Source organism: Curcuma longa, chromosome 8 (genome assembly GCF_044706935.1).
Source record: "Curcuma longa cultivar G26 ecotype Majalengka, Jawa Barat chromosome 8, ITB_CL_G26_1.1, whole genome shotgun sequence".
Taxonomy (NCBI): Eukaryota; Viridiplantae; Streptophyta; class Magnoliopsida; order Zingiberales; family Zingiberaceae; genus Curcuma; species Curcuma longa.
Window position 1 is genome coordinate 12,307,920 of NC_133868.1, and position 72,089 is coordinate 12,380,008.

At 35.9% G+C, this 72,089-nt stretch overlaps 4 protein-coding genes across 6 annotated transcripts; 2 read left to right on the forward strand and 2 right to left on the reverse strand.

Moving 5' to 3' along the window:
- Positions 1 to 5,717: 5,717 nt before the first annotated feature.
- On the forward strand, positions 5,718 to 9,868 carry LOC141833317 (ethylene receptor 2-like). 2 transcript variants are annotated; one of them, XM_074720728.1, is made up of 4 exons: positions 5,718 to 6,014; positions 6,583 to 6,845; positions 6,951 to 8,441; positions 9,113 to 9,868. In XM_074720728.1, exons 2-4 carry the CDS (start codon positions 6,708 to 6,710, stop codon positions 9,632 to 9,634), a joined length of 2,151 nt encoding a protein of 716 aa, XP_074576829.1. In that variant the 5' UTR covers positions 5,718 to 6,014; positions 6,583 to 6,707; the 3' UTR covers positions 9,635 to 9,868. The 2 variants fall into 2 exon arrangements, with proteins under 2 accessions (XP_074576829.1, XP_074576828.1); XM_074720727.1 differs by having other exon boundaries at positions 6,583 to 8,441.
- Positions 9,869 to 15,610: 5,742 nt separating this feature from the next.
- Positions 15,611 to 25,989, reverse strand: LOC141833318 (uncharacterized). Of its 2 annotated transcripts, none has more exons than XM_074720730.1 (5): positions 25,832 to 25,989; positions 16,434 to 16,548; positions 16,274 to 16,363; positions 15,983 to 16,081; positions 15,611 to 15,886 (listed from the first exon to the last, which is right to left on the reverse strand). In XM_074720730.1, exons 1-5 carry the CDS (start codon positions 25,834 to 25,836, stop codon positions 15,788 to 15,790), a joined length of 408 nt encoding a protein of 135 aa, XP_074576831.1. In that variant the 5' UTR covers positions 25,837 to 25,989; the 3' UTR covers positions 15,611 to 15,787. The 2 variants fall into 2 exon arrangements, with proteins under 2 accessions (XP_074576831.1, XP_074576830.1); XM_074720729.1 differs by having other exon boundaries at positions 15,613 to 15,886; positions 25,769 to 25,989.
- A 23,374-nt stretch (positions 25,990 to 49,363) lies between these two features.
- Positions 49,364 to 49,747, reverse strand: LOC141834046 (uncharacterized). The gene has a single exon (XM_074721503.1). It carries the CDS (start codon positions 49,745 to 49,747, stop codon positions 49,364 to 49,366), a length of 384 nt encoding a protein of 127 aa, XP_074577604.1.
- A 14,653-nt stretch (positions 49,748 to 64,400) lies between these two features.
- Positions 64,401 to 71,700, forward strand: LOC141833030 (fimbrin-5-like). Its single transcript, XM_074720414.1, has 15 exons — positions 64,401 to 64,527; positions 64,627 to 64,899; positions 64,973 to 65,143; positions 65,212 to 65,450; positions 65,707 to 65,878; positions 66,310 to 66,348; positions 66,544 to 66,612; positions 66,712 to 66,828; positions 67,066 to 67,277; positions 68,781 to 68,936; positions 69,002 to 69,201; positions 70,034 to 70,191; positions 70,286 to 70,382; positions 70,486 to 70,577; positions 71,032 to 71,700. Exons 2-15 carry the CDS (start codon positions 64,813 to 64,815, stop codon positions 71,275 to 71,277), a joined length of 2,055 nt encoding a protein of 684 aa, XP_074576515.1. The 5' UTR covers positions 64,401 to 64,527; positions 64,627 to 64,812; the 3' UTR covers positions 71,278 to 71,700.
- Positions 71,701 to 72,089: the final 389 nt, after the last annotated feature.

Consider the following 72,089-nt stretch of genomic DNA (forward strand, 5'->3'; position numbering starts at 1 on the left):
TGGGTATACCTCCAATATGACCTGATACGATATGAACAAGTTAAAATTATTTAAAATGAAAAATCATGACTGTCATGTGTTCATGCAAAGACTTATTCCAATAGCTTTCCATGACATACTATTTAATAATGTTTGACAAACACTTATAGAATTGAGTCTATTTTTCAGATATTTGACGACAAGATGTATTATGATGACTAATATGCTTTAGCTAGAAACTAACATTCCTATTATTCTATGTAAGCTTGAGCGCATATTCCCACCAAATTTTTTTAATTCAATGGAACATCTACTAGTTCATCTATCTTACGAGGTACAACTAGCTAATCCTGTGTAGTACAGATGGATGCATCTATTTGAATGATTTTTTAGAAAATTAAAGAATAATGTTCGTAATAAGGTAAGAGTCAAGGGGCTAATATGTAATGCTTATTTGGGAAGAAGCAACTTCTTTCTACTCATATTATTTTGCTGATAATGTTAAAATCAAACATCGCAAGTATCCTCGAAATTCTAATGATACTCAACCAATAGACACAATGATGTTTTCTATTTTTAAGTTTCCTGATAAGCCAATGGGTGCATCTATTTCAAGATTGTTAAATCAACAAGAATACCATGCTATAAGAACATACATATTCCTAAATTATGACGAGGTCAAACCCTACATAAGATGAGTTGATTGATATAATCAAGCACTTATCCCTTTATGTTTGTTTGATATCCTAATTTTCTTAAATTTACCTTCCAAGACAACTTTACGAACAACAATTACAAATACAAAATCCATCAATTAGTACAAGTGAGGTAGAGAAAAAGTTATAGACAGAATTTGTATTGTGGTTTCAAATCTATGTAAGTTAGAGAATAAATTATTTTTCATACATCTGTATCAAATTTTGACCTAATTTATATCATAATTACTTTTGTAGGTGAACGATCATAGAATATCAAATGTGGAAGATGAAAGGATAACCAATCTTGCATTTGGATCCCTTCGTATGATGCAAGTGTACTCTGGTTATTATGTTAATGACTTCAAATTCCACGTGGCACAACAGGATTCACATAGACTAACCTTTAATTATAGTGTTTACATAAAAGGATCTATCAATAACAATAATTCTAAGTTTTATTATTATGGGAGACTTGAAGAAATCTAGAGGTTGAATATCCTGCTTTACTCATTAAAAGGTGTGTTATTCAAATATTCTTGGTATGATCCAACTTCAAGAATAGGTATTAGAATACATTTAATTAAACTATAATTTTGTTGAGATTAATACAAACAAAAGGTTCAACAAATTTGAACCTTTCATTTTTATAGTTCAAGTAGGCTAGGTTTTCTATCTTGAAGAAGAGCTAGTGAATGATTAGTAGTTTGTCAAACAAAGACTCACTCAACCTTAGAAATACTGAACTCCATCACGGCCAACACCATGATAGATTTCAAAATGAAGAAGTGGAGATACATTTAGTAGATTCTCAAATTCGATCAACATCTCAATTACTTGTAGATGTTAATGTACCTTACAATGAGATAGATGATAAAGAGAAGTCCAATAGTGAGTAGCTTGTTGAACTAACTGAGTCTAGTGAGGATGACCTAAACAATGTTAATGTTAATAATTTAGATTGTATCGATAATTAAATATTAACATTATTGTTCACCATTTCAGAACAAGTTAAAAATATTTATTTTTTACATGTAGATCTCACTAGTTATAGTATATTAGGCATTATTATTCTAATTTGATGATTATTTCCAATGTGTTCGTATTATAATGTTATTGTGCATATATAGATATGTCAAATCAAGCAACAGCACCCAGTGGCCAAACTGTGTTGTGGGTTGATAAATATTGGTGTTATTAGTAATATCTAATTCATCTATTTTTTATTTATAACATATGACTAATATTTATAATTAAAGAAATGTAGAACAATGCTTGTGTCAAACTCTATAAAGATCTGTTATATAAATGTAGAATAAAGAAAACAAGATCATCTTTTATACTAGATGATGTTTGAACTGCATGGCAAGCCATTTAGGCTACAGAAAGATGGCAGTCAAATTCAGTCACAGCTCAAGCCAACAAAAACACTGAGCTAGCTGGTCCTGGCACCGGATCCACAAAGCATACAGCTAGGTCCCGATCGTCATAGAGCATACCATAGACTTGGTGAGTTTACAATTAATAAATTCATATAAGAATTATTTAATTATCAATAAATTTATTTTGATTTAACTGTATTATTTAATATTCAAGAAAAATGAACTACAGCGACCTCCTACTTATTGAGAAGTATTTACCATGATACACAAGTCAAAGAATGACACATTTGTCGATCGTCAATCGAAAGCATTAGATGTAAGAATTCAAACTTGAATATCATCTTTAATCGTTAACAATGATTAACTTTTCTAATTGTATATCTAATATAATTTTTTTAAAAATAAGATAAAATGACTACTAGAGTTGCACAGGCAACTTAGCCTAATACAGAGGGAAGTGTAACGTAGACTCTATCCACTAACCGAGTAAATGAGATTTATTATGATGTGGTCGATGGAAGAAAAAAGACCTCCACCCTCTATGGTCTTGGGTCAGGAGAGAGTCGTATCTAATCGTGTGATCGCCCCTAGGCCAGGGGGTCATCCCAAACAGATCATCTACTAGAGTAGAAGCCTTAGAGCAAGAAAAATCAAGAATTAAAGAATCGACTCTCCATATTAGAGTAAGAATTTCAAGAGTCTCGATAAGCTCAAATGAGATACAAGCAAATTGGGCTGGAAATACAAGAATTCATGGCTCGAATAAGTCAAACGTCACATGGTTTTGACTCTCAAGAGACTCAAGACCCTCATGATACTGATCAGTAGCTGACTGAGAGGTGTGTTGACATTTAACTTTTCTTTTTTTATCACTCATGAACATGCAAAATAGATCTATTAATTTTCATAATAGATGCATCTTTAATTATATTGCATCTTTTAGGAAAATTTTAGATAATGATATATTCTATATATCACCATCAACAAATATTCAAACTAACATTTGGTGTGTAAAATAATTGTTTGGCTAATCATTTTTATTATAGTCTTCAATTTATTTTAATGTCAATTTACTAGTTATAATTGTAATGATGTAATTTTTCTTTGTTTTATTAATAACCTATCTTATTATGCTTTCTGTAGGATTGGATACTACTAGCTAGTTTTGGAGTGGGAGTTGATGTGTTCATTAGAAGGTTTTATTATCGTTGGTAATATATTTGGATTTATTAGATTCATATGTTAGTAGTTAAATTTGAAATATTCATTTTTGTTGGATCTTTGTTATATTGGATTTGATATGTTGGGATTGAAGTTGAAAACTTATTAGATTGGTTTTGATATGTACATTTTTACTGTATGTTATGTTGTTTGTGAATATGTGATTTTGTGAATGAGTTGTGGATTTTGATACAATTATATTGTTTGTATTTGTGTTAATTAGATTGTGATGTGAATATGTTGAATTGAATATGTTGTGTTGTGAGTGTGAATGTGAATGTATTGTGAAAATCATCGTTTGTGATGGCGTGTTGTTTGGTTATGTAAATGTAAACAGGAAAAATATGAAAATGAAAAAGTCCTGCTAAAATTTTAAAGAAATTTAGTGACGGATATTTAATATCTTCGCTAAGTAGCGATGGAATATTAAACATCCATTGCTAATTAATGACGGAATATTAAATATTCATCGTTAATTAACGATGGTTATTATAATTCTGTCGTTAATTAATGACAGAATTAAATTACTTAACGATGGATATTTAATTCTGTCGCTAATATTAATTAGCATCGGAATTAAACTATCATCATTAATATTAGCGACGGAATTAAACTTTTATCGCTAGATCTGAGATAGAATAGTAAATTTTACTTACGATTTTAGCAAAGAAAGTTTAATTTCATCATTAATATTAACGATGGATATTTAATTTCGACGTTAATATTAGCGACAATAGTTTAATTCTGTCATTAAATGACATCAATGATCAATTGTTTAATGATGAGAATAATCGATCATTATTTAGAAATAGCGACCGATTAACGTCAGCGCTACTTATATATATATTTTTTACATGGTAAAATCTACCCTAGACCCTAGTTGAATTCCGAATCATTGTACTGCAAACTTAAAGACCACCTCATTGTTTTTAGCTCAAATAACTAAAATATTTAAATACAAATAGTTTTATTGTTCAAAACTATAAGATTTCTATATAATCTATTAAACTAATTTATGAGTTTTATTAAAAAGTTAAAAGTAAAACTACAAATTTATATTCAATTTATTAAAATATAAAAAGTTCTGTTGCATTTAGGAATTCAGTTCCAATTATGGCCGTCAATTTGAATGAGGTCCGTCAAATTAGTCCGTCCCACAAATAATTTAGGTGGATTGAGTTAAAATTTTATCAACCCATTTTAAGATGAGTTCAGATATGTTAGCTCGCCTAGACCCATGACCCGCATGGATTGGTCCGCGACGGATTTGGGTTGGCCCGCAGGTTGAGAAAGTTTATTTATTTATTTTAAAATTTAAAATTAAAGTAGAAAATTTAATGAATTAGTGGGTTTGATTCATTTAAATTACAATTCAAACTTAAAAATTATAATTCAAACTTAAAATTTTCAATTTCATCAGTTTAAATTAAAATTTAAATTTAAAATTTTTAAAATTTTTTATATTTTTTTAACAGGCTCACAGATTGGTCTGTCTAACCCGTGGCCCGTCTTGAATTGGATTGGGTTGGAGATTTTGCAATCTGTCCAATTGGTAGTTGGCCCGTCCCACCCCATCATATGATGGATCCACTATGGTTTGATCCGTCCCACCATAGATTAGCTCGTTCAAACGGCTCTAGTTCCAATTCCAGACCCCTTATCAATTTTATCGGTTTTTTTTTCCGACTCGGCGGAATGAAGGGAAAAAAAAAAATGGGACCCGCAGCGAATTCCAACATGGCGGTAAATAAATAAATAAAAATAATAAATAAACAGTAGTCCTCGCGACTGGAGGTTTCGTCCGTTGAAAAGATCGCAGTGGTGGGGCCAGTGGCAGGGCCCGAGGGCGTCCAGGTTCATTTCACTCCAACTTTAAGAAATCTTAAAATCCTCTTCTTCTTTTTTTATTTATTACGTTTTTTCTAAAAAAGGGGGGCAATTTAAGATATAGGGGAAAAACAGGATATATTTATTAATTAACAGGCTAAACGCGCTGCAAGTGAAGAGTTTGGTGTCTGCACGCCGTACTTGTTGTTATTACCACCCCTCTTTTTGCTAATTGTATTTCGTTTTCTCTAATTTTTGCAAATCTCGATTACGGTTATATTTGACCTGTTGGGTTTAGTGAGTCATTAAGGAGCAAATTGAAAGGTTAGCTGCCTTTCGTTTTCGACGGTGGGTACTAGCCGTGTAATCCGCAGCTGCAGCGGTTCGGATGGGAACTTTCAAATCTTGTTCGTTGGATGGAAGGACGAGGCGAACCGGAACCGTCGAAACTGGGCTTTCTTCGCTCCGCTGCGGGGGTTGCGAGAGTAGAAATGAGAGAGTGGTGGGGTGCGAATAGCAGAAGGCAGCCCCTTGCTCTCGGACGCCCCCGCTCTTGTTTCCTACTTTCTCATCTCCTCTTCCTCTTTCCGAACGCCTTCGCCTTCGCCTTCAGTCATCGGAATGCGGGAGCAAGTGACGTGGAGAGAGACTGACGGCAGGGCTGGCTTGCCCTTTCCCCTCCCGGGGGGCTGCGGCTCCTGGCTGTGAATGGTGATGGTGTGAAGCAGCCTTCCGAAATTGGTTTTGCAAGGGTGCTGGACTGGAGATGGTAGTCTTACTCTTAAAGGCGGAGGCCCTCGCTCTCGCTTGCTGCTAGGGGGGTTTACGGTCGGCCGGCGACATTATGTTGGCTCCGAACTGCTGGATCTTTACCGCTGCAGGCGGAATTGGGAAGGACAAAATGGAAAAGGTGAGGTTTCTTTGGTAACAGATCTGTAAAAAGAATTAAGTTTTTCTTAGATTTGATGGGTGTCTTGCCTTTTAGCTATTTTACCTTCTTCCCTTTCTTTTCTGTACCTAGGTATAAAATTTTTCTCATAGTTGCGTTTTGATTTTTTTTTTTTTTTGGCCACAAAATTGTTATCTCTTTTTTTGGGTTTTGAGTATTTATTTTTGTCGTGCTTGTGGGAAACCGTTTTTATCCTTTTTGAACTCTTGATCGATCATCTCAGCATGGTGTTACTAGGTTCTCTGTGGAAACGATAAAAAAAGTCTTTTTCTTCTCTTTTTGCTTGGTATTAGCGTACAATTAGAGGCTGTCTGTTCATTTGATCTAAATTTCACTACAAGGATCTTATGTATGCTCTCTAACCACAGATATCTAAGATTTTTGAAGTTAAATATCGAGACTTTTAGACAAGATTGCCTAAAGTCCAGAATTTTCTCCAGGTTCTTATATGTTAAATCAACGCGGGGCTAGGTCTGTTTGTCTCGATTATTCCACTATTATTTAGAATTTTGTTTGCGTTTGATTGTAGGGATCTAGAAAGACTCTTGGAAGACTTGGACTATAGGTTTCTGGTAGTGTTCTTATTGGGCAACCTACAAGCTTGGGGGTCTCTACTCTCTAGCCGTATGAAATGAACCCAGTGTTGTAGCTCAAATGTTAAGAGCATTGTGCCATGGAGTGCTGATCTTTTCCCTGCTGTTGTTTGCATCTGCCAGTGAGATAGGATACCCACGATGCAACTGCGATGGGGACAGCTTTTGGAATGTTGAGAGCATTTCCCAGTGCCAAAAAGTGAGTGACTTTTTGATTGCTTCAGCTTACTTCTCCATTCCTCTCGAACTTTTGTACTTTGCCACATGTTCCAATCTCTTCCCCTTCAAATGGATTGTCATACAGTTTGGTGCCTTTATTGTTCTATGTGGATTGACACATTTGTTAAATGTGTTCACATATGAGCCCCACTCGTTCCTTCTGATGCTAAGCTTGACAGTTTCCAAATTCTTTACTGCTCTTGTATCATTTGCCACAGCGATAACCCTCTTAACCTTGATACCTCAGCTCTTGAGGGTCAAGGTGAGGGAAAACTACCTGAGAATAAAAGCACGGGAACTAGACAGGGAAGTTGTACTAATGAAGAAACAGGAAGAGGCTAGTTGGCATGTCAGAATGCTTACTCGAGAGATTCGCAAATCACTGGACCGGCATACCATCTTATATACGACTATGGTTGAGCTGTCAAAGACATTGGGCCTACAGAATTGTGCTGTATGGATGCTGGATGAGAATAAAAAGGAGATGCACCTAACTCATGAACTAAGGTCACAAAGCACTGCTAACCTGTACAGACATTCTCTTCCTATTGATGACCCAGATGTAATAGAAATTATAGGGACTAAGGGCATGAAAATTCTAAGCATTGACTCTCTACTGGGTTCTGCAAGTAGTGAAGGCATGGTTCATCCTGGAGAAGTGGCGGCCATTCGCATGCCAATGCTAAATGCCTCCAATTTCAAAGGTGGAACACCTGAAGTTGTTGAAGCAAGATATGCAATACTTGCTCTTGTTGTCCCTAGGGATGCTTCAAGGAATTGGAGTGATCAGGAACAAGAGATAGTTGAGGTGGTTGCAGATCAAGTTGCTGTTGCCCTTTATCATGCTGATGTTTTAGAGGAGTCACAGATGATGAGAGAGAAGCTAGCACAACAGAATCGAGATCTGCTTCGGGCAAGACAGAACACTTTAAGAGCAAGTGAAGCAAGGAATCAATTCCAAGTTGCCATGAGCCAGGGAATGAGAAGACCCATAAATTCCATCTCGGGTTTGTTGTCCATGTTGCAACAAGAACAGTTAAGTCCTGAACAAAGACTTATTGTTGATACTATCGCAAAAAGTGGTAGTGTAGTTTCGACATTGGTCAATGATGTGATGGAAATTTCTAAAATAAACAATGAACGAGTATCTTTGGTAATGAGACCTTTCCATCTGCATTCTATGATCAAGGAAGTTGTTACTGCTGCAAGATGTCTTTGTGATTCAAAGGGAGTTTACTTTGGGTTTCAAGTGGAAAATGAAGTGCCCAATCAAGTTGTTGGTGATGAGAAGCGAATTTTTCATGTGATACAGTATATGGTCGGTACTGTTTTGAGTGGATATGATAAAGGAGGTTCTCTACTGTTTCGGGTTCTGGGGTATGATGGGCTCATGGACGAAGAGGAACAGGAATGGCCTGCTTGGAAATTGAACTTTTCTGATGGGTATGGTTATGTGAAGTTTGAAATTGGAGTGAGAAAATTAGATAGATCATCATCACTTCAACACTCTAAGATGGCTGATTCTGGAGGTTTGGAGATGGGCCTTAGCTATAGAATGTTCAAGAAACTTGTTCAGGTAGTTTTTACATTTTTTATTTTGTTTCAAAATTCATTTAACAAAATAAGTGATTTCAATTTCTAATGTTATGGATACAGTTATTGTATGGTAATTAATTGACGCCCAGTTGTTATTTCATTTTCTGTCTATTTTTATCTTGTATTCGTAAACATCTTTTGGAAGGGACTTCAGGGAGTTGAAATTATCTCTCAACTAATTGGGTTGTTTCTCATGCTCTATGCTGGTCACATTAAAAAGACGGTGTATGTAGCTTGGTGACTAGATTTCCTTGCACAAATTTTCTGAAAGGAAGAACTTTCTACAATTATCAGAGAATACTGGTCATTGTGACCAACTTATTCATCAAGCAACCATTACCTTTTGAACTGGATGTCAAAAGTTAGGTGACTGACTAGGCTTTCCACGTCCCAGATTCTATTTCACTAGATTTACGTCTATCATGCTGATGCACAGAGAATACTGGTCATTGTGGCCAACTTATTCATCAAGCAACCATTACCTGTTGAACTGGATGTCAAAACTTAGGTGACTGACTAGGCTTTCATACGCATCTTCAAAAATATTCTCCTGTATAACTGCTTAGTTTAGCCTTAATTTCCATGCAGTAGATCGGAAGATAAACAGCTAGTTCCTGAACAACTCATTGAACATTCTGTTTACATACGCAGATGATGCAAGGAAATATCTGGGAACACAAGAACTCCCAAGGCCTCACGGAAAGCATAACACTTGTTCTCCAATTCCAATTGCAGCATTTGGCACAAGTGCCAGAGGGCAGAGAGTTGCATTCTGCATCTTCCACCCCAAATTTCAAAGGCCTCAGAGTTCTGCTAGCTGAGAGTGACAATGCCAACAGAGCCGTGACTCGTAAACTACTTGAGAAACTGGGTTGCTCTGTCTCATCTGTGGGCTCTGGAACCCAATGCCTTAGCTCATTTGGTGCCCCAGTCACACCCTATCAGCTCATAGTGTTAGACCTTCACATGCCCCAAATGGATGGGTTTGAAATTGCAACAAAAATTAGGAAGTTCAGGAGCAGGTCTTGGCCTTTGATTGTGGCTTTATCTGCAAGTGCAGAGGGTGATATATGGGATAAGTGTTTGCAGTCTGGAATGAATGGAATGGTAAGAAAACCCATAACATTACAGTCGATGGGAGAGGAATTGTACAGGGTCCTTCTTAATTCATAGAGGGGTAATGCAGCTTGGCACTAGTGAGGTCCATTCCTCTTCAAATCCTTTTTTTTTTTCTTTTCTTGAACAGAGTTTTGTAACAAGCATCAGTACACAAGCATGCACACTCAAAACATGTATACAGGAATTAGATAATGGTTTTTGATTCAGCCTGGGTAAACCATATTATTATACAGCTTCTTTTTCATAACAAGTTATCCAATACCTGCTATGGTAAACAAATCAGACTTGCCAAGGCCAATATAGGCATTTTATTCTTCCTTTTGTCCTTATGGTAAATAAATCACACTTGCCAAGGCCGATATAGGCATTTTTTTTCTTCCTTTTTTCGTGTTCACCGCTCTGTGGATATTGCAGAGTTGAGCTCCTCAGATGGCTTTCTATTGCAGGCGATCAATTGAGTGTGCATCTAGCAATGTCAGACCATGAGTAATAGACATCCAGAAATGTGGAATGAAAATCTCACTTTTTTACATAATAATGAATATATATATATATATATCACATTGTACATGGATTGTATGTAAAAATTAAAAAAAAAAATAAAAGAGAATAAATTAAAATATTATATTTTTAAATGAACAGATTTTTCATAGCAAAGAATTTTCGGATTTTTCATATCAAGAGATTTTGATGATAACTATCTTAAAATAATTATTTTTTTCAATATTCCTTCTGAGTTGGTGAATAGATATCATCCATTACAAACTTGGATATAATCGTTGAAAGAAGTTGTGTCAATTAAATTCCTTTGAAAATACATTGAAAACACATATGTAAATTGCTCTTTTATAGACATATAGGGACTACAAATTAATTTGTTATTTAATTTTTCTTTTATAAAGTGTATTAATTTTGATGTGCTTTGTCATGTCATATTGTACTGGATTATGAATAATATTGATAGTTGATTTATTGTCGCAATATAATCTCATAGGCTCCTCCCATTTTATTTTGAAATCTTCGAGGATGATCTTCAACCATAGTAGTTCACACACACCTTAAGTCATAGCTCTAACCTCTCTGCATTTGGTCGAGCTATTACATTTTGTTTCTTACTCTTCCACGTGATTAGATTACCACCTAGGAACATGTAAATCTTTTGTGGAACATCTATCAATTGGAGATCCTGCACAGTTTGCATCAGTGTAAGCTTCAAGAATCAACCCCTCATCTTTCTTGAATAAAATTCTTTTTCCTGGATTAGCTTTCAAATAGTGGAGTATTCGATTTGCAACTTGTAAATGAACTTCTTTAGGGTTATCCACAAACTGACTAACCACACTTATGACATAGACAATGTTTGGCCAAGTGTGTGTTAAAGATATTAGCTTTTCAATCAATTTAGATATCCTTCCTTATCTACTGCCCTATCATCATTCGCCTCTCTATATTTATGATTGAGATTAATCGGAGTTAAAGCGGATTTACATGCTAATTTTTCAATTTCTTTTAAGAGGACAACCACATATTTTTGTTGGGAAATGAAGATACATTGTCGAGACCAAGCTACTTCTATCTCAAGGAAGTTTTTCAAGCATCCTAGGTCTTTGATCTCAAATTCCTTTGTCAAATAGGCTTCTTTTTCTTTTTCATCATTCTCAATAACAATTATGTTATCAATATACACTAGTAGAGTAGTGACTCCCCTTGAAGTTGTGTTTGATAAATAATATATGATCACCTTGACTCAATTTATATCCGGTATTAAGCATCACGTTTATACATTTGCCAAACCAAACTCTTAGAGATTGCTTGAGTCCATATAATGTCTTTTTCAATTTGCAAACCATGCTCCTTTGATATCTCCTCCAAAGCCCGATAGAGTTTCCATATATATCTTTTCCTCTACGTTGCAATGAAGACATTCTTTACGTCAAATTGTTGTAATTTCTTATTGAAATTTGCGGCCAAGGATACTAGAAGTCTTACTATATTCATCTTAGCCACCGGTGCAAATGTTTCATGATAGTCCTCTCAATAAATTTGTGTGCAACCCTTAGCAACTAACCTTGCTTTGCATCTTTCTAGAGACTCATCTAACTTGTACTTCACAGTGAACACCCATTTGCATCCCACTACTCTTTTATTTTGTGGCAGTTTAATTTCCCACATTTTGTTCTTCCACCTCTATTCTCATAGATTCTCTCCACTTCTCATTGGATAAAGCTTCAGATAAGGTATTAGGAATTGGAATGACATTTAAATTTGCTAAGAAACTTCTATGAGATGGAGAAAATCTGTGAAAAGACACTAATTTGGCAAATGAATATCCTAGATATTTAGTACACTCTCGTATCCTTTTTTAAAGGCAATGGTTTGGGACTCATTTTCAGATGAAATAGGAGAAGAAATTGAATTTGTGCATACCTCATTTTCAAGAGTAGGAGTTAAGTTTTAGACTTGCATAGGATCAGGTTCTTGTGGAGATAGTTCTTGTCGTAGGGGCAGCTCCTGTGAAGGTGATCTTGATTGAGATGAGTAAGGCCCTAAGCTGGGTAGATCAAGAAAAAATAAATCTTCTTCTTTATCTTCCTCAATAGAACTAGATTCCCCTTGGAGATACGAGTGAGAAAAAAAATGATTGGCCTTCCTCAAAAGTGACATCAATAGAGAAATAAAATTTTCATGTAGGATGATAACACTTGTAGCCTTTCTGTGTTGGAAAATAACCGATAAACACACACTTGATTTGCTCCTAGATCTAATTTACTCTATTGTGGTTAGACACATGAACAAAAGCAGGACAACCAAAGACTCGAGGAGTGAGATTATTTGTGGTTCGAATATTAGGAGAAAATTATGAAAGAACTTGCATAGGAGTTTGATTGCCCAAAACTTTAGAAGATAGTCGATTTATAATGTAGTCTAAGTAAGGGCATCTTCCCCCTTATATGATTTTGGAACTTGGTTTTGGAAGAGCATAGCGTGAGTTGTGGCAAGCAAGTGTCCATTTTTCCTCTCAACAATGTCATTCTGTTGAGAAGTATGTATGCAAGATGACTCATGAATTATACCTTCTTGTAGAAAATATAATAAAAGAAATTGGTTAAAATAATCTTTGACATTATCAAATCGGAACCTTTATACTTTGACACCAACTTGGTTATTTATCATGGCAATAAAGTTTGGAAGGATAGTAGTCACATCAGATTTAAGTTTGAGAAGAAAAATTCATGAGACTCTAGTACAGTCATCAATGAAAGAAATAAATCATGAAGCTCTTATAATATTGAGAATTCTAAAGGGGCCCCATGTATCAGTGTGAATTAAATAAAAAGAAGAAGAACTTCTATTATTGTTAATTGGAAAGAAACTCTTTTGTGTTTTGCAAATTCACATAACTCATAATGAAAATCTTCAATCTTAATACTATTAAATAAGGAAGGGGACATTATCTTTAAATTAGTAAATGAAGAATGACCAAAACAAAAATGTTGACTCCAAATGAGATTATTACTTGAAACAGACAAATAAGACTTTGAGAAAACATGTTTGACTGTCTAATGTTGTTTGGTTCAACTTATTTATTTGAAGGGAATAAAACATAACCAGTTTAATATTTACTATTTTACCCTTGATTCAAATAAATTAAATTAAATTAATAATATTAATATTAATAATGATAATAAATTGATAATATATAAAAAATAAATATAATTTATTTATAATTTTTTAAAATTTAAAATAAATTTATATATTTTTAATAAAATAATTTATTAAAATAATTATTTTAATAAAATAATTCATTAAATTAATAAATATATTTCATTAATTATTTTTTTAAATTTAAAATAAATTTATATATATTTTAAAAAATAATTCATTAAAATAATTATTTTAATAAAATAATTTGTTAAATTAATAAATATAATTCATTAAAATTTTAATTAAAATAATTATTTTAATAAAATAGTTTATTAAATTAATAAACATCATTTATTAATTTTATTTTTTAAAATTTAACATAAATTTATATATATTTTAAAAAATAATTCATTAAAATAATTATTTTAATAAAATAATTTATTAAATTAATAAATATAATTCATTAATTTTATTTTTTAAAATTTAAAATAAATTTATTTATAATTAAAAAATAATTCATTAAAAATTTACTTTAATAAAATAAATCATTAAAATAAAAATAAATATAATTCATTAATTTTATTTTAATAAAATAATTTATTTAAATTAATAAACATAATTTATTAATTTTATTTTTTAAAATTTAACATAAATTTATATATTTTTTAATAAAATAATTCTTTAATATAATTATTTTAATAAAATAATTTATTAAATTAATAAATATAATTTGTTAAATTTATTTTTTAAAATTTAAAATACATTTATATATATTTTAAAAAATAATTCATTAAAATAGTTATTTTAATAAAATAATTTATTAAATTAATAAATATAATTTGTTAATTTTATTTTAATAATATAATTTATTAAGATAATTATTTTAATAAAATAATTTATTAAATTAATAAATATAATTAGTTAATTTTATTTTTAAAATTTAAAATAAATTATCTTTTTTAATTTTATAAAATTTTAAATTTAAATTTTTAAATTAATTAACTCGGTTTCAATTAGATTTCATAATACATTTCAATTAATTAAGTTTTAAAATCAAAGGGTAATCATGAAAAAAAATTTCGTTAACCTCAGGAATCGTAGAAAACCTTAGGCTGCCAAGGTAATCACATTCCCAAGTTATAACTCATTTGCTGATGTGGCGGTGATATTGTATTATTTGGGAATCGATCATAACCTGAACCAAACAAAGTTATAGTTGATAACTTTCGACAGATAACTAAGGTTATCAATGATAACCCTCAACCAAACGTCCCCTAGGTTATATTTTATATCTCATAAGCTTAGTTATGTGATTTCTTGGTAATCACATAACCAAGGTTATATAAGATAACTTGAACCAAACGCACCCTTAGAGTTGTTACTAAGTTGGCATAGGCGCACGGCTTGAGAGCTATCGTTTATCAACAAATCCAAGTCTAAAGACTAGTTGTACAAGGAAGATGGGGACTAAAGCATCTTCACATAAAATTAACTATAATTATAAATGTCATCACCAAATCCAAGACCATTTCAATACAACTCCAATGATCGTAAAAAAAAACGCAGTGCGAAAAAAATGAAAAGAAAAAAATCTTGCAAATGGAACTAGTCATCTTACCATGTAGTGTCACATACTCCATATAAAATCACACACGAGTCTCCACGGATATGATGAAATGATAAAACACTCAAAAAATAATAATAATAAAAGGATCAGATTTGAATTTGAAATAAGATGAGTGTCTTAGAGGTCGATTTTAAATATGTATAGATTGTGTTTTAATTTTACTCGATAGGTAAATCATGAAGAAAACAGTCTACTTCCAAAATTAAGGTAAAAACTAAATACTTATATTATTAAAAAAATATAATTATATACTATTTTTGAATTATATTTTAATGTAACACAGTCTTTTTGATGAGCAGAAAATAATTTAATTTTTTACTTTTTCCATCAAATAGGATTTTCGAACAGTTAATGTGAGAATGAAATCAATTAATTGCATCCAAAATGTCTGATTTAAATATTTTCTAAAATATTTGAGTTATTACTCAAAATAAAGAGGAAAACAACAGAAAGAAAACCTTTCCTTTGCCTTTGTTTGAGTTATATAATTAAAAGTATAAAATTAAGAAAATCGGCTGCATTTATTTATTATCCTAATGAAAATGAAGTAAATCAGGATTGCAGAATATTAATACTTGCGTACTAACAGGTTGGATGCAATTTCATGACTTTGTAATTGTTACTTGCTGGAATCATTGTAATTTGAAGAATGCCTACTTTAATGCAATTGGCAATCTTGTTCCAAAATATGTCCACACTCGTTTCTTGATGAAGCCTCCCTCCAGTCAAGAATAAAGTCTTAAGCATACGAGCGAGCAAATTAAATCCAGTGTTATTGTTTTAGAACCATCATACAAGAACGAAATAACAGTGGAAACAAACAAAGACTTCAATCCGTAATTTAAATTTATAGCATTGAAGCTTTTAAAACAAAATTCCGTGTTGCATACAAGCACTAAGCATTACGACTACCGAGTTGCCACATCTCTCATATATTAATTTGTTTTTGACTTGGAAACCCTCTTCTTGGGCTGCCGTCTTGGAGTTGACTTCATCCCGAGAAAGAAAAGCAATGCACCGACGAGGGCCAAATTCTGCAGTAAAAACTAATTAATCATGCAACAAGTCAAAGCAGCGTAGGTTTTTACAAAACTAACAAGATACGGTACATAGAATGGTGAGAAACAAACCTGAATAAATCTGCTGAAAAGTCGCACAAACTCTGGTTTTTCGATGTCATAATTGTAGAAGTCAAATGCAATTGGCGTGAAATAAGCTAGATAGATAAGCTGAACAAGCATGTCAGTTTGTTATTTTTATATAAAAAAAAAAACTATAAAGATGTACACAATAGATGAGATCATTGCCAGAAGCAAGACAAATTCATTAATAGTCAGATAATTTTGACTAAACAAAATTCAATTCTCATAAACCTTTTCAAAAGTTAATGAGATTGAGATTATTTTGTAACATAGTTGTACCAGAAGATATGCACCAATAGAGCTGCCAAAGATGAACAACAGGCCACCAAAACCTTTCAGAAATATGGCAGCTGCAATAACATGTTTCATCTGGAAAAGAAATGGAGAAATCATTCAGGTTTAAGGATAGGGAGAAAAGAAAGCAGGGAAAAGGTTCTACTTCAACATGTGGGACGACAAGGCCAAGCTGTGAAGACAGATGTTTGATGAAAAGATTGTACTTTGGCCTGAAAGCCTTGGCTGCTGGTCCGCCATTGACTCCAAATTCATTATACCTGACAAAACCACTACACATAAACTAAAAGAACTTGTATGAAATTCACAAATGCACATATGGGCCATTACAGAATATGTATCGAATGCTAAACAAATGAAATAACAAATTCCTCGTATAGTTCAGTTTTTATAACATCACAATACAGAAATAATCCACTTTGATATGAATGATAAAAAGAAGAAAATAACCCACACTCATTGATTTATCCTGGTTATAGAAGCACGCATCAGAGAACAATAGGCTTTGATAGGTTGAACTACCATATAGAACAATGACAATGATGAAACAGAACACAAATTCCTCTAACTCACATTGCTAGCTTTGGGCAAAAATGCTCTAAAGTTAAAAGGATTGGTGGTCTGGCTTGAAAGATAGTGAATAGATAGTGTATAACTTTCTTGTAAACACAATCACAGCCAATCAGTTAGATATCTAACTGTGTGTAAAGACATCAAGTGATAAATGTGCAGACGAAATTAAAACAAATAAATCACAATGCCAAGTAACATGCTTCAAAATCTTGCTTCTACATTCACAGTTCATAATGCTTCAGTGCGTCTTTTCTCCCCAACAATAAATCCACTAAGCAGCTACTTCACAAGGCAATGAAGCAAGCCTTTACAAACCAAGAATAAGACCTCACAAGATAGAAAGCTTACGAGATATACCTTCACAAGGTAGAGACCACATGAGTAAGAGAGCCTGACTCTAGAAAGGGATTCATACTCAAGGAAGAAACTTCACGATGTAGAAACCACATGAACTAGAGAGTTTGACCCTACAAAGGGATTTCTACTTAAAGATGAAACCTCACGTGTAAGAGAGCTTGACCCTATATTGGGATTTCTACACTAAAGGATTAGTTTGTTCTCAAGGATAAAAACATTTTCCATGGATCAACACAAGAGTCTAACCACATAAACATTCCTTCTTCTGATTATCTGAGCAAAAGCTCTAGCTAAAAGGAGTCAAAATCCAACACAGAAAGGACTTTGACCTAAATTGCTACCACCCAAAATCAGATAGAAGAGACAGACTTCCGTAGAAAGCAACAAATAAACTATTTTACCCCTATTGAGGATTGGTCTATAACATTATGCAAACTCCCACCAGCATTCTAATATTTCTATCCGCCAATCGACACTCCCAACTATTGCATCATCTCGTTTGTCACCATCTTGGGTGATTTTGTCACCATCCTCATCTTTGATCAGCAAGAAAGGAATGGAGTGGATGTTCAATTGATGGCTTTCATACGTGAATTAGGTGTTATTTTGGGGCAAGGAAGGATGTGATTGTCATAACTAACCATTAGCTTGATGTAGCTCCTAAGGTTAGGCAACGTGACTAGGGACGACGATAAAGCATCATCAGATTTTTATAATGACGGGCTAAAAGTGTTCAAGGGAGAAAGATAAGAATTAGGAATAATACGGCATTCTTAGTTCTCCAAATTTTTTCCCTTCTTTTCCTTCCTTTTATGAGGTAAACACTTTTTCCCTTCCTTTCCTCACTTCCTTTCCATCATATTTCCTATTCCCCCTAATTTCATACTTTTGGGTAAGCAAATCTTAAATGATAAAAATGAAGCCTTAGAGAGACCGTCACCTCTCAACTGAATAAATCAAAATCTAAACCAATATGAGAAGAATTTTAATAGGTAACTTTCATGTTCAAGGAAGGATGAACATTTGACTTTTTCTTCCAAAACTTCTTGGTGATCTTTTGGCACTTTATCTATTATAAAGTTAATGAGATACTCTATGCAAGTTCTTATGCCAAAAGAATCAGCAAAATCACTTTTAAAGTCAAACTCAATGGATCGACCTAACTCTCGAGAAGAATTTTAATAGGTAACTTTCATGTTCAAGGAAGGATGAACATTTGACTTTCATCCTCAACCTAACACTAGAGAATCTAACTATTGAAAGTTAATGTTTATTTTATGTTAACCTATTAAAACTCCTAGTTCGTGTAACCATTTTTGGTCCATCAAAAGTATTAGATCATCGCAACTTACATTCTAAAAGTTAGTTACCTAGATCTACATGTCCAGGGCAAATTAGTATAAATCATAAGTTGACCAATCCTTAGGTTACCCTATCATAAACCATAGATCAACCAACCCTTAAGTGGACCAATCATAAATCGTAGGTCGACCTACCTTGGGAAAATATAACTTCCAAGCATTTACTAATGTTGGTTAACCCAACAAAAGATGCTAATTGACTAACCTCTAAATAAAGGCCTAGTTTCTTTTCATTAAGGTTGACTCAACAAGGACTCTAGGTCAACCTACTTCTTGTACAATCGATGTAAGTGATTAGATGACTAGAAGGAGCTGAATAGCACTTGAACTGCAACTCTGCTTCTTTTACTCTTGCGAATACTTAGCAAGGTCAATTGGACAAGTTAGTTGCAATGAAAAAAAGAAATATAAGTTAGTTCGGAACCCTCAGTTTATACTCCAAGTCTTATGACTTTTCAGTGAGTCACAACTCTCTTTCTCCTTCTGTAATCCTTTTAAAGGTTGAAAAACCTCTTACAAAACTAGGAACAAGTAAAACAAGTTACAAGAATAGGAATACAAATAAGCATAAGACACTACAAGAATTAGGCTATGAAATAGAACAAGAAAGCCCAAAGAATGCTACAATTTGACTCAATTTCACCAGTCATTAAAGGTTCTTTTTGGTCTTCTATTTATAGCCTCCAAGTTATATCAACCTTTATTTTTTTGTTATGCAGCAGACGAGTCAACTGAACCACTTCCGGTCAACATTTTCTCGATTACTTAACTTTGTGTTTGCAACAGATCTCTCAGTTGATTCACCTTGACTTTAGTCAATTCTTGTGTCGGGCAACAGCTCCTTCAATCAACAAACACACTTTATCACATAATCTGACAACTACAAGAATCTTCTTTCTTTTTGTCTCCTACTACGGATTCAGGCGACTGCCTATCAAATAAACTCTAAACAAAAACATTTTGTTCACAAACCATAAAACTGAGTCAAGTCCCTAATCGACTTAGCATACCATTGATTAGAAACACCTTTCAGTCAACAAGATCATTAACTACGACCGATCTAATGGTCTAGCCATCGCCTAAGTCAAACCTACTTGAATCCTAAAATATTGATCACTCAACACTCACACTCACTTAGTTTACCTTTACAACTTCACTTCGTCTATAAAATCATCACCCATTAGGTCATAAATCTATCAAATGTACCAAGCTCTCATCTTGTTCTATGTGTCATCCTTCACTTATTTGCCTACGTAGTTCGCCTCCTTAGGTTACTTCAAAATTGCAACTTTACTTTGCCCAAGTGGTTAGCTCTTGTCAAGTTCTCAATCCATTGAATGCACCAAACCCACAACTCAATCCTTGTACCATCCTTCACTCATTCACCTACATAATCCACTTCTTGCAACTCTTGTCAAAGCAATCACCTTGATACTTCTTGTCTTATGATCTCTTGAATGTCTCATACTATCCTTCTCTGATCTTCAACAGACCTCAAGCTACCAAGCCATACCAACTTGTTGCACCAAGTCAAACTCCATCATCTTTATCAACACCACTAATGTTTCTCATTTACAGTCCTTTGAATGGCTCATACACCTTTGTCTCTGATCTCCAACGAATTTCAAGGTCATTGAGCAACACCTACTCAGCTCCATGTGTATTCTACCAAAACCCTACACAACTTCATACACATAAGAAACTAGATAAACTTAACTTAAACTCTTTACCCAACATATCAAAACGCCTTATGGTCGAATACGACCACTTAGGGCATAATCGCACCAACACTTCCCAACAGCTAGGCATCTAGTAGAGGCTACCTAAGGCCTAGGCTGCCTAACAATTAGGCACTAAGACGAAGCTCTCTAAATAGCACTTTCTAGTTAGAAGCTAAATGTTGTTATTAGAACGAGATATACTTGAACAAATCTAAAACACATTACAATATCACAGTGATTGATCAAATCCAAATATCAAACTTAATATCTTTGAGGTTGAAGCTCCATATAGCTCTACGCTCGATCCAATAAATGGATCAACCAAGATTGTTTCTTGATCTCCTAGACCATTGTGAGTAATAGGCAATAATCAAATAACCCAAGCATTATATACTATATTAGAAGGGAAGAAGCAATTTCCCAACAACAATATTAGAAAGACAAAAGTTAAACCTTTCTTATTCAGGCATTAAGAACTATTGTCGAGACTACAAACTTGGCAATACAAATGCATCCAAATGGCTATCCACCCTCCAAGGAATCTAAGTATAGTTTCTAGTGATTTAAAACATAACCCATTTAAAATAAATTAGGCTGTTAAAATAAGCTTGTCCAAAGTCTAAATATTATTTTCTTTTGTTGGTTCAAGTCTAAAATGCCCTTTTACCAATTATAATATAGGTATTCTATTTTGTGATCTTAATGAATCCTTGATATTGTTGCATTTTAGAAAGTATACTAGATTCATTGTTACTCATGCTCTCCAACAAGTATACTAGATTCAATGTTTCTTATGCACTCTAACAAGTATACTAGATTCAAATCAAGTATCATATATCATTCCCACAAGGATCAAAGATTGACTACTAGTTTTTGTATTGATGACCTTCTTTATTTGCTTAATAAATAAATTGAGTTATGCAACAACTAAACCAAAACTAACAATATTAACACAAACAATAATGGATCAATCAACAGTCAATTGATAAAACTCAAGGACTTGAATAAGCACTCAATCAAGACCTTATTGAAACCCTAAGTTGAAAATTATATCAGTTATGCAAGTTTTTTGTCCAGCCAACCCAGTACTTAACTTAAACCTCTTTGCCAAGTCAAATTAAGTCTATCTTGAATTATTCAAACCTATTTTCTCTCTATCTACAGGTTAAAACAAATTGCATTAAGGTCAAGACTTATCGAGGTAGGCAAGAAAAAGGCAATAGATTTATCTTAATCTCCCTTACAATATCAATTGATTCATCATATCTAGGTTAATAAGTTCCCTCTCACTTTGCAAATTAACCCACACAATCAAATTATTGGTAGCCAACTGAAAACAAACATCTAGCATATGAATTAAACAATGAACACTCAGTTCATAAATCAAAAAATAATGACCTTGACTAATCCAAGACATTCAACCTTTTAGTTCATGATTAATCCAAGACATTCAACCTTTTAGTTCATGATTGTTATTAAGAAAACACAATAAAAATAGGGAAACATGGTCTAGTTATTGAAATAATAGAAAAAAGAGGCAAGAAAACCTCAATGAAGATGTCTCTCATTAATTGAAAGGCTTGTTCCTAGCCTTGCCAAACTCCCACATGGATCCCTTGCCAAAATCCATGCAGAATTCCCTCTAAAGTTGTTGTAAACCTCCTCTCATAGCTTTGTTTAGGGTTTAGGTCATAACCTTGGGTATTCTCTAAAAATCCCCTCATAAATCTCAATCATAAACCATCTTATGATGTATTTTCGATCCTTTAATAGCTAAACCAACTTGAGGTGTTATCATTAAAGTTGTAGCCTATCTCTTAGCATTCCATAGCTTCAAAACTTATGCCAATTCGAGTTGTATAGAGGAAGTTATATGCAAAACATCAGAGTATTCAAGCTGAGTCTACTTCCCATAAATGCCCCATCAAGCCCTAATTTTAGAGTTTTTTCACCTAAAATCAATCACACAAACAATTAAATTAGTGTATGATCTAAGCTAAATTTGTATTAAAAAAATTAAACTTATCAATTATTATAAAGAGTCTATAAACAAGATCTCAGCCTATTGTTTCACTCATTTAACAGTAATACATTCAACCAATAAATTATATTTTTGAGACTCTCCTCTAGAAGATAATTGTTTGAGGCATCTTCTACCCTACTGTGCTTGTGTTGCATCAACTAGTCTATTAGATGGTGAGGTAAGAGATTAATTGAGATACTAAATCATTGTGCTTCTTGAGATGTGACCTTTAGAGTAAAAAATTAAAAGTAAATAAGGTATAGAAATTTTTCGCTTTGCACTTTTCCTCCATATTTTTTTACAGATAAGCTAGAGGGAAGGAAAAATCCAGAAAAATCTTTCTGCAATTTTTCTCTATATTTCTTTCATTTTAGGCAAAAACTTACTTTCACATGGAATGTGTGAAACGGAATTCCAATCTAAGCTTAAAATAATTCATTTTTTTCCTTTTCAAATCTCTTTTAATTTATTTTTTAATTTTTTATCTTTGACGAATACAATTTTAAATTTTAACAATGCATTAAAAAAATCAATGCAGCTGGCCACAAATAGTTGGGTGGTTGACTTCTGATAAATTCCTATCTAGCAAGAACTATTGCTGCCTATATCCCTCACAACCAGAAAAAAAATACTTTTTGAAATGTAAGAAGCACCTCCATATCCAAAAGTCATGGCAACATAATGAATATCAAATCACGTAAATGACGATGAAAGGTGTGCCAGTGCACAAATTTCTCTTAATTTCACAAGACATGAAACGAGGATGCAATTGTACAAGAAAAATATCATCCTCAAGAAATCAACTTGAATATATCTGCAGTTGGAGATGGGAAGAGATGAAATCATATTGTGATCAGATCAGATTTGAAGATTGGTAGCAATATCGTTTTACGAATTTTGATACCGTATAGCATAAAAAAATCTATGTTACCATACCGAAAATTCGGTAACTTCTAGTATACCGAAATACCTACATCGAAAATATGATACTGATAATTTCGGTACGGTATATCAATACCGAAATGCAATAATAATTTCGTACCGTTACCGATACCGAAAAATTCCGGTATTATACCGTACCCGACGGTAAATATCAGCCACTACAGCCACCGACCAACATGTTAATCCCAGCCAGAATGGATCTTATTCCTCCATCAAACTTGATGCAAGTCTATATCTTTGATAATATTAACAATGAGCACCAATAAGGAGAATCAAACACTTCGGGTTGGATCAAGCTAAGCTTAGACACACTATTCAGAGAACTGAAGCTTGACATAAATTGAACAAACTTGCAAGCAATCAAGGTTGCCTGACTATGACAAAAGTTAAAAGGTTGGCATAAATGATAAGTAAGATTTAGGTTACAACAAATCACTTGATTCAAAGATTGTATGCTCAAGCTAATGTAAAGATTAGTAGATTAAGGTATTTTTTCCACATACGTGTTCAGAGATCAATTTAATGATACCTATGAGGCTCTAAATTATCTTTACTTGCAGATAGTTAGGCACTAGCTCAATGTTTGAATTTGCTTGTATGCTAGAATAGACCAAATCAGCAACAAACGGCCCACCTAATTTACTAGTAAAATGACACAAATCAACTTAGTAATTAAGAAATCATGAAGCAAAAGATGAACAACTGCAACAGCAAAATTAACCATATGTTTTGACTATTTGGTGCCAATTACTTGGAATATAGCTGCTATAGAGAAAAGGTGAACAACTAGTTTCACAATATATCAACCATAAGACATATTTTGCTTAAGGTATTCAAAGGTGGTTCCATGTGCTAGGCATTCACACATACCAATAAAACATATCATTTTTATAGTACGTGTACAGAGCAGTAAAATATCATAAAATTTAACATATATTGGTTAAATTTTTTCGTAGGCATCATCACATTATCAAAGGTCAAAAGAAAACTCAATGAACAATTTAAAAGTCAACTTACGACACAATTTAAAAGGAACAAATGAATAATTCAGTGATTAAATCAACTGGAAAAAGAAAAAAAAACCTAGGAAACATACCTAGAGAAGAGAGAAGGGAAAATCACATCCAGAAATTCCCCAGACATCATAGCCTAAAGACTGGGTGAAAATACAGCAATACATGGAAAGAAGCATTTGAGCAAGTAAAGAGAGGAGTTGAGGCAGCTGTTTGATATAAATTAGGGTCACCTTTGGTATCAAGCATGCCAAAGCAAAAGAAAAAAAAATCCCCCTGGGCACTCAGGCTAACCACTTAGGATGCCTAGGTGAGCCACATGGGCTGCCTAATAGGGGCCTGTCTGCCCTCTAGGTGAGATGGTCCCTGGTCAAAACCGCTTAAGCAACCACCTAGGCTAATTTCTAAAACCATGATTCTGCTGATATAAATTAAGCATATTAAATCTCTACAAAATTGATGTTTTAGGACAAACATACTTTTATTTCAAATGATTCTTACATATAAGAAGCTTTCCAACAACTAGAGCTAATTCTTTTATTCTAGAGAGCATCAAAGAAAGTCAAACTTTCAGTGGAGAAATTTTTATTAAAACAAATGTGTGATTGGAACTTGGCATTCTTTGCAAACAATAAAGTCATAAGTTAGGTTTTCAATTTTTAGATTGACACAAGTAAATCTGTTCCAACCATTTCACAAAGTGGCAAAGTGAGGCACTGATGCTAAATAATTGCCTGCTACAACACTAGCAGGAACCAGCACAAATTAAGTCAATCAACCTTTGATAAGAATCCACCTCCAGATCATAAGACATTAACGATTATATTGGCGTCTCAAACCTATAAGAGCTTCAAATTCTCAACATGGTTCAATGGTCAACATATGACACCTCTAAGTAACAACAGGTCAAATAGTACTGATCAAATATATTAGATATATGCTGCATCTGAAAACAATAACAATTGACCATCAGATTCTTAGACACTACGCGGCAACCAAACCTCTCCTAATCATTTATTACAGCTTTTAGTTCCTATTATTGTCATTCGATGACACAAATTTAAATACAGTAGCTTGCGTGCACGTTCAGTTATTAAAAATGATTCGATTTTCTGCAGCCAAATACTACAGCCAAACAGATTATCAGACCCAATGACGCAAAATGGGAAAGAGTTGCGCAAAGACAGATACAAGCTAGCTAATCACGATATAAAACAGTAAACGAAGAAACAATAAGAATTCACGAGCAAAGATCGAGGAGACAAAATCTTCATACCTCGAAGTATGGGCAAACGAGATTTCGTAAACCCTAGTAAATACATCAAAAGCGAAATTTCGTGGCTAGAGACAAATGCCACGAACTTTCACAGCTGAGTCAATATCGACGAAAAATTTAGACGACCAACGTAACCTAGCGACTGAAAACTGAGAAGAAGAGCAACGAGAAACTAAAACTGAGAGAAATGGAAGTGAGTAAGAGCGATGACTACTCCTGGTAAGCGGAGAGAAGGAAGGCGGACGCGAAGAGCACTCTCCCAGCGAAGGATACGAACCCCATTTCGAACACGCGACGATGGAATCGGCTCCGATCCGACGATAGCTGAACCCAGGAAACCCTCGCCGCCGTCTACTATTTTAAAGCTGGCGACGCGGAAGGAACGACGGGCTTCCTTATGAGTTACGGCGTGACTGCTCTCGGGTTGCTCTGAGAGGTAATTGCAGAGTTGCCACCGACTTCCCATTTTGGGGCCCCTACTAGGAGCAAAATAAATTAATTATTCGAAGAAAAAATTTTAATACAGTACGCATTTAAAGTTCGAAATTTTAAAGGATCGTATCATACTTTTATATTTATAAAAAAAAGACACTTAATTCTAAAATTATCTTTTCCGTCTTTCAATTTTAAATAAAATATTTATTTATTTATTTATTTAAATTGAATCAAATTAATTAAATCAAACTAAATAAAAAAAATAAAAATTTTATTATTTCATAACAAACTCTCATACAAAAGTCAATAATGATCTTAAAAAAATTATTTTTAAAAAATTATACGTTATTAAACTCACGAAAATCTCTTATATTTATCTATATTTTTTTAATTTTAAAATTTTAATAAAAAATTTAAAAATTTAAAAATACAAAAAGAAGATTAATAAAAAATTATAAAATTAAAGGATTATTATTATTATTATTATTTTATCTTTTTTAATAGTTAATTACAAGAGAAAAATGAAACAAAATTTTAAAAAATTAAAAATTAAATGACTAAAAATAAAAAATTACTTTGGTGTTGTTTTAGTTCACCTTTGTGTTGCTTTAGTTAAATCGTCATACCTTGGTATTGATTTCTTTAAAACATCATCATTTTGGTATTGATTTCTTCAAAACATCACTCTTAGTGTTGATTTTGTCAAAGCATCACCATTTACAAAACTGTACTAAATTTTTAAAAACATAATATGCATGGCTATGAAAAATTTGAATCTGAGACTTTAGGGCACGGTGAAATTGAGGAGCACTATAAAAATCTATAGGGATTGGGTCTCATAAGAGATATCTAAGGTCATTAATAGATTTTATTCAGAACTTATTAATGGACCTACAAAATTTGGAATTCTGAAAATAAACATGGAGTAGAAGAGAAGAGTGTAGAGAAGGTAAATATGGTGTATGCAACCCTGGTTCTAAGCCTCCTATATGAAATTATGGGTCTGTGCCAATTGGCACACCATTGAATTTTTGAAAACAGACTATGGACGGCTAGGAAGGCCTTAAATCTGAGATTTTAGGCCACAGTGAGACTGAGAAGAACTACAGAAACCTACAGTACTTGAATTTTTGTCCCATCAAAGTTGGATAAGGTCATCAATGAATTTTACCCGGAACTTATTGATGAACCTAAAGGATTTGAAATGCTTAAACCTGGATATAGAGTAGAAGAGGAGAGTATAGAGAAGACAGATATGGTGTACAACTTTGGTTCTAAGTGTCCTACATGAAGTTATGTGTCTATCCCAATTGACACACTGATTGAATTTTTGAAACAGACTGTGCACTACCAAGAAAGCCTTGAATCTGAGATTTGAGGGTTTGATAAGACTGAGGAGCATTGTAGAAACCTAAAGGACTTGAATTGGACCCCATTAGAGCTAGCTAAGGCCATCAATGAATTTTGCTCAAAATTCATTGATAGATCTAGAGGATTTAGAATTATGAAACCTAGACATAGAGTGGAAAAGAGGATTCTAAAGAATGTATAGATGGTGTGCAACCTTGGTTTTGAATCTCTTGCATAAAGTTATGGGTCATGATTTCGAAGGATTGAGACCATAGTAGTGTTGTTTTATAAATATTAGCATCACAGTGTTAAAGAAATCACAACACGGTAGTGGTGTTTTATAAAGATCAACACCACTTGTGTTGGAGAAATCATAACACAATAGTGTTGGTTTCGAAGGATTATGACCATTATAGTGATATTTTATAAATATCAACACCACCATGTTGGAGAAATCACAACATAGTGGTGGTGCTTGTATCAAAAGATCAAGATCATTGTGGCGCTGGTTTTTAAAGGTCAACACCAATATACTAGACAAATCACAACACAATGATCTTGATCCTTCGAAACCAACACCACTGTGTTGTGATTTCTCTAAAACATTGGTTCTGATCTTTGAACAATAGCATCACACAAGTTCTGATCTTTCAAAATCAGCTCCACCATGTTGCGATTTATCTAATATATTGGTGCTAATCTTTAAAAATCAACACCAGAATGATGTTGATCATGAAATCAATATCATGTATTGTGATTTCTCCAATGGTGCTGATATTTATAAAATATCAATAATGGTTCTGATCCTTCAAAATCAACACAATGTGTTGTGATTTCTCTAACACAATGGTGTTGATATTTATAAAATAGCACTATAATGGTCATGATCCTTCAAAATCATCACTAATGTAGTGTTGATTTTTATAAAACAACACCACTATGACTCCATTCTTCGAAACCAACATCCACAACTTCATGTAGGAGGCTCAAAACTAGGATTGTTCACCATCTATACATTCTCTATACTCCCCTCTTCCACTCAATGTATAGATTTCAAAATTTCAAATCTTTTAGGCTCATCAATGAGTTTCAATCAAAATTTGTTGTTGACCTTAGTCAGCTTTGATGGGACCCAATTCAAGTCCTGTAAGTTTCTACAGTGATCCTCAATCTCATCGTGCCTAAAGTATCAGATTCAAGGCATTCCTAACTTAGCATAGTTTGTTTTCAAAAATTCAATCAGTGTGTCAATTGATACAAACCTATAATTTCATATAGAAGGCTCAAAATTAAAGTTGCACATCATATCTATCTTCTCTACACTCTCCTCTTCTACTTCATGTCTAATTTTCAAAATCCTTCAGTAGCTATAATGAAATGTGTCTCGTTTCTTTCACCATCTTATACCCGCTTAGTTCAGGACATGATCTATATGTGTCAGTCTCCATTAGGTTAACTACGTACACCTAGCCCAAGCTTACTTTCTTGTCTTGTGGATTCAAGTAACTAGTACATGTATCTAAGAGTGTCATATTCTTAATATGTAATGCTTTGGCCAAAGACTTTCAATAACAATCCTAACAAGTGGTCGCAGGGTATACGTCTCTTTTTACAAAGAACGGTGAATCTTCTATGGGTTATTCAAACACTTTTAGGCACTTCAACTTATACTCAATCATTCCGAGCCCACATCTCCTTGGAGATGTTTGCTTAAGATGTCAAAATATAAGCCTCCATGACCAAGGTGACTTGAATATCGCAAATCAAAGGAAATTTTGGACTTAAGCTACACTGAAATCTTTATTGACATATATATATATATAATCATATGAAGTCTCACGGCAGGTCACTCCAATGAACTAATTACCTTTAACTAACATCCACGTTTAACTCTCAACATCCTAATGTCTCCGGCCAGTGAGATCAGTTATTTAATAAACCAAGGAGTTTAAAACGTGTTAGTCTCAACAGAATTGATAACACCCGTACTCATCAATTCCTCGACTAGGAATAATTTAATACATTCATAATTGCACATATAGAAATGCTCATTAGTTGTGATCTAATCATAAATTCTTTCATGTTATGAATCATATTGCAGACATTCAATAAATGAGTTTAAGATTCAATCAAGCACATAGGAAATATTCACTCAAATAGTGAATTTCTATTTATCCAAAAATAGTATAACCATAAGATGATTGCCTTAAGACACCTCTCAAATATAATACTTATCATCCCTTGACCTCATGAGATCAAGCTCCTCTCCTCGCGCGGGTATAGATCATTGTTCTGATACTTTGGTATTCTTATCATCCCCACCTCATAGGATTGAGCTTTTCTGGGGTGAGTTTAGATCGATGTTCTGACACTTTGGTATTCTTATCATCTCCAACCTCGTGGGATCGAGCTCGTCTCCCTTGGCGGGTTTGGATCGATATTATGACACTACTTCTTTACTATAGGAGCATCCCTACCCGTCGATGGGAATTTTGAATGACACCAAAAATGTAGGAAAGTTGTCGGTCATCATGATTACGTTCTCAACACATTTATGGTAGGTCACATCTGTTGTAGTCAGACCTCATCAATCATTTTTTGGTCTAACAAAATGGAGGGATGCATGTTATGTGCTTCGTAATCTTACGTTGGGGGCATATACCTGGGTGGGTTCATGTGTGTCGACCAAAGATGTGGCCAAACACAGTTATGCCTGCATAATATTTTGTTTACTTCTCAACCAAAGTTAGTATATGCCCGGATGTTAATGAAGTATGGAGTATGCATGATTTATATGAGGGTAAGTAAGCAAGGAGATGGAATAGAAGACGAAAAGATATTGGGACTTGGGAATATCCCTACTCGGGAACATCCCAAAAAAATATTATAGCTCAGGAACATCCTCAGAAAGACCTTTCAAACATGTTGCCTTGCAACCTTGCTGCCAATTAACATATAGGAGCATCTCAGACCGAGATGATAGGCTCCCGCAAGTATACGGGCGTCGTCAAGTAATAAAAAGATATCGAACCACAGGGACTATGTATTAGCTATAGTGATGTCACTAAGATAGTTATCTAGACTCGGAGGGAAACGGGTTGAGTTGAGGATTTGGTTGTGTGTGTGAGAGAAAGAGAGATTGGCTTGGGGTTTATGGGTGAGATGGATAAGTTTAGGACTTCGATTTCACATCAATGCTAGGTGATATCCCTAATTCATGTTTGTTCCCTTACTCTCAATGTTCACCACCTTGTAGGGATTCTAACCAAAATACCAACTCGACCTCGTCAGGCTTTGTTGGCATAAATCGATGGTGTTCTAATGTTACTTATGTTGGTTTGAGATGATTCTAGATAGCCTGGTTCAAGGCTTTCCTGTGTCATGCAGGCGCCCCAGAATACTACTAGATTCCTACCCACTGTCACAGGGTATCCCTTTAGAGACCTCTCGATTTGAGAGTCTAGATAGCCTGGTTCAAGGCTTTCCTGTGTCATACAGGCGCCCCAGAATACTACTAGATTCCTACCCCCTGTCACAGGGTAGGTGTCCCTTTAGAGACCTCTTCCCAACACTAGGTAACCGTTAGTTATCCCTTATGGGGGTTTACCACTATGTAGGAATCACTTCGGACTCGCCCGGTTCAAGGCTTTCTTCCTGTCACGAAGCGCCCCGGTGTACGGCCTAGGATCTCCCTACAAAGTAATCCACCCCTCATAATCATGCATATTTGCTCACACAAACATTTCATCAAACACGTTCAAGGCACAATACACATGAAACAAAGGTAAACATTTCATTGAATAGGGAAAATGTCATAAACAAGTTCATACATCACCATCATTACATAGATGTTCATCCTACATCCTAAACTCAAGGATCTACTCCATTACAAGAAGTTTACAAGAAGTATGCAAGGTAAACATCATCCACCAAAGAAAGGGGAAGACTTATCTTTGAAGCGTGGGCATCCTCTTGAAGATCTTCTTGCTCCGGTGTAGGATGGACTGTGGAGATGGACTGGCGAGGGCGGATCGGCGAAGGATGGAGCGTTTAGGGCCTCCCCTAGGGAGGGGAGACGCTGCCGCCAAGCCAAGACCAAGGGTTTTGGAGAATGACCCAAGATAACCCAAGATTGGGTTTGTTTTCCACCTTATATACTCACCCAAAACTGCCCAGATTATCCCTGGTTCACAAGGCTCCGCCTCAATGGGTTTTTCACCTAGTAAACCCAGTTTTCTTCAATTGGACCCTGAACCAAAGTTGTAGAGATTTGAATTATCTTCAATTTGGATGGTGGACCGACCCATAACTCCTTTTGAGCCGAAAGTTATGTTGGTTCGAAGTTTGGTCTGCAGTTTGGGCAGAATACCCAGCGCGGCCGCGGTAAGGAGGCACGGCCGTGCCATTTAGCATGGCCTAGAGCAGTCATCGTTCTGTACACCCTGAAGCAAAGTTGTAGGTCTTGAAGTTAGCTCCATTTTGAGGGGTGGCACGGCCCGTGGTTCAATCGGAGATGAAAGTTATGCCCGTTTTACTTTAAGTCCGCAGAACTGTCCAGAATGTTAGGTAGACACGCCCGTGTACTTTCCGTCACACGGCCGTGCCTAGGAGGCACGGCCATGTGCAGCCGCTGCTCTGTTGCCAGGCACGCCCGTGCCTAAGCTGAGGCACGGTCTCAGAAGGTCGCGGCTCTGTTGGAAGGCACGCCCGTGCCTGAGAAGCACGGCCTACACCTGGCGCGACTCTGGAATGAAGCACGGTCGTGCCTTTGAGGCACGGCCCCTAGCTGGATCTGGCAAAAACTGGGGCACGGCCGTGCCTAATAGGCACGGCCCAAACACGGTCCTGCTCTGGAAGTGGGCACGGGTAGAGGCACGGCCGTGTCCTTCTTTGTTACTCCTTCTTCTCCATTTCTTCTTGTTTCTCTCCACCATCAATAATGCATCGTTTTGGCTCTAAATCACATCCTATTAAGCAAAATATACAAAAAGCAGATCTCCGAGCAAAAGTAAAATATGTAATATAAAAGAATAAGGTGTGACAAAGTGTAGCATATGCAATAAATCGCAAGTAGATGAGCGTTAAAATAAAGCTAAAATACTATATATGATCTACGCTCATCAAAGGGGTGCAAATTCAGGATTCGGATTGCACTGACCCAAGTTAACTTATGTGCAAGCACGACTTGCACGTGTTAAATGTTGGACTAGTTGAGGGTAAAATTTACCCAAGTGAATGAATCAACATTTTGTCACTCGAATCAATTTTGCTATCCTAGGTGAAACGATCGACTACGGCTGACATTTTGATCTGAGTGAGTAAAGGTAGTAAATGATCATTAACTAACCATTTAACATTGCCTAAGGTTGGAGCTCCTATAAAAGAGGATGTCATGATCTTGAGCATGGTGTGTGTAGTAAATTATTTCCATCCACCTTCGTTCCCCTAAAATTTTCCTCTCTATCGTGGTTTTTCACTTGGTAGAACATGTGATGGCATTCGAGTACAATTTTAGTTAGGCGCGACCAACCTGTGTTTGGTTGTGATCGCGATTCACTATTGTATCCTAAGAAATAGATGTCTGTCATGACTTCTAAGTATCACCGGAGGAGACGAATCTATTTTAAGGAAACCGTGTTATGCATGCCTCAACACTCGGTCACAATAACTCAACCATGACACTCGGCCTTGGTAACTCAACTCTCGACCTCAGTACTCAGTTGACTCGGACTCGATAGTTTGGACTCAACTAGCTTGGTTGACTCGGACTCAGCCTCGGTAGCTTGACACTCAACAACTCGGCCTCTACAGCTCGAACTCAGCCAGCTCAACTGACTCGACACTCGATAGCTTGGCTTCGACAGCTCAACTATGGTAGCTCGGTCATACAAGGCAGCTCGGCTCGACCATACAAGGCAACCCAATCTTCCAAGCAACCCAACCATCCCAAATAACTCATCCTTGCTTGGCTTGACAGTTTGAGATTATCCACTCAAGCTATTCAATAGATACGTTTGAATTTTGATGTTGTAAATTCAAAATTCTCCTATATCTCTAGCAATATTGTCCAACACTTTCTTGCATAATACTAATATTTGAATGTGCAATCTATGTTTCTTAAGAACTTGATTTGGAGCTGTATCTTTTTCAAGTTTAGATTGTTCTATCAACAAATTTATTAATATTTTAATTTTCTTCTTTGGAAATGCAGGTTGCTTCCTTTCTGTACCACCATGAAAATGAATGTTCTTCTAGAGCCTGATGTGCATGATATATTAGGCCTTAAAGGACCAATATAATTTTGTAAAAAATCGGAGCGTCATCAATTGATGAAAGTCAAAATTGACTTTAAAATCAAAATCTACGTTTTGCGTTGATAGATCTAGACTATTAATTTCTCAAAATCGATTAAGGGTGAATGAGAAATTAATTATTAAAAGTTAGCTCAGAATAGCATTAATTGTTAATTAATGTTATAGAAGGAAGTGCATGGGGAATAGTCCCACATCGGTAAATTCAATGAGCTTTCCTTCCTTATTAATGTTGTTGTGTTAATGGAGTTAATACAAAAGCTCATGTGCTCTCTTCTCACGAGCAGGTGCTCGCACCTACGAGCCCACGACTCGCCACGTGTCACGTGCCACACACGCAATGGGTACTTTGTTGATCGCATGTGATGTGATCTGGAGCGTTGGATCGCAAAGAGCATTGATGAGACGGTGTCGATGTGGCATTCGAGTGGGCAGGGAGAGATGATTAGATTGCTGACTGGGCGAACAGATGGTAACCGTTAGATCAAAGAGGTGTGATGGATCGCATGTGATGCGATCTAGAGCGTTGGATCGTGAAGAGTCGCAATCTAACCGTTAGTTATGAGACTTGATCTGAAGCGTCAGATCGAATAGATCATTGGATCTGATCTGACGGATGAGATTAAAGGGCGATCTGAAGGGTTACAACCCTCCAGATCGAACGATCCAAATAAATCCTACCTCAAAAGTCACAGTCACTCATCAAAGGGTATTCTATCTCTTCACTTTGTATAAATATGTTCCTCCAGATGCTGGAAATCATCGAATCAACTCATCTATTGAATCATTCAATAAGCATACATCTCATCTTTGCATTCGGAGTCCAAAAAGTCTATATCTCATCTTTGCATTCGAAGTCCAAAAAGTCTAAAAAAGTTCGTTGGTCTCGAAATTTGAAGTGCTACTATTTCGAGACGTCGTCGTTATATTTTAGGAAATAAATTGCTGCTATCCGTAAACACCTGTAGCGGAGCAATATCGTTTTACAGAAATAGTGTTGAACACTAACCTCGACGATCTGATATCAGTTTGTATCCTTTCCGACATCCACCGACAAACATTTCCAAACATATTATCAGATGTATAATTGTTCTCAAATATTTTGCAGCCATGCAGCGACCTTCATGAGAGAGTTGATTTCGTGGTGTGTTTGCGAGGTGACGGTCTCATCTTACATGCTTCAAACTTGTTTAGAGGTGCAGTTCCTCCTGTGCTCTCGTTGGATTCCTCACATCACATCCTGTATGTTTTCCTCACATTTTTATTTTTTTTTCCCTACGATGCCCCCTTCTGATGATTAGATTGTTTGTTTTTCCTGTAGTTTGAAGAGCACAAAGAGGAGCTAAGGGCAGTTATCCATGGCAACAACACATTAGAGTCTATATCCTTGTAAAACTGCCCTTTGAGTTTTAAAATCATTGAAAAATCCTTGTAATTGTGGAGTTCTTATCATTTTAATCCCTGATCAATGAATTATATCATTCTAATTAGAGTTTAAAAGAATGATATTGTATATTTAAAATAGGAAATGTGCCTCTGCAATACATCATTTCACTGTGACAGTAAACAGGGTTGGAAGTTTATTCTAAACAGGGTTAGAATAAGGGTCGCGAATTTGTGTCAGCAGAAATTATATTAAACAACATCATATTTATTATACATTTTAAATGACAATATATAATTTCATAGCTAATAAGGTTCATTAAACTCTCAAAAAATATAAATTAGATATAAAAAATTATTAAATTATATATATATATATATAATTTTAATATGTTGGATATCATCCGTGAATACCATCATGATCACCAAGTATAAGAAAAATTAATTTTTTCTTAGAGTTTAGATTTTAAAATTTAGGATTTAGTATTTAGTTGACAAGAAATGGAAATAAAAAATTAAAATATTTTTATATTTGATGCTCACGATGGTGCTCATGGAGGGTGATCAATATATATATTATATATATATATATATATATAAATTTGTGTTATTTGAACTCTATATTTACTAATTGTGTTTTGTGTTTATTATAAGAAATAAACATTAAGAGAAATTTATCCAACTTATATCATACAATATCTATGCCTTTAAGAGGGTGATGTATTAATAAAATATTCAAAGGAATAAAATTGCATTTTAGATTTACTTGATAGATGAATCAATAGAAAGATTAATTAGTCGGGCAAATTTTAGACAAAAAAAATATATGGATCATAAAAATAAAAATCTATAAATTAGGTGGGGGAGGAAAAAGGGGTCCTACATGATGGGATAATTGAAAATTGCCCGGATATTTTGATTTGTGACCTCTCAAATAATTTGATTCATTGAATGTGAGGAAGGGTGTGGGCATCATCAATCAATTCCCATGTGGTCCCTCTACTTTAGTGTAGACAAATATAAAATATCATTTGTAATGAAGCTCAAAATTGATATAAGAATAAAAATATTTAAAATTTATCTTTGGTTTAACTAACAATATACATTTTTACTTTTTCAAAACATTAAATGTCTAAATTTGTACCGTTTCTTGATAGTTTGTTCATTGAATGACTTCTTATCCAAAGACGCACTTCAAGCTGAGAATGTTCAAAGGACGCATCAAAATTTGATATTTCCAAAAAGACACATTTATTTGTGATTATATCTCTCAACCTTTTCAGACTTAAATTAAAATTTAATATTTCTCAAAAGATACATTTATTTCTTCAGATTATATCTCTCTCATCTTTTCAACCTTAAATTAATTTTAAAAAATTAAATTTTTTTATTTAAATCAAAAATAACCAAATAAAAATTTAATTATTTCATCAAAAAATTTCATATAAAAGTCACTGGTGATCTAAAAAATTTACTTTTTTTAAAAAAAATTATGTCATTAAATTAATGATCATCTTCTAAATTTATTCATATTTTTTTAAAATTTAAAAAATAAAAAAAGATTAATAAAAAATTATAAAATTAAAGGAACGTTAATAATAATAATAATGTATTATTATTTTATTTTTAAAATAGCTAATTATGAGAGGAAATGAAATAAAATTAAAAAAGAGAAATCAAAATTAAAAAGTAAATAACTAAAAATAAATAAATTACTTATTTTAATTAAATCAACCATCTTGGTGTTGGTTTCGTCAAAATATTATCACCTTTGTGCTGATTTCTTACAACCATCACTACTATATTTTTTATCTTTGACAATAACACCACAGAGGTTTTGATCTTTGAAACCAGTACCACTATGGTTATGTTCTTCGAATAACATTACTAAAATGATGTTTTAGCACAATCATTTTTTGATATCAACAGTACACTGTGGTTCTGATCTTCGAATAATAGCATCACAGTGGTATTGATTCTTGAAAACCAGCACCATCCTTTTGTGATATCAATAGAACACCGTGGTTCTGTTCTTCGAATAACAACACCATCATTTTGTGATATCAACAGTACATTGTGGTATTGTTCTTTGAATATAGAACTTGTTAGTAGGAGCCCTAGAACCAATTATGTGATGATTGATTAGAGACTTTTGTATCATATTTTATTGTTAATAAAGGTAAAGTTTGATTATTATATTACTTCATGTTTGTGCCAAATGACTAAATATAATAATGTCTTGAGTAGTAGGTTCTAATCTATATCACATCAATTAGTTGAATTGATAGTGAGATGATATTGAGAATACTACTCTCAATTATTCCTAGTCAAGCATTATTATTCAAGGACAATATTAATGCATTGAGACTAGCATGTATGTCAATTGATGACTTGATCTTACAAGTCATAGATATGTGATATCACGTTGACACATTATTATATATTAGAGAATATATACTGAATTGATCCAATAATCCTTAGACCTGAAGTCACTACGATTTCCTACATAAGGAGTTGTATACTATGGTATCGTCAAACGTCACCCGTAATAGGGTGGACTATAAAGGCGATCACTGGGTATGTAACGAATTATGTGAAGGGATGTGAGTGATGTAGATGAGATTTATCCCTCCGATATGACGGGAGTGATATCTGTGGGTCCCTTGATCGAGTAGGACTACTAAATACATGACCATGCTCAAATGAGTTAATATGAAATATTGAGTTCATTTGTTTGAGTGAGTTTATTCGAGGATCAAGAAACACAAAGATTGATATCGAGGATTGCATAGTCTATGCCTCATTGATCAATCTAGATATCGAGGATAGAAGGATATCATCATACATTATAGTAGTCACGGAAAGGTTAGGTCAGATCTCGACTTTTTCATCACATAGGTAGCAATGATGCATTGTTAGATGCCGCTCATTGCTTATATGTCTAAAGTGATTTAGAAACATTACCAACGTTATACAAACCTATTGGGTCACACATAAAAGACACGATGCTTTGGAGATTAATTGATTTTAGTTTGACTAAAATATGATCCGAATTGGATTAATTGAGTTAGACTCATGTGAATCCAATTGGATTATGGGATTGAGTCTAATTTGAGTTAGACTCATTTAGATTAAACTCAACCAAATTTGAATGAGATATTGATTCATTAAAATGTTTAATGAATTAATAATAGAGGAAGACCAAGGGTTTTTCTTTGTTGGGATTGTCCTGGTGTAATGCACGTGTTTACACGTTTCACTAACATGCATAGAAGAAATAACATAATAATTAACAAGAAATTATTATAACACACGCATGCAAATATAAGAAAAATAATAGGTACAAGACATGATTAGAAATTAAAATTTTACAAAATAGTAAATATTCTACGTGTACCTTATTGATCACGTTGAACGAAGTTGGCATCAATAGAACGGTCCTTCTCGAAGTTTCGCCTCTATTGGTGATCCACGCCAAGCTCTCGTCTGGATGACTTCTGAAGCCATGAGTCATGTCATCGTCTTTGGTACTAGCTGATGATAGATAACGATCGATTCGAGAGAAAACATAATTCTAGAAACACACAACAATGTTTGTCGCGATCGTTTCGGAGGTTTTCTAACTATTACCGATAATCATATTCCTGGTGTAATTTTCGGTGGTCAACCTTTGACCGTCGATTTAGGACAAATGGTAGGAACCTTTCTGACATTGATGGAGCATTCTTTGGGAGCTTCACAAACTTTCGAGAAGATAGTGGATGGTCGTCCGATGACCGAGGATTGATTGACAACGGTCGAACAATCTATCCAATGATCGAAAATAATTTTTAGCGACTACATAGAGTTCCGACAATAAAATCTAATTGCAACTCCGTCGATAGCAAACAACTTCTCTAATGGTCAGAAATAGTTTCCAACATCGGTTGAATCATCTGGCCGAGGACAGCAAGTCAAATCCTCGATTGTGACCCATATACCTTGCATTAGTTCCGGGGTTTTCCCAAAACCACCGTGCGTGACCCACACCCTCTGTTAGAGATCGATCGGTAAGGGAGGAGAAGAACTACCATCATGCTTCTCCCTTCCGGTGGACAACAACAATTGCTTGACCAAAGAAAAACCGACGGCTTCACACAGAAGGAGGAAGGGATGGCGCCGGCTTAGGGTAGACCCTCTCCTCCGGCAGACGACGCGCATGATAGGGAGACGACAGAAGTCGCGATCGACAGGGCTGGTTGGCGATGAGCTCCTTTTCCCTTGTGGTCAACCATGAGCAAAGGAAAACAACACTGCACGCAGGCGACGCTCGGGAGGCATATGGGTGATGCTCCCCTGTTCCTTGCGGTGTGCGATCGTCGTGACAGACAGAAGGTCGGCGGTGCATGTGATTGGGAGAGGAGGGTGCGACCGCGACAGCAGCTCTTGTGCTTGAGCTTGAGAGAAGAAGGAAAGGCATCGGTAGGGTCTCGATCGCCAGCAATTTCGTCGCCGCCAACTCTCTACTTCTCAAGGAGATCACGATTCCATCTCGTTGAGGAGCAACCGTGAGGCAGCCCAAACCGAGGAGGAGGGAAAAAAATGTCAAACCGGGTTTTTCCTCATTATTATAGTGAACCCAAAATTTAGGGTTTACTATAGCGAACTAGTCCGATTACTATAGCAGATCAGACCAGGTACTGTAGCAAATCGGGTTCAATTTAGTCTAAAACTAAATCACTTGGTTCAATAACCAAACAACCTTCAATTTGACCCAAACTAATTTTATTCATTTCGTCTTCATAAGATGAATTCCATTATTTTATCCTTTGTCCAGTCTAACTCGACTTTATTTCTCTCATTCTGAGAATCAATTTCTCAAACTTCTTTTAAGTTCTTCAAAGAATTTGTAGTGCGTGTGATCCAATAGATTCCTGGTTATGTCGACCGTCCATAATTAACCATTAATTACGAAATGATCATGAGTGACACCTAGTAGTACATCATGATTCCCAATTGATTGAAAAAAACGATTGATTCTAGAACATTTTAAAACCAACAGCAATAATGAAACATATCTCGTTCCCTTCACCGACTTATACCCGCTTGGTTTAGGACATGATCTATTTGTGTCAGTCCCCACTAGACTGACTACATCACACCTAACTCAAGCTAATTTCTTGTCTTATGTATTCAAGTTACTTATATATGTGTCCAAGAGTACCTTACTCTTGACATGTAATGCTTTGGCCAAAGACTTTTAATAATAATTTAACAAGCGCCCGCAGGGTATACGTTTCCTTTTTCAAGGAGTAGTGAATGTTTTGTGGGCTATTCAAACACCTTTAGGCACTTCAACTTATACCCAATCATCCCAGGTCCACATCTCCTCGGAGATATTTGCTTAAGATGTCAAAGTATAAGCCTCCATGACCAAGGTGACTTGAATACCGTAAACCAAAGGAAACTCACACTTAAGTTTAACTGAGATCTTCATTGACATATGTATAGAATCATATAAAGTCTCAAGGCAGGTCATTTCAATGAACTAGTTACTTTTAACTAGCATCTACGTTTAACTCTCAACATCCAATGTCTCCAGCCAGTGAGAACAGTTTCTTGGCAAACCAAGGAGTTTAACATGTGCTAGTCTCAACAGAATCGATAACGTCAATGCTCATCAATTTCTCGACTAGGGATAATTTAATACATTCATAATTACACATGTAGGGATGCTCATTGGTTGTGATCCAATCATAAATTCTCTAATGCTATGAATTATATTACGGACATTCAGTAAATGAGTTTAAGATTTAATTAAACACATAGAAAATGTACACTCAAATAGTAAATTACTATTTATCCAATAAATAGTATAATCATAAGGCGATTGTCTTAGGATACCTCTCAAATATAATAGGTATGTCCTATGGTCACAACTTAGTATTAAAAATTTTTGAAAGACCATAATAGATTTAAATTTTTTAAAATAATTTTTTAAAAGGATTTTCAAAAGAGTTCTCAAAATAAGTTTTAAAATTATCTTTTAAAAGAGTTTTGCAAGACTTTTAACAAAGTTTTTTAAAAATATTTTCAAAAATAATTTTAAAAGTGTTGTAAATTAGATTAAACTTTAAAAATTATTTATTATTCGGTTAAATTAGAATCTTTCCCTTAATCTGATACATTCTTAAGGCTTTTTGTTAACCACAAAGCAACCTCCCTATACATCTGAGGGTTTGACCCAAATTAAAAAAATAATTCTAAAATAATTTTGAAACATGATTTTAAAATAATTTTCAAAGATTTTTTAAATATTTTCCAAATATTTATAAAAAATAATTTTTGAAATAGTTTTGCACCATTGATTTAGACCTCTCTCTCGATCAGACACTTCCTTAGAGTTATTTGTTACCCATAAAGTAAACTCCCTATGTGTCTAAGAGGTTAATCCAAATCAACTGAACAAACAGTTTCAGATTTTAAATTTTTTTTCAAAACATGAATTTTAATTGAACTTTCAATTTGGACTTTCTTCTAAATCTGACAATTCCTTAGGGTTCCTTATTGACCACAATGAAGGTTTCTCTTGTGTTGAAAACCTAGAATGCATGTTAGGTTAGACAAAGGTTCGGCCATGAAAAAAGAAGTTGATAATTCAAGTTATGTTAATTTTGAATGTGCCATAAGATAGTAGATATGTTCAAGGTTCATCTAACTTAGACCACCTTAGGTTTTGTGTTTTAACCCTCCGGCCACACCATGGTTGTGGCTCAACCATTCGGCCATGGTATGGAGGAGGAGGTTAGACCACAAATTCAACTTACGAACCATTCGGCCATGACATGATACTTGTCTAAATCTACTCCATGGGGGTGCTAATGAGCCATTCGGCCATGGCATGATCAACTAGGTGGAGTAACAACTAAACTTGGTTTAGGGTTTTAAATAATGTTGCTCATGCTATAATTGAAAAGAAGAACCATGATGAAGTGCCATGAGAACAACTTTAAAGTCCCATGCTATAATAGTTGAACCATGAAGGGAAACCTTAGGATACTCAACCTATGTTGGGAGCTTGATAATGATTGTGGACTAGAAATGGTTTAACATGTTAAGGGTCATGTGAACTCATCTACTCCATGATATGTGGCTTAACACCATTCGGCCAACACATGTAGAGGAAGGTGAGTTTACAATCCAATCTTGATAGAGGTTTCAAACAATGTGTAATGGATTCCTAGCATAATACAAGTGTTAATGTAACTAGGGTTTGAATTAAACCATGGTTTGGGGAGAAGGTAAGGTTCGGCCAGCCCTAAAGAAAAGGAAAAAGTTAAGTTTCAAACCTAACCAAGAGGGTGAGTGCTAAGTCACAAGCTCCTATGGTGGGTTAGGATCTAATGTGGTTAGGTTCCAACCAATTCAAGGGTTCCAAGCCCTAAGAGAGGTTCGGCCAACCTATGAATAAGGGAGTTAAATGATGACCTAACTCTAGCAATTTATTTCCAAGGATTAGAGAACTTAACCAAGCTTAGGAGAGCAAATGGTTGAGTCTAACCCATGGTTTCAAACCATGGGAGTTTCGGCCATCATCATGAAGGGGAACTCAAGATTAAGGATTAGACCTAGCTAATAGGTTTAAACCTTTCTTAGTGTTCTTTTAAGATGATCAAGGTATTAGGGTTTCATGATAAGAAAATGTTAAAAAGGGAACTCTAAGACGATTCGATCAACTTTAAGCAATTAAGGTTTGGTTGAGTCTAGGGTTCATATGAAATCAACCATGAAAGGGATACAAGTTATTTAACTGTTCCATGTAGTAAGAATGAAAAACCCTAAGGAAAGGAAACCGATAATCTCTGCATAATCCCTAAGTCAAAGTTAGGGTTCAAGTCGGAGAAAGGTTTTAATGATGTCATTTATGACATGTGTTGTTTCATGCTAATGATATGAAATGAATTCGTGTTAACTTATAACATGTTGCATGAAACAATATCTGAATGTTCGCCATGATGAATGAATGATGAAAGATGAAATGATAAGGAACATTCATGATGAAAAGACATGAAAGCATGTATGTTAATTTACTTTAACAAATGGCTTGTACCGGAACCCGGAAGGGATTCCAAGGGATGGGCTCCTAAGGCAGCCAAACGCCCCTAGGTCGAAAGACCAAAGACCTAGTAACCGAGTAGTCGAGACTTGCTACCTCGTACTTGCTTGGAATTGCGCGCAAAGAGATGAATGGGTACAAGCCGGGGGACCCCAAAGAACAATGATGATGATTATTTTTATCTACTATGATAATAAGATTTCAAAAGCATTTCATGATTTATGCACATATGAAGTTCAATGTTATGAATAAGGAATGTATGTGTGCTAATGGTCTATATGCTAATGTGCTTTATGCTTATGTGATTTCATATGATATAAATGTCATGCATGAATCGACGACTGGTTTTGGTGAGTAGGAAAGGAGCTTACTAAGCCTTGTGCTTATAGTTTCCTTCTTATGTTGCAGATCCATACCAAAGGCATTAAGCAATGGGGCAGCAGGACAAGGCAGATGCAAGATGTGTGTGGTAGTGCCGTGATGGAACGAATGAACGACTTTAACATTTTGCATGTTTGACTGTTAGTTTATTACTGTGATGGTTATCTCTAGACTATGCATGCTTACGATGTTATATTATCATTTATGAACTTCCGGTTTCATTAGATGATTTATGTTATTCCGCAAGAAATTTGGGAGTTCGTATTTGATTACTAGTATTTAAGAAAGTAAGGAAGTAAACTGTAGCGTCCGTCAGGGCTCTGATAAGGGCGGGCGTTACACTCCTCGTTCTAATACCAATTGTAGGATCAAAGAGAGCGCTAGAGGGTGGGGTGAATAGTGCTATCTGTAGCATTTTCTTGATTTTCGTAAAATCGTCGTTTACGTTCGTGAATTTGATTAAGCAGAGATAAAACTTACAGTGGAAATAATAAGAACAAATTCAAAAATTCAAACACGAAGAGGCATAGGTTTTTTACTTGGTTCACAGCCACAGGCTTATGGTGTAGACTTGCGGTGCCGAACTTCGGTGTTATGACGACCTCCAGAATGATCCTTCACGCGCAAACAAACGTCGGGTTGCTCTGAATTGTTGTCTTGAGGGCTCTCCCTCGAAGTTCTTTTATAGGGATTTTCGGGCACCTGGAACTCCTTTCCAGGCACCTCCACGCTGTCTGCCGATCCACCATCGGTACTCCTGTCTCGGCACTTTCAGGCACTTGTATTCCCTTTTCGGGGGCTTGTATGCTGATGTGGAGGTTTCAGATGAACTTTGATCGCTGCTGCATTTATTCGAATCTGGGCACTTGGAACCAATACGGGCGCCTGGAAGCTGTGGTGTCCTGACCACTAGGGCAATGCCACCTCACTGCTCCGCTAGCATGGTTTCGCTGATGTCCGATCATCTAGATCAACAATCCAAGCACCTGAACTCCGATTACCTAGATTCCGAATAAGGTCACCCAAAATCAAAGTTCCCGCCCCTCCATTCCTGCATTACAAGTTAGTGCAAAAATAAAAGTAGCAGAAAAGGAGTAACAGTTTTAAACTGTTTAGTGGTCATAACTTTGGATTTCTAGTGAAATACTGGATTAGATCGACGCCTACTATTCCACACCGAGAACGCACCCTTACCCACTCCACTCAAGAGAATTTACTTATTTCCGGACTTGTTGGACTTCCCGCTTAGCCTTGATCCTCGGCCCTCAAGATTTGCTACTAGGCAACTGGTCCACCTAACCGCCTAGACTTTCTGCCAAACAAATAGTTTGCCTGACCTGTCTGGACTTTCCACCATGTATTTGGTCCAACTAACCTGCTTAGATTTTTTTCATGCATCTGGTCCTCTTGACCTGCTTGAACTTGCACCTGGTACACTTAATCCTACTAAGACTTCTGCACAGTACACTTTTGCCTAGCCTCAACTAGGATTTTCCTGTGCTCTCTGCATACTTAGAGAAACATATCAATACAAACCACACACTTAACTTGAATCTTGTGCAATCATCAAAACCAAGGTTCGATCATCTGGTGCTCCCTACACCAATAGAAATATCTTTATATGGCCTCCACGTCCAGCATAAGAGTTGAACCCTAATTTCTATTCATCTTCATACTACAATGTTGTTGAATGCAAATGGCGTCCTACTTGTGCAACCAAGGAAGCTCCTGGAAGAGTGCATTGCACTCAAGGACTTCCGAATCGGCTACATGGGTGTTTGTTGTCTGTATTTTAAGCCTTACTTATTTGTATTTTATCATAATATTTTAGACTACAAGACGGATTTTTCCGCCTCCAAAAAAATTCTTAAAAGGATACCATAAGTGGACAGGCGCTTTTTCGTATATAGTGTTAGTACCGATGGAATCAAAATATCTCCACAATGACATGATATTGCCCACTTTGGGCATAAGCCCTCATGACTTTGTTCTTGGGCTCTCTCCAAAAGGCCTCATGCCAATGGAGATACTTTTCATCCTTTTAAACTCATGATCTTTTCCATATGTTTTTAGATGTAGAACTATGTTTGTACCCTTGTAACCAAACAACCCCCCCCTCAAACAAAGGACCATAGGCCTATCTTAAACGGAAAGCCTCCGTTTGATGTTCGAATCCTTAACCCACTAGGACTTTCTGCCCCTCGGTCCACCCGACCTACTATGACTTCCTGCCTTGCCACAACTAGGACTTTCTGCCTAGTGTCTGATCCTCTTAATTCAGACACGGGAGCATCAATTTCCTTTGTTGAAGGTTCAACCCACATGGTTAGATCTGGATTATTTGATGCGTGGCTCAGATTGTCATCTAAATGAGCACGTCAATTTAATTAATACTGAATCCCCTAACTAAAGTAGTATAGGGCAACTCGAGTCGTCTCCCAACGATTGTAGACGGTGTGTGGTAATTCTAGTGGTTATTACAATTGGGGATTTGGATTTTTTTCTCTTTTTGGATTGGATGGGGGGGTTGTTGTCTTAAGTTCTAATTCTAAACAATGAAAAGAACACTAAGTATCAAGAACAAATTGCATTAATAAAGTAAAGAGTGCAACAAGTAAATAAGTGCATGAACAAAGAAACAAGCAAGAGAAATCTAAGGACAAACAACATTCAAAACTGTAAGGGGAATTTAAACAAACACTTGGTATGCCAAAAATCTAATCTATGCTTAGAAATGGAAGAAAAGTAAAGCTAATGATTCTCCCTAAGGTTCTCGCCGAAGGTGGATGCGAAGCGAAGCGGACTCCACGAATGATGCGCCGAAGGAAGGAATCCCCAACTTCGAAGCAATCCGGAGAGGATGTGGATGGATGAGATGACGTGAAGGAGAAGAAGGTCCTCTTGCTCCTTGATGGATGGAAGGTGGTCGGATGGAAGAAAGGAAATCTCCTCGCCTTCTTTTCCGGGGCAATGAATGGAGATGGTGGTGAAGAAATGAAGGTAGGTGGCGGCTAGGGCGAATCCCGAGGAGAGAATAGCTTTTCTCCATAAAAAATCAGCTTTTATACCCCAAAACCTGCTCCGCGACACGGCCGTGCCTCTTAGGCACGGCCTGGGGTAGGCACCCCCCTGTTAAAGAGGCACGGCCGTGTCTCTTAGGCACGGCCTGGGCAAGACACGCTTCTGGAAATAGGCACGGCCGTGTCTCAAGGCACGCCCCTGGGCAAGACACGGTCTTCTGGAAATAGGCACGCCCGTGTCCTGAGGCATGCCACCCCTGTTTGAGAGGCACGGCCGTGCCTCATAGGCACGCCCCTAGAGTGGCTTGCCCCTGTGGAAGAGGCACGGGCGTGCCTCTTAGGCACGCCCCAAAATGCCAAGTTGTCACTTTGTCCCTTTTAATCATGGCATAGAGGCCGAACCGTGTCTGAACCCCCTGAATGAAAGTTGTAGATCTTGAAGTTATCTTCATTTTGGTAGGTGGTACAGCCCATGGTTCGATCGGAGCAAAAAGTTATGATCATTTTAGTTTTAGTCTGCAGATAGTCCCTGAGGCACGCCGTGTTTAGATCTTGAAAGTGATCGGCCATTTTGGTAGGCACGGCCGTGCACGGCCTGGATGGTTCCTTTTGGTAAAATAGGCAGTTAGTGCCTATTAGACACGGCCTTTTGGTGACCTTGTAGATAGACACGGCCTAGTTGAAGGCATAGAAGTGGCACGGGGCCTTTTAGCACTGTTTAGATAAAGAATTCTTTGACACCTCTGAAGCAAAGTTGTAGATCTTGAAGTCCTAGTCATTTTGATATATGGCACGTCCCGTGGTTCCATCTGAGTTAAAAGTTATAGCTGTTTTAGTTTTGGTCTGCAGAGCAGTCTAGTTGAGGCATGGTCGTGTCTTGACCCCTGGGAAGATGAGGCACGGCCGTGCCTCATGAGACACGGCCTGGGCAAGGTGGGGCACGGCCATGCCTTGTGAGACACGGCCTGGAGAGGTGGAAACACGGCCCTGGGAGCCTCTGAAACACTCCAAATGACCTCTAGACACTTCCAAATGCGCTCCAACTTGGTTCAACTTCATGGCTCTTTAAGTATCCTACAAAAAGAGGGTCAAAATTTGTAGGAATCAAGTTTTAGAGCCAAAATAAACTATAAAAATGAGTGTTATCAATTCCCCCACACTTATTCTTGCACGTCTCGGGCAAGGAAAGAAAACAAACATCTCCCTAAGTAACTCATATCAATACTTCAAAGAAAGTAAAAGGTAGCTACTTAGGCTTATCAAGTTTTCATAGATCAAGGCATAAAGAGACCCAATTCATACACAAGTCAACAAGCATGGTGATTTCAAGCACATGATTAAACTAAAACTTGATGTAATCCTCACAAGGGTATGATGGTGGTGCTCTCACTCTCAATAGCATGTAAGTAAATGGAGTTTCCACTCAATGCAACTCATGATGTTTCACTACCATATGCTTGCATGTCTCCTACTCTCCACCACTATAAACACAAGTCTCCATGATTCCAAAGGCTTATCATATCCATGAAGAACAACTCATGTATATCACAATGAAGCACAAAGAAACAAGATATATAAAGAGGTGGTATGAATGTGGAAGAAAGAAGACATAAAACAATGAACTGTTATGATGTTAAACATGCCCATTAACAGTGCTTACAAGAAATCTACTTCCTTCTCCCTGAAAGATAACAACTCTCATCCTCTCCCTTGGATGCGCATCCAACTCACTAAACATCATCAAACACTCCACTTCTAGAAAAATTGCACATCATATCAATGATCTTATTTTTTTTTCAACAAAATTTCTCTTCAATGAATTTTTTTTTTCATTTTTTTTTTTTTTTTTTTGGGATTTTTTTTGGAATGTTTTTTTTTTTTTTTTTTTTTTTTTTTTTTTTTTTTTTTTCAATGTGAAGAGAATAAAAACCTATCTACAAATCATGATATGATGTGCTATCCATATAAGTCTCTCAACAACACTAATCAAATCTTTCTAAACAAAAATATGGCTTCAAAGATAATAAAGCATGGTTCAACCATGGTGATCAAGCACGGCTCACTCATGCTATCAATTATATCTAGCCTCAAAATTTTTTTTTCAACCACTTCTCAAATTTTTTTTTTTTTCAACCTCTCCTCCCCCACACTTAAACTTTGAACTCCATCTTCTCCCCCACACTTAAAATTTGACCGTCTCGGGCAATAAATTAACAAGATAACAGTAAATCATTTCAGTCAAGGTATACCAAGAGGGTCACATATAGTAGGGAAAAAGAAATGCAACTAGCAATGAGGTAAAAGAAGAGAGCATTTACACAAAAAGAAGTTCTAGAGTTACCAAAAATGTAGAGTTTCAAAAGTGTAGACAAGATAGCCTTCATCATCATGTAGCCTATGATATTATGGCCTTGAAAAGAAGCATAGCAAGTTCTAGAGTTCCACAACATGAGTGCATATCACACAACAAGGAGAAAAATGGCTAAATCATCCTCACTAGGTGTATAAAGTCATCAAGTAAAGTCAATCAATTAGAATCCATCACCACACTAATGACCATATGCAAGGAAAGTATCTAAGCATGCCATAGAATCCAAAACATGATAATCAAACTTAGCTAACTTTCACATATCTTAAAGAATGACCATATGCATAGGAAAGTATCTAAGCACATAGAATCCAAAACATGATAATCAAACTTAGCTAACTTTCACATTCCTAACACTATGTGTAACACTGATGTGTAACTATGTATCTTATTCACAAAAACATGTATGCAAACAAAACAAAACAACTAAAGCATGAAAATAAAAAGAAGAACGAATGAACTCCCCTCAAGTTGGGTAGATGGGGTTATTGAGCTTTTCTTGTTCCAACACCGTCTGCATAGCTCCATCATGAAATATCTTTAGACGGTGTCCATTCACTTTGAAGGTCCTCCCATTTGTCGTGCCTTGCAGCTCAATCACTCCATTTGGAAAAATATTAATAGTGTAGAAAGGACCTTTCCACCTGGATCTCAATATACCTGGAAACCATTGGAGTCTAGATTTGAATAACAAAACCTTGTTGCCTACTTGAAATTCGTTCCGCAGTATATGCTTATCATGATATGCTTTGGTCCTCTCTTTATAAGTCCATGAGTTATCGTAGGCTTCAAGTCTTAGTTGCTCCAATTCTTGTATCTTTAATTTCCTCTCAACTCCAGCTAGATCCATGTCCAGGTTGCAACACTTGAATTGCCCAGGATTCTTTGATACACAACATGGAATGCTTGAGTGGTTGCCTTAATGGGTTCTTGTCCTCCTCCAAGAAGATTTCATGCACACAAAGAGAGGAGGTTGAGACCTAGCAATGAATATCTGTAATGGTCCATTCTATGCCTTTCTGATACTGCCTCAAAAGATTCAACAATCTTTTCCTCTTGATCTTCCTCCAAGTTCATGGCAATGAAGACTGGCTCTTTCCCCAAGTAGACATACTTCAAGTGATCTGGTGGGGGAATTAATTCAAGCTTTGGAGGTTGAACAAGGGATGGAAGTAATTTTTCAGGACCTGCTTCCAATATAGAGATCTCTACACAAGCATCAACAACATCATCAGTGACACAAGAAGATGAAAATTGTTCCTCACTTAGCTTCACATTCTCCTCTGATCTTGTCAAGTTCTTCATCCACATCCTTCAGATTCTTATCTTCCATCTTTCAAGGAGCTCCAGCTCCAACCCCTTTGGTTTAGCTCCTCCTGTTGATGGTCCATTTCTATTATTTTCGCAAATGAATCAGCATCTTTCTTCTACAAGTCTGCTCATGGCTTGGACCTTGTCATCTACATCTGTAAAGTTATCCTGCATCCATTTGGAATCAGTGATACAATGAGAATCATCATCTATTACCTCAGAGTTGGTATCCATCTCAATCAAGGAGGTATCTGCATCACATTCTAACTCATCAAGCTCAGGAAGTCCTGCTCTCTGGGGAAATGACATTGGCACTGGCTCTGGCTCTGGCTCTAAATTCTGTGCAATGATGACAGGTAGCTGCTGATCTTCTCCCAAATAAGCATACTTCAAATGGTCTGGCAGAGGCTTTAAATCAGGCTGAGTCTGCTCTGTAGATATTGGTGATCCCTGGGGCTCAGTGCAATCCCCTACACTCACATATCGGTCCTCTAAATCCTCTGATAAATCAATCAATAGTGGTGATCCTTGGGGTTCAATGTCATCCCCTACACTCACTTGGTCATCTCCATCTGAAGATAAATCAGCATCAAGCTCCATGTCCTGATCAGACACATGTCGGAAAATAATAGCACTCTCATCCCCTATGGGATTCAGAAATGACTGAGATGGTGGAGATGGAGGCTCCTGAGACTGAAGTTGATTGTTCTGAGACTGAAGCTGACTGATAATAGTACCCATGTGATGCATTTGTCTTTCAAAGTCTTGCAAGGCAGTTCCTCCCTTTGTTGTTGTTGCAAATAAGTTGTTGCAACATGTCCTTCAACTCTTGTCTGGAAGTGTCTGGATGACTTATAGGATAAGAATGTTGGACCTGTGGAGGCTCATACTGAATTGGGTTATTCTGAAATTCTAGAGGCCTCTGAAAGTTTGTTGAATAAGACTGGTTGTTGTGCAAAGTTGGGTTGCTGCTGTGCAAAATTGTTTCCATATCGTTTCCAGATCTCAGTAATCTGAGTAATCCCTCCATTCAGAATTGTAGGTAGATGACATATGGTTGTTCTGATATTGAGGGCTGCTCTGATACATATTTGGTGTTGCCACTTGATCTGGGAAAGGAAATCCTTCATATGGTTGTCGTGAAGGGCAGATATCAGTAGAATGTGTTGCACTAGCACATATTTCACAAAATCGCATTGGTTGAACTGCATGTGAAGTTGATTGTTGATTCTGACCATGAGCCATCTGTCTTATGAGTGTTTCAATCCCATCTAAGCGACTCTCTAATCGAAGCTCGAAATCCACTTCAGGTTCAGGATAATTGATGTAAGAAGATTGGTAAGAAAAGTCTGGAACTCCGAAAGTACTGTTGTTGTTGTTGAAGTTGTTGTAGAAGGCCATGTTATTGTTGTGGAATGAACTGAATTCCTCTGGGCTCTCTGTAATGTATGAAATGTTCTGATAATCTCTGGATTGTCTTCAAGTAATGGCTCCTCAAATGTTCATGTCATGCACTATAGTCTCACCTGAAAGCAAACACACAAACAAGACACAACAAGGTGTAGAAACAATGCATAACAAAGTCAAGTATAATGAGGAATTGAAGCACCAAATGATTTTTTTTTAAAAAATTTTTGCGACCACCACAGCAATAAAAGTAGATGAAAATGAAATTGAGAAATGAAAAGTAAATTTTTGCAAAAATGAAAAGGTGGTCTAAATGAAGGAATTTTTCCAAAAATGGATTTATTTCACGGCCAAAGGCGGTGAGTATTGTTCCCTAGCAAGCAAAGTTCAAAGCAAAAACAATCTAGAACTACCTAAACACCGCTACCAATCCCCGGCAACGGCGCCAAAAATTGATGCGTGGCTCAGATTGTCGTCTAAATGAGCACGTCAATTTAATTAATACCGAATCCCCTAACTAAAGTAGTATAGGGCAACTCGAGTCGTCTCCCAACGATTGTAGACGGTGTGTGGTAATTCTAGTGGTTATTGTAATTGGGGATTTGGATTTTTTTTCTCTTTTTGGATTGGATGGGGGGGTTGTTGTCTTAAGTTCTAATTCTAAACAATGGAAAGAACACTAAGTATCAAGAACAAATTGCATTAATAAAGTAAAGAGTGCAACAAGTAAATAAGTGCATGAACAAAGAAACAAGCAAGAGAAATCTAAGGACAAACAACATTCAAAACTGTAAGGGGAATTTAAACAAACACTTGGTATGCCAAAAGTCTAATCTATGCTTAGAAATGGAAGAAAAGTAAAGCTAATGATTCTCCCTAAGGTTCTCGCCGAAGGTGGATGCGAAGCGAAGCGGACTCCACGAATGATGCGCCGAAGGAAGGAATCTCCAACTTCGAAGCAATCCGGAGAGGATGTGGATGGATGAGATGACGTGAAGGAGAAGAAGGTCCTCTTGCTCCTTGATGGATGGAAGGTGGTCGGATGGAAGAAAGGAAATCTCCTCGCCTTCTTTTCCGGGGCAATGAATGGAGATGGTGGTGAAGAAATGAAGGTAGGTGGCGGCTAGGGCAAATCCCAAGGAGAGAATAGCTTTTCTCCACAAAAATCAGCTTTTATACCCCAAAACTGCTCCGCGACACGGCCGTGCCTCTTAGGCACGGCCTGGGGCAGGCACCAATCTGTTGGGAGGCACGGCCTGGGCAAGTGCCTCTGGAAATAGGCACGGCCCTAGGCAGCCTGGGCAAGACACCCTGTGAAATAGGCACGGCCGTGCCTCTTAGGCACGGCCCCAAAATTGCAGGTTTTTCTAGGCAAGTGATGCATTGCGAAGGGCCTTTTAGGCACGACCCCCAAAATAGATGCACGAATCATGGCATAGAGGCCTGTCTGAACCCCCTGAATGAAAGTTGTAGATCTTGAAGTTATCTTCATTTTGGTAGGTGGTACAGCCCATAGTTCGATCGGAGCAAAAAGTTATGGCCATTTTAGTTTTAGTCTGCAGAGCAGTCCAGCTGAGGCACGGCCGCGTTTGGACCCGAAAAAGTGAGGCACGCCCATGTCAAGAGGAGGCACGGCCGTGCCTCTTAGGCACGGCCTGGAGAAGTTTCTATTCTGTAAAATAGGCATGGGCGTGCCTATTAGACACGGCCTAGAGAGGGTGACCTTCGGTAAAAAGGCACGGGCGTGATTAGACACGGCCTGTAGAAGTGGCATTGCGGGGCCTTTTAGCATGTCTTAGAGGCCGAATTTCGCTGAACTCTCTGAAGCAAAGTTGTAGATCTTGAAGTCCTCGTCATTTTGATATATGGCACGTCCCGTGGTTCCATCTGAGCTAAAAGTTATAGCCATTTTAGTTTTGGTCTGCAGTGCAGTCTGGTCGAGACATGGCCACGTGTCTTGACCCGGCCGGGAAGATGAGGCACGGCCGTGCCTCATGAGGCACGGCCTGGGCAACATGGGGCACGGCCATGCCTTGTGGGGCACGGCCTGGAGAGGTGGAGAATGGCCCTGGGAGCCTCCGAAACACCCCAAATGACCTCTAAACACTTCCAAATGCCTCCAACTTGGTTCAACTTCATGGCTCTTTAAGTATCCTACAAAAATACATAAAAAATGTTAGATTCAATCCAAAATTTGTAGGAATAAGCAATATGATCTAAAATAAGTTCCTACTCGCAATATGTGTTAATATTCAATAGTTACACAACGAGAGGGTCAAAATATCAAGTTTTAGAGCCAAAATAAACTATAAAAATGAGTGTTATCAAATTCAATTAAGAGCTCAATTAGGTTAATGGATCGGATTTAGAATTTGGTTATTAAAGTCGAATCCTATTATATTATTTAGTGGATTCGGTTTGAACTAAATTAAATCAACTTGGTTTAGTTCACGATAAAAAGGGGTTTTGACAAAATAAAATAGAAGAAAAGATTCGTCTCGTGAAGACGAATCAAACAAAACTGGTTTGGGTCCAATCGGAGGTCATTTGGTTAGTAAACCATATGAACCAAGATTTAACCCGGTTCGCTACAGTTATAGGTTAGGTTTTAATTGGGTTTAGCCGGTAAAAAGCGGTGGTTTAGATTTAATTGGGTGAGTTTACTGTGCACTCCTCGTTATAACTGCGCACCGCCCCGACCTCTTCCGCGAGCCGCGTCCGCCGCGCGATCCGCGTCCACCCGCGCCCGATTCCGTCGGCGAGGAACTCGGAACGGACCGGGGGAGAAGGCTTTAAGAGGGAGCCGTGTAATCCCTAGCCAACCCTCAGCCTTCGCCCTGCCGCGCCCGCCTCGCTCGCGTCGTGGCTGACGCAAGAAGATCAGAGCCCAGCCGCCGCGCCCTTCGCCAGAGAAGCAGAGCAGCCGCTGCTTTCCTTCGCCGGAGAAGAAGGAAGCAACAACGAACGCCGCCTCTGCTGCCCTGCAGCCCACGCGATCACCATCGTGTCGCCTTCCTCTGTTCGACGCCCTGCACAGCCGCCGCCGCTTCTGCTCCGCCATCTGTCGACGCCGCCAACGCCGCCTCTGTCGCCGCCGCTTGCCACTGCGCAGACGCCGCCGGTTTGCCCTGCCTCAGCTGACGCCGACCCGAGCTCCTGTTCTGCCCTGTTCGCGTGGAGAAGACGAAGCCACGTTAATTAATTAACTTAATTAATTAAGGTAATTGATTAGTTATTAATTAAAGATTTAATTGATTAATAGTTAATCTGTTATTAAAGGTTAATTAATTAATAATTACCTGATTAATTAGGTTAAAGGTGAAGTAGATTATTAATCTATTTAATTACATATTTCTTATATTACTTGGTTAATAATGAGTTAAATAGTTAACAATTAGTAACTAATTATTCTAATAAGTTTAGTAATTAATTAGTATGTAATTAAGGGTTAAGTTAAACAATTAATTAATAATTGATTAATTAAGTATTAGGATTTAACTAATTAATGGATAATTAATCGAAGAATTAGATTAGATTAATGATTGCAGTTAAAGTTGTAGTTATGATTTTTGCTAGGTTACGTAAAGAAGGCGCTAGAGCACCTCGGAGAAGGTCTCCGATTTCACAAACCTTAGCATTAAAAATCTAGTGAACAGACAAGGTAAGTACATCTCTCACCTGCAGTATGAGTAGTTCCGTTGTTTTCCGTATTTTTCCATAAACATGATTTTGTTAAAGCATATGCATGATTTTGTTAAAGCATATGTAAATAGTAGAATTGCATGATATAAGAAGTAAGATATTGTAATATGAAAGAAAGTACTTTATTTTGATGTTGACAAGTACCGGACCGTGAGGTGTCCAAGGGATGGGCTCCATAAGTTGCCCCTAGGCCGCGAGGTGCCTAGTACGCTCTAATCGGCTTCGGTGGCTAGCTACCCCGGACCGGTTAGGGATGCGCGCATTGGTACTTTGTCAGGGCCCAAATGATGGATGTTTAGTATGTTTAATTATTATGAAATAGTATGTTTTGAAAATCCCCTCACATGTTTAGATATGAACATTCATGTTGCATAAATCAGTTATTACGAAGTTTTCTATGGTTTTTGTGAGTTAGATGATGTACTTACTAAGCGTTGCTTATAGTTTGCATTCCTCATATTGCAGATAAATGAAAGGAAAAGTTATAGGAAAGAGGAGGCAGCTGGAGAAGTGTTTGATGTGTGGTGTCGGCGGAACCGCGGAATAAGATCAAGAATTATATAAATGTTTATTTTATGTCCAAGAATTTATATTTATTTCTTTTGCTTCCGCATGCTAAACAGAAAAAGAAAAGTTTATTTGAGTTATTTTATTTAATGAGTAAAAGTTAAGGAAAGTTTAAGTACGTAATGTCTCCCTATGAGTATAAGAAAGAGGGGGGTGTTACAACATTTACTTTTGTGGCTTCACTTGAACAAGTGGGAGATATTGGCAGTTTTGGTAACTAGCCACCACCACAACCACGTTCGCCACGGTGCACTCCGTGGAGAATGCTACCTCTCCCTATTAAAGGGAGAGGTAATAGGGAGAGGTAAGCCTTGAGAGGCTGAGCGTGAGAGAAAGCGAGAGGTGATACCTGCGGTGTGTGTGCGTCCAAGGTGAGAGAAGCGACGCTGCCGGAGGAGATCAGTGAACACCAGAAACAAAGGATTTGGTTTGTGGAAACTTGAGAAGCTTTCCTCGTGATCGTTCATCCGACGCGAACAATCCCAATAGGTTTTTCACGCTACAATAGGTAAATACTACAATTCATCCTCTCCCAGTGAGGCACTATATTTTATGGATCGCAATGTCTAAAATATGCTCAAAGATTTTCTGGCATCATAGTGATGAATAACATTTTGAAGATCCTTAATAATCATTCCTTGTCTCAGTAACAAATAAAATCTTTTAGATCACAATGAGTAATAATTCTCTCATCTTAGTGACAAATAAAATATTTAAGATCACAGAGATATCTTCTAAATCTTCACCCATCTTACATGAGCTTTTTTCAGTTTAGTGACTGGAAGAAGATTTGGATTTTGCATTGAGTTTTTTGGATCAAGTATCAAATGTGGGATAGTTTAGTTTATATGGTACTTGAGTCAAGTTGTCCGGGCAATTTGTACGATCGATATTGTAATTTTTCTGTTAAATATTAGTACTCGGGGGCAAAACACCTAAAAGCCATCAAGTTATAATTTTAGAGATTTTAAATTTGTCACACAAACTCCATGGATGGCTTCGTAACAACTTGAACAAAACAAAGCAAAAAATTGAGGCATTTCATTAATCAATGAGCCCTAACTAACTAATTGTTTTGAAATATAAATAGAGTCGTCAATTTAGATTGGACACATCGGATTGATCTGTTCCCCTTAAATAATTTAAGCGAATTTCATTTTAAAGTGAGTTCAAGTGAGCCGACTCATCTAGCTCATGACCTGCGTGGGTGCCATCATGGCGGACTTAGGTTGGCCCGTGAGTTAAGAAAAAAAATTTTCTTTAAATTTAAAATTAAAATAGAAAATTTAATGAACTAGTGAGCTTGATATGTTTAAACCGCAATTTAAATTTAAAAATTTCAACTTAAACCATTTTAATTATAATCTAAATTTAAAATTTTTAAAATTTTTACTATTTTTTTATTTTTTGATAGGTCCGTGAATTGATCTGTCTAATATGCAATCCACTATGAGTTGGATTGAATTGAAGATTTTTTAATCCGTTAAGTTGGTAGGTCGACTCATCTAACTCCGTCGTATGATGGATTTCTGACGGATTGACTCACTCCATCATAAATTGATCCGTTTGACAGCTTTAAATATAATCAAGGTCTCATGAATGAGGTGGCTAAGCTTAATTTATTACACCATGATGATACAAATTAACTCAAAGCATTGTGGTATACATATGGGTGGCACTGCTATGGATCGCCTGCATTGGCAAATGCTATATTTAATATAAAAAAATGATAAATCCCAGTCAGTCTCATAGACTCAATCCCTGGGGTGGCCGGTTCGGTCCCACGGAAATTTCCCACCGACTACCAGGGTAAATCGGGAAGCGCATACGGCGACCAATCCAGATGCCCAGCATCCTTTGATTGCGTTCCCCATTTGGAGAAAAATTCCTATAAATACGTCGTAGCTGGGATCGAACTGCGGGTCCTTGGATCACAACTCGAATGTCCTATTGTTGCACCATTGCCCCGGGATCACATTTAACAAAAAGAGATTGGCATTGTACAATCAATGTCACACCTCACTTTGAATATACTCAAACAAATTTAAGCCATTTCAAGACATAATCCGATTTTGCTAGAATACTTCAAATCCAACTCGATCTCAAATTTTATTTTGAACCTAACTCAAGTTAAAAGTATGTAACTTAATCGGGCGAATGAGTCAACTGGGATAGGTCAAACGATCAGTTTGGTCAAATAAATTGGTTAGACTGGACAAGCCGATTAAGATGAATGGTGATTGGGTTGGAGGTTGGTAGGCATGACGAATCAATTGTGTCGGATAATTTGATTGAGTTGGAGGTTGTATGCAAAAATCCACGTTAACGTTGTTTTATTTCAACCCAACTTCAATGTGAATTTATTGTATAATATATAAAATAATAATAAATATATTAAAATATTAAATAAAAGCTCATGAATAATCAAATATTAATTCGACTTAGAATTTTTTGCAGAAGAAAAAGACTTAGATTTTAAAAATTATTGAACAGGTTTAAATTTGACTAAATTTAATAATTTTAAATATAAATTAAATATTATTTGAGTTAGCTCGAAAAGTTTATGAGCCATTCGTTCGCACTTGCAGTCGAAAATAAAGGTAAGTGAGGAACAAATGATTGGAAATGTGAATAGAAAATTAACTCTATGATAGTTTAGTCCCACGTTAGAAGTTGAGTGATATAAAGACTAATTTATATTAAATCACAATGGTAGAAGTTAGGAACACATGCGCATCTACAGGAGGGGATAAGAATTTAAGATTTAGATTGCACTAACATAACTTGTGTGCAAGTCCAATCTACATGTGTGAAAGTAAGATCAATCAACATTTTTGCCACACGTCGAGTGGTAATGGCATCTACTGTTGGTATTATGACTTAGGCAGGCAGAGGTATTGAATGACTATTACTCGACCATTCAATACATCAAGGATTGAAGCTCCTATATAAGAATGCTACGATCTTGAACAGAAGAGCAGAGAAAAAGATAGAGCTCTCTATCCTTTATCGCACCCACTTCCTCCACCTTTATCTGTTGATAGCATTCGGGTACAAATTTGATTTGTCACGAATAATCTGTGCTTGGTTGTGATCGTAATTCTATCATTGTAATATTGAAATACTACTAGAGAGAACAAATCTATTTTAAGAAAATTATATCAAATACAGACTTCGGTAGTGCAAATGCTCTCTCACACTTGATAGTTCAGCACTTAATAGTCGGACGACTCACTTTCCAAATCAATCTCAGTGTTATTTCCTGACTAATTGTTCTCGCTTCTTGACCAGTGGACCTTCACTTGGCAGCACTCGCATGTTTAGGCAATTAGTCACTTAACAGTCAGACCCACTCAGGCTCAGGTAGCTCTCGGCATTGATTACTGACCACTTTGTGCTCGACAAATGACTCTCAAGCTCTCAACTGACTCTATCTTGTCACTTGATAAATTTTAATTTGAGACTATTATATGTCATCATTAAAATTTAACGAGAAGGAAATATAGATCGACCAAATCGATCACTAAATACATTTAGCTATAAATTAGCAATCGATTGTTGCTACGTAAATTGCCGAATTTCTTATAGTTAACGTTGACGAGATGGTCATTATTTCCCTGTTTAAAAAACACATATATTTTGAAAGACAATTACTGAAAAGGATTTAAATTGAAAGGGATTATAACACAGTAATATTTGGGGAGCTTAATGGTCAGTTTACTTAGAAGCGTGGATGGAGAAAGGCAAGGAATCCACGATGGAAATAAATTCCTAAAGAAAGGGAACGGAATCTTTTCTTCCTTGTATTTGTTTACTTTGATACAAGGGTGATGAATAAATCTCTTATATTTAAATTATTTATTTATATAAATAAAAAAATTAATTTATTTATTTACCAAAATACCCTATCCCCATTGCCCCGATTTCTCTTTTGCCCCGCCCCTTCTTCCCTGCTCACCGACGCCTCGGTGGGATGGTCCTCCATCTCCCAAACTCTATCTATCACCTACTCTACCGGAAGATGTATATAAGGATCTCGAACGCCGGCGCCTCTACCGGAAGTGTTGGCACCTCCAACGCGAGGAAGATCTAGGCGCAGCGACCACGCGTGGAACGGGGCTGCGGTGCTTGGGCTGCGCTTGAAGACAAAAGAACTGGAAGCCATCAAGGAGCAGTACCTAGGATCCAAGAAACCGAAGAAGAGGGTTATCAAGCCAAGCGAGAAGTTCCGCTTCTCCTTTGGCTGGGAGGACACGGAGGATACCTCCCAGGACATGAACGCCCTCTACCAGAACCCCCATGAGGCGTCTCTGTTGTTTGGGCGCGACTTCATCGCGGGCATGGACCGTCGGGAGCAGAAGAAGCAGGCCGCACGCCACGAGAAAGAGACACGGGAGGAAGATCCCAACGCAAGGAAGATCTAGGCGCAGCGACCACGCGTGGAACGGGGCTGCGGTGCTTGGGCTGCACTCGAAGGCGATCACGGTTTGAGCCCCTCGCGGTGCAGGCGAAGGGAGATCGCCGCGACCAGAAGTGAGAGCGCAGCGAGGGCCTCAAGAGAAGTCTCGAGCGGCGGAGAACGGAGCTCCGGTCCGGCGCTCGAGCAGTGCTGGTCGCCGAGGAAGGCTCTGATTTGGAGCAGGACGAAGAGAGAGTAGGGAAGAGAAAGAGGATAGTTACGTCTTTTTATTTTCCATCCTTCGTTTTCCGTCCGATTTGGAGGGGAGCGATTTTGATAAAAAAATTGATTAACAGATGGATTAATTTTCTCTTTCCTCATAAAAAATTATAAAAGTAAACAATGGATGGATGAATACTGAGGAAAACTTTCCTCAGTTTTTCTTTCAATGCTTCCAACGGACCCTAAGTCATCAAACTAAGAGGTTGATAGTAAAATCTTATTATATTTTGAATTTTTAAAATATTCCATAAAAAGAAATGGCAGTGGCGGAGCAAAAGGGAGGGCCCCCCCCCCTTGAAAAAAATATAAATATATGTTCATTAATTTAAGTAAATTAAATATGTCACATCAATTATATATATAGACTTCCATATATGCACTGTACAAATATAATAAAAGACATATTTTATCAGATTTTGCGTGCACCAATTTTACATTCAAATATGCACAAGTTTAACGAATATCTATATATGTGCACTTATTCTATAGACCCAGACGTGCATCAGTTAACGACCATATCATGGCTGAATTAAAGGACCATCACTCTAATTTTATCAGGTTAATTGGATTCAAATCAATCTAGCGACGAATTATGGATTCGTCGCCAAATTAACGATGAATCAATGATTCGTCGCAAATTAGCGACGAATTTACTTTCGTCGTCAAATGCTCTAACTCATCCACCGTCCTGATCCCTTCTCGTTTGTCAAAGTTGGTGACGAATCGTGAATTCATCGCCAAATTGGCGACAAATCATGAATTTGTTGCTAATTTGGCGACGAATCATGAAAATTCGTCGCCAAATTGACGACGAAATCTTTAATTCGTCGTCAAATGGCGACGAATTTAGCAACAAAAATTTATCATCGCACTTTTCGCAACTAAACTTGTTTCGTCGCAAATTTCGTTGCAAAGTTGCAACAAAACTATTTTTCGTCACAAAATAATAAAAAAATAATATTTCTGAATTATACCAGGTATGTTTTTTATATAAAAAATAATATTTTTTTATTGAAGGTTAGTCATTGCTAACTAATATGCACATAATTTTGTATCAGGTCGTATCGAAGACAAAAAAATCAGAAAGTTATTCTTTTCTTGACAAATTGATTCGACTTATTTTGACTCTACCAGTTTCTACTGCAACATCAGAGCGTATATTTTCTGCAATGAAAATTGTGAAAAATAGGTTGCGGAACAAAATGGAAGATAATTTCTTATCAAGTTCTTTGATAATGTATATTGAGAAGGATATTGCTAGCAGTTTTGATGTCAATTCTATCATAGATAAATTTGAGTCTATGAAAAAGCGAAGAGCGCAACTTAAATTGCGTTGAATGTAACTTATTTCTTAGTTAATTCAAAATTTGTTTTATTAGTGTGACAATGCGATGTTAAAAAATGACCCCTCCTCGGTAAAAATCCTGGCTCCGCCCTTGGACGGAGGCGAGCAACTCAGAAGTGGAGTAGTTAGGTTTGTTGAGTTGGTGCATCTCATCAAAAAAATTTAGATGAATTAAATTAAAATTTTATTAATTTATTTTAAGATAAATTTAAGTGGGTTGATCTGTCTTCTATATAGATCAACCCGTAGTGGACTTGGATGATCTATGGATTAAAAAAATTTATTTTTTTAAAAAAATAAAAATTAACGTAGAAAATTTAATGGACTAGTGGACTTATCTATATATTTATAATCAAATTTAAAAATTTCAATTTGACTTATTTAAAATATAATTTAAATTTAATAATTTTAATATTCCGTCCCAAATGAATTTCTGATGGCGATCGCCCCGCCCTGATCCGATAACTGTCACAAGAGACCCGAGATGCGGAAACTTAACTCGCCGGGTGCCGTTGATTTGATCGCCGTTTGGTACATAATTGCTGGAAAGTAAAGTGAGTAGGGGAAAAAATTAAAAAACAACCCTTAATTATCGGAATGTAAAAGACAACCCTTTCAATAAATAAATAAATAAAATATTTCATTATTTTTTTATAAAAATTATTTTTATGTCAGGGTTATTATAATAACTATGAACTAAGTGTTATAACATCATTTAAACTTAATAATTGAATGGATGCTAAACTTGAATACTATTCTTAACAAAGTTGAATTAACTGCTAATTTGCTACTATAATAATATTAAAATAAAAAATTAATATAAAAATATAATGAGATGTCTTTTTTATTTTTTTAAAAAGAAGATTTTTTTTTAACGATCCTGATAAGCTCATATTTTTTTCATTAATTTCAAATATTTATTAAATATTATGCATGTGATTTGAAGGAAAATTCCCTTATAATTCTATTGGTTCAATTCCTCCCTCGGTCATAGTCAGGTTGATATTAGATTATCATGTAAAAATAAAAATCAAATTCTTAAGGAATAATCCTTTAGGAAATAAAATTCTCTTCACTGAAATAGTCATTTGATAAGAAGTCATTTGGTTACCATCATTTACTTCTTTTAAATTACTATGAGATGGACATTGAAGGACGTCCGAAGTGAGCATTTCACCTTTTGCCACAAGTTAGTTAACTCCTTGATTATAATATCTTTGCTAACTATTTCATATTTTTTAAAATAGTTTTAATTCTTTAATACATACTTAATATATCCATTTCATATACTTATTAAATGGCTACGTTATAATTGGGCCAAAAAAATATAAGTTGTTTCTCTTTTTTGGTAATATTAAAAGATATTTCATTTAAAAAAAATAAAAAAACTCTTATTTTTTTTTATAAAAATATCTTTATTTCAATATTATTATAGTATTTTTCATCAAAACTATTATGAGTAAGATTATTTTAATTTGATCAAATTTGTCACACATGTAATATTTTTTTTAAAATTAAAATACTTTTTATTAACTTTGTTAAAATTATTTAAATTTGGCCAAAATACTTTAATATTATTTTAATATTTATATTATCATTATTAATATTATTAATATTAATATTAATATTAATAATTTAATTTATTATTTGAATCAAGATAATATAGCAACCTTATAGTATCCATGACCATAAGAGATAACAAAAAAATAAGATAGAATATTCTTTTGATATTTTATTTTATTTTATTTAAATGGGATCAACCTTTTCAATGTTAATAAAAAGGGAACCTTTTGAATTTTTAGCTTATTACAATTTCTTTTTCCCTTTTTTCTATTTCTAATCCCAATCAATAAATTTAGTATATATTTTTAAACTGATAATTATTTCTCACAGTAGAATTAGAAAGTATTATTATATTATATTATATTATTTTTTAATTTTATAAAATTTTCTAAAATATTAAACTGGAATACCAGATGAATATTAATTTATTTTTTCCTAAAACCAATAATCATTGAACAAAAAGATATCATATAACAATTATGGAAGTTGAACTAGAAAAAATACAATACTCCAAATTAATAAAATAAAAACTGGGTAAAAATAATTATAGAATATTTTTTTAATTAATATTTTACAAAATCATTTTTTATTTCAACTTATGACTCCAATATACTGAAAAATCAACTTTAGGATTTATTATTATATATATATATTTTGATGAATAAGGAAGATTTTTTATGAATATATATTTATAAATATCAATTTCTCTAGTAAAAGTTTGTAGTTATTCCGCGTAGGTACAAATCCGGACTCCTGACACGTGGGCCACGGCCCGCTGCCAGCCTTTCTCCAGTAACAAGTAAGGTATAATTCACGGTAAAGACAAAAAAGGAGTGCGAGACGGAATGCTCCAGTTCAACAACTTTCTTAGCTTTCGGCCGGGTGATTCCAAGGGTCGGTGCCCCCACCGCCTCTTTGCCATTCTCCTCCCACGTTTTCGGAACTTCAATCGCCAAGAACACGAACAGCGACGACGAGAAGGGCGAAGAAGCAATCGGCAATGAGAATAAGTGCAGGAGGAGTGAAAAAGATGTGATTTTGTACTTTTCGGCAGGTTGGTATGTAGCCTCTTGATTTGATTTTTCCTAGACGCCTTTCCGAATCATCATGTCCCTTGCATGATGTTGTTTTCCGATTCGATTCTTCTTATTAGGATCAGGAATGGAGGAAGTTGGGATCTTTGGATACTTTGTGATGAGAATTGTGACGCGAGAAGACGTTTGAGATTTTCGTACGTCTTGATTCATGAGCTGATCTTTTCGCCATCTACAGGCATTTCCATCTGATAATTGAGTATTGAGCAATCTTTATAACGTGCTGAAAGAATTTCCAAGTAAAAATGTCGAATTTCATCGGAGTCATCATCTCTGATCCGTGGCTCCACAGTCAGTTCACTCAAGTGGAGCTACGAGGTCTTAAATCTAAGGTAAGCTAATTCGTTTTGTAGTTGTTTTTATTTTGATTTGAGAACTGCTATCGGATTAGTTTGTGTTGTATAGTTTCTTTCAGCAAAGAAGGAGACAGGACATGTCAGTGTAGGAAACTTGCCCCCACTGATGGCAAAGCTGAAGGGCCTGAAAGATTTAGTTACCGAACAAGGGATTGCAGAGACGTTAAGTGAGTCCTACCCAGAAACTAATCAGGAACTAGACTTCGAATCTTTCCTCAAGGTGATGCCTGTTTCCTTATCTTAGCTATTCAAGCTTGACTTAGTACAGCTTTATAAATGATTGTGCAGGCATATCTGGATCTACTAAGTCGAGCAGCAGCCAAATTAGGTCAAGCAAAGAATTCTTCATCATTCTTGAAGGCAGCTACTACTACACTCTTGCATACCATTAACGAATCTGAAAAGTCATCTTATGTGGCTCATATCAATAGTTACCTTGGAGAAGACTCATTTTTGAAGAAATATCTTCCTTTGGATCCTGCTACTAATGACCTTTTTGATCATGTCAGAGATGGTGTTCTCCTATGGTATACTGCCTATACCTTACAGTAATGATACAAAAAAATGTTCATTATCTAGCTTTGTCCTGTTTTTGTTGATTTAATTTGCCATATTCAATCTGATAGAAGAAGAGAAATCAATAAATTTGGTTCATCCTCACCTCTGGCAAGATTGTATATTGTGGCTGCATTTCATACATTGTGTTGAATACGGATAGTATGTATTTTGTCTAAGTTACTGAATTGAATATATTAATTTTTCTGCATTTTGTGTTTTGGATAGTAAATTGATCAATGTGGCGGTACCAAATACTATAGATGAAAGGGCAATCAATACAAAAAGAGCACTCAATCCCTGGGAACGGAATGAAAACCACACTCTTTGCCTCAACTCTGCAAAGGCTATTGGGTGCACAGTTGTCAATATTGGAACACAGGACTTGGTTGAAGGGCGGGTAAGTGAAAAATGTTGTGCCAGTTAATATCATTTGAAAGCATTCTAGTAGGCCATGCTAAGTCTTCTTTGTATGTAATATACATATCATCAATCCTTAATCATGGGTAATGTGCTAATCTTACCCCTGCTAGTTCTTATTTTCCTTTTTTTCTTACATAAACAGTAATGTTTCTCAACCCTGTGTGCTTTCACATATACCTTTGAATGTGCTTTTGATGTTCTTTTTGAACATGAGACATTCTAAGCAATGAGGAACTATCATAAAGTAATTAATTCCTTTCTATCTTTCCTAGTTGTATGTGAAATCCCAATGCATGTTTCCTTTTTTGTAATGCTCTAATTTATTTGTGGGAGATTATCAATTCTGTTACATATTAACATTTTTGTTTTCCTTAATGAAAACTCAGGTGCTTGATTTTTTTTTTGCAGCCTCATTTGGTTCTGGGGTTGATTTCTCAAATTATAAAGGTATGGAACAGGATTTACTATTTCTATGTTGTACATTAGAAGTGCTTTCATTTGCTAAACAAGATAGGCTAGTAATCAATGATTTATATTTATTTGTACTTACAAGAGTTTTGTGCAAGTTTTCTCCATCACGAGGGAAACTAATTAGCTATCATTATTCATGATATATTAGTTTCCTCGATTATCATTTTTCAGATACAACTCCTAGCAGATCTCAATCTCAAGAAGACACCACAACTGTTGGAGGTGATAGATGATAGTCAGGTCATGAGCTACACTTTTTTACTTTAATATAATAGTATTTATATTGATATTTGGGTGAAACTCTTGACCATGTGTTTATATTAATGTTTACAACTACAGGATGTTGACGAACTTGTCAGTTTATCACCTGAGAAATTGTTGCTAAAATGGATGAATTTTCATCTGAAGAAAGCAGGATACAAGAAAACTGTGTCAAATTTTTCTTCTGATGTGAAGGTATAGATCACCACAATAAATTAAAAACAGGCTGTATGTTGTGTATAAGAATATTTGTAAATTGTGCAGCACTGTATGACTTTTAAGATTTTTTGGTTGTTAAAACTCTTTTCTTGGTCACAATGAAAACTCTGACATCTTTACCTGATCAACTTTATATTTTCCTTTGCAATACTTAAATTTTTTAATAATATAACTGCAATGTTTTTCAGATTCTCATGAACTTCATCTCTACAGGACGGTGAGGCATATGCTTACCTTCTTAAAGCTCTTGCACCTGAGCATGCCAACACAGACATTTTAGATGTTAAAGATCCTAATGAAAGGGCAAAAAAAGTACTTGAACAAGCTGAGAAATTGGATTGCAAACGCTACTTGAGCGAAAAGGATATTGTTGAAGGCTCTCCTAATCTGAATCTTGCATTTGTTGCTCAAATATTCCAGCATAGGTGAGGGTTTGCAGCTTCATTTCATGTTACCTATGTTTTCCAAAGATCTTTTTTTTTTTACTGAAAGGCAAGCAAAAAAAATATACTGATAAGGGAAAACTATTTTTAAGAAATAGTTAGCCACATGAAAACAAGAAACATAAAATTGAAAGAGAAAGTCTCAATCTCACCTGTATCTCCCAGCCACCCACCAACCTTCTAAAGTACACATGTCCTTACCGAAGTTATTCTGTATTCTCATCAATCTCAAGGTTAAACAATGTCTTGACTCAGAATTCCTATTCCATTGGAAATAGGTGGTAACTGACAATTCATGTCACATTGTCAGTTCTGCTCATAGGATCATGCAGTTGTACAATCCAAATCTATGCTCACTAAACTGTGTCACCTCATCATCCTGTACTTTCTGCATTTTGTATTTGCCTTAGTATATATGCACTATTCTAACACCAACCACCATAGCACCCTACACATATCTCCCTGCTATATGCTCTGAGAGGAAATAACTGCTTTAATGTTCCAATGAACACCTTGTTGTTTAAAAAAAGATCTGCTAGGCATTAAGCATCTACATATATCAAGTATAATTCAACATTTTCACCAGTCATCCTAGTATAATTTCAGTAGCTAAATAAATGTCATGTCTACAAACCCAAATCAGTTATTTATGAATATCATGTCTTTGTTGCATTGATTTCAAGGTGAAACTGTTTAATGTGAAACTGCATTGGGTCTCTAGTATTGGATTTCTATTTCTAATGATTTTTCAACATGATTCTGGGAGTGGAACCCATGATCCCACTAATCTAATTCCACACTACTTTTTGAGGAAGTGAGACTTGATTCTTTTGAGCCGTCCTTTTGCTACAAATGTATATATCCTTGGTTATCTAGATGCTCTAATTAGAACCATGAACCAAAGTCGCAATAATCAAAATACGCTATTGTCTAATTTACTAGTAAAATTTAGCAATTTTAGTCATGTAAATTTCTTCTTTAGTCCAAAGAATAAATTAAGAGAGCTGACCTAAACATGCTTATGATCTCTATCCTTTCACATGTATTATCTTGTAGTAGCCTGTAGGTTATGAAACAAGTCTCTGAATGTTTTTCTAGCTTTACTTCTTTTCTGCAGTTATTTTCTGTTAATCGATCTATTCAAAAAGGCAGTGATGTCAGTTAGGACACTAAATTTTTTAGAATTTTTTATTTTTTAGTCAGTTATATTCAAAACTAGTATGATTAATGCTGCTTTGTAACTGTTGTCAACTTTTGACTCTGTTGTGTATTCATTTTCACGTTGTAAAACATTGATCATGTAGGCCATTGAAGCTTTGGATGAAAAAAAACTGTTTCTTCCTTATTGTTTTTAAATCCTTGAATTTAACTTGCAAAGATTGAAGCTACATCAAAATTCATATCCAAAATCTTTGATCTGTACTTTTAAGGTTCTTTTTAGGTTATGCATCTTGCTTAGCTACATTAATGGCATTTGACTTGCAGGAATGGTCTATCCGCTGATGCTAAGCCAATCTCCTTGTCTCAGATGATGCCAGATGATATCCAGGTTTCTCGAGATGAGAGAGCTTTTAGATTATGGATAAATAGTCTTGGTATTGCTACATATGTTAATAATGTGTTTGAGGATGTCAGGAATGGGTAAGATCATTTTGATATTATAAATTTTCTTATCTGGAAAGTGTTTGATGATATGATTTTTGCAGATGGGTTCTTCTGGAAGTACTAGACAAAGTATCTCCTGGATCAGTAAACTGGAAGCAAGCAAGTAAGCCCCCAATTAAGATGCCATTTAGAAAGGTAGAAAACTGCAATCAAGTTGTAAGGATCGGCACAAAGTTGAACTTTTCGCTTGTAAATGTTGCTGGTAATGACATTGTCCAAGGAAATAAGAAGCTCATTCTCTGTAAGTTCATTCCAGTTTGAGTATGTTTTGCATATGCCCTTTTTCCCTTTAATAATATTTTTATTTGTTTTAAAGAAAATCCACTTTCAGAATTGCTTTCCATATTTTATTAAGCAAGTCATATTCAGATACAAAACCTAAATAACTAATCTTATCATGGAATTTGGTGCAACTTTGGAAGGTTAATTTCTCGAATTTATTTGGGATATGGTGTCTTTATTAAACATGGAAAAACAGAATCTTTTTTTGGAGAGCAAAGGCCAAAGACCTACATAGAATATATTGAAGTTTGTAATACAGGAATGTTTCTGAAATTGATCTCTGACTTACAAGATGAAAAATCTCAATATTAACTGTGCAAATTTGATAGTATTAATGGTCCCTTAGTCAGGAAAACAACAAATAGAAAATTGCAAAATAAGAAGAAATAGGGAAATTAGATATTTAGTTTGTCCAAAGTTAACATCACTAAGTTATGTTAATTAGAGGTTGGCTGTATGGTTCTTATTCCTCCATCAAACTTTATGCACTATATCACTATTGAAATTCCTGTCGCTATTTTGTTTTTTGTTTTTGCTTCAACTAGGGTTTTATATGATCAGCATCACCCTTGTACCTCCAACTCTAGTCTTTAAATCTAATCTTAAAAACTATTGGTTATCTTTGAACACTATAATATGATAATAAATTATTTAGTCTCATCTTACAATTGTTCTCAGATAGTGGTATTTCTGATTTATTAACAGTTCAGTTATGATTTGTTTTTATCATCTCAAAGATGGCAACCAGATTTGCTATCAAATAAGTATTGACATATCCACATGTTTTTCAGCTTATTTGTGGCAATTGATGCGATTCAATATTCTTAAACTTCTGAAGAACTTGCGATATCACTCCCAAGGGAAAGAACTAACAGATGCTGATATTCTTAACTGGGCCAACGGCAAAGTTGAAGGATCAAACAGAACTCCTCAGATGGATAGTTTTAAGGTTTCCAAGTCGTTGTTTAACCCAGCTAGTAGTATTCATTATCAGCATTGCATTCCTTAGGCTTATATTTCCTTTCCTGTTTTCACCTATGCAGGATAGAAACTTTTCCAATGGATTATTTTTCCTAGAACTCCTTAGTGCTGTGAAACCGAGAGCTGTAAACTGGAAAGTTGTTACAAAGGGCGAAAATGGTAAACTCATCTAGTTACTATATTTCTATATATTTTTTGCTGGATGAATTTTATTTTGTATAAATTACTTTACAATCCTACAATTTGCATAAACTGGATGTAGATGAAGAGAAGAAGTTGAATGCCACATATATCATCAGTGTTGCACGAAAGCTTGGCTGCTCTGTCTTTTTGTTGCCTGAGGATATCATTGAGGTAATTTAGTACCAAGATTTTGATTCTCTCAATGATACACGTTGCTGGTAGGGTTGGTAAAAGTTGACACGACCCTATTACACGACCTGACCCACAATCGTTCGGGTTTGGGTGGAGCTAAATAAGTTTGGGTCATATAGATATAGTTTGTATTTCAAACGAATAGTGTCACATGCCCTAACTCATTTAATTCAACAGATCATATGATATGATCCACTTATGACTTATGATCTATTAAGCTTAATTAAATAGGTCAATTCATTTATAAATGGATCATGTGCAAATTAGGACTCATTTATTAAAGTGTGGATTTTGGGTTTGGATTAAACAGGTTGTATAAATCAAAGAGACTGTTATTAAAGAGATTGATGATGATCAATAATTTTATTTTCAGTTTTTTTTTCTTTGTATACCCTAAAACATATCCAATTTTACATCCATTGAATTGTAACAGGTAAACCAGAAAATGATTCTCACTCTCACTGCCAGCATCATGTACTGGAGTTTGCGAAACTCCCAACCATCGGAGGCTAATTCCAATGTTCCTGAACTCTCCCCTGAGGATTCTCCCACACAACCTGCTGCTCCATCAGACAGAGAAGGAAGTGCTATTGCAGGCAACATTTCTGACTCGACCATCGACAACGCTACCCCTGATACCCCTCAGTCAGAGAACAACAATGTGGCTCTTGGAAGGTGAACAAAATGGACCACTTCGCCCTAGAAGTTTTTGGCAGATAATACAAGTTTCTTCATACATTTGTGCTTCGAGAATTTTTTTTTTCCCAACAGTAAATACAAGTTTCTTTGTGTTTTTTTCCCCCTGCATATATAGCTTCATTTGGGTGGCAGGGAAGATGAATAGGCAGCCAATATCTTTAATGGGTAGTTGTTTTTCCAATAGTTATTCTTTGACAATTTATTCAAATAACTGATTGGAAGCTCCAATTTTCTGCTTATAAGCTATGGATATATACATAGTTTCTTGGCATGTAATATTTTGCCATACAAGTACAATGGTCATGATGGTTTAGCTTGTAGACATTTTTCTTTAAAGAACAGTAGAATTAAAGGTATTGTATTATTTTGGATGTGTTTTTTTGTTAGAAAACATCTGTTGCATATTTCTGTATATTCAATACCTTCATATACTTGGATGAACATCCAGTTTGCTTATTGTCAGACTTGCACAAAATTGTTCAACTTCAAGAAAAATTCCATCTACTACTCTTCCTGCACAGCACTTCAGCATGTATGTGCTTCAGAGCAAGTGTAATCTAGTAAGGCATTCATCAGGCCCGGGCGAATAGCAACTAATACACAATTCCATCTAGTTCGACAGAACTAGAACCAGGAAGCTGGATCTCTTCTGCAGGGGGAGTTCTGTAACAACGGACGGCAGCTGGTGTCAGAACAGTGCAGGGATCCGTTGGGCACAAGAACCAAGCAGAGGCTTTAAGAGAAGCGAGAAGCAGCGCTGAGGAGAAAGACTCACGCATTTACTATTGATCA

Coding starts and splice junctions, on each gene's coding strand:
- LOC141834046 (XM_074721503.1), bottom strand. CDS start 49,747: ATGGATCTAGCTGGAGTTGAGAGGAAATTAAAGATACAAGAATTGGAG.
- LOC141833030 (XM_074720414.1), top strand. CDS start 64,813: ATGTCGAATTTCATCGGAGTCATCATCTCTGATCCGTGGCTCCACAGT. Junction 65,144..65,211: donor ACTTCGAATCTTTCCTCAAG/GTGATGCCTGTT, acceptor ATGATTGTGCAG/GCATATCTGGATCTACTAAG. Junction 65,879..66,309: donor AGGACTTGGTTGAAGGGCGG/GTAAGTGAAAAA, acceptor TTTTTTTTGCAG/CCTCATTTGGTTCTGGGGTT.
- LOC141833317 (XM_074720727.1), top strand. CDS start 6,708: ATGTTAAGAGCATTGTGCCATGGAGTGCTGATCTTTTCCCTGCTGTTG. Junction 8,442..9,112: donor TGTTCAAGAAACTTGTTCAG/GTAGTTTTTACA, acceptor TTACATACGCAG/ATGATGCAAGGAAATATCTG.
- LOC141833318 (XM_074720729.1), bottom strand. CDS start 25,836: ATGGGGTTCGTATCCTTCGCTGGGAGAGTGCTCTTCGCGTCCGCCTTC. Junction 16,082..16,273: donor CTATTGGTGCATATCTTCTG/GTACAACTATGT, acceptor ATGCTTGTTCAG/CTTATCTATCTAGCTTATTT. Junction 15,887..15,982: donor TTTTCAGCAGATTTATTCAG/GTTTGTTTCTCA, acceptor TTTTTACTGCAG/AATTTGGCCCTCGTCGGTGC.